This window comes from Amphibalanus amphitrite, unplaced genomic scaffold (assembly GCF_019059575.1).
Source record: "Amphibalanus amphitrite isolate SeventyFive unplaced genomic scaffold, NRLGWU_Aamphi_draft 000699F_arrow, whole genome shotgun sequence".
NCBI lineage: Eukaryota > Metazoa > Arthropoda > Thecostraca > Balanomorpha > Balanidae > Amphibalanus > Amphibalanus amphitrite.
This window is the reverse complement of record NW_024882193.1, coordinates 166,900-227,847: the sequence shown is the minus strand read 5'-3', so window position 1 is coordinate 227,847 and position 60,948 is coordinate 166,900. Positions and strand designations below refer to the sequence as shown.

General features: G+C 51.6%; 2 protein-coding genes and 1 long non-coding RNA gene across 3 annotated transcripts in view; all 3 read right to left on the bottom strand.

The window, feature by feature from the left end:
* Positions 1-310: 310 nt before the first annotated feature.
* Positions 311-1,274, bottom strand: LOC122364813. Its single transcript, XR_006253635.1, has 3 exons — positions 1,028-1,274; positions 634-789; positions 311-444 (listed from the first exon to the last, which is right to left on the bottom strand). It is a non-coding gene; the product is annotated as an uncharacterized LOC122364813 (long non-coding RNA).
* A 1,717-nt stretch (positions 1,275-2,991) lies between these two features.
* Positions 2,992-29,495, bottom strand: LOC122364811 (basic proline-rich protein-like). Its single transcript, XM_043335571.1, has 3 exons — positions 29,433-29,495; positions 4,392-6,079; positions 2,992-3,004 (listed from the first exon to the last, which is right to left on the bottom strand). The coding sequence occupies exons 1-3, from the start codon at positions 29,493-29,495 to the stop codon at positions 2,992-2,994; spliced, it is 1,764 nt and encodes a 587-aa protein (XP_043191506.1).
* A 30,000-nt stretch (positions 29,496-59,495) lies between these two features.
* Positions 59,496-60,948, bottom strand: part of LOC122364810 — a 5,743-nt gene continuing 4,290 nt past the window's right edge. Inside the window, exons 3-4 of the mRNA XM_043335569.1 lie at positions 59,801-59,865; positions 59,496-59,645 (exon numbers count right to left, since the gene is read on the bottom strand). Of these exons, the coding sequence (XP_043191504.1) occupies positions 59,496-59,645; positions 59,801-59,865 (215 nt within the window). The remainder of the gene's footprint in view (positions 59,646-59,800; positions 59,866-60,948) is intronic.

Here is a 60,948-nt window from a genome sequence, read left to right as displayed (position 1 = left end):
AGCAGCGTGCCATCACCCACAATCGTTATGTAGCAGCGTGCCATCACCCGGAAACGTTAAGTAGCAGCGTGCCATCACCTGGAATCGTTATGTAGCAGCGTGCCACCTTAAAAGTGGCAGCGTGCCATCACCCCCAGAGTCACCCCAAGGATTAGGGACGATTGCCGGCTCATATTGACGGCCAGTCTTTAGCAATCTGGTCTTGACGATTAGCTTTACCTTTGTTTGTGTCACCTTGTGTACGTTCTATGTAGTACCCACATTTCAATGTCTCGGTTTGACGCGTGCTTTAGAAAGACAATGTTAAAAAAAACGTTTATTCTTTATCACAGTACATATCACATGATTGTAAAATTACACAAGATTAGGTAGAGATACTGATTGTACTGATTAGAATGCAGCAGGCCGAGCGACGACCTCCTTGTTGGCGTCAGCCCGCAGGAACTGAAAAAAACGAAATTTATGAACATCGCAAATAAGTCATCTGGACGTTTGTACGGGTGAGAAATGCGTAACAAAGTAAGCACATGATAGAAATAACTCTTTCACAGGTATTTAAAAGCAGTAATTGGTCCCACTTCTGATCATCTTGATTTGGTAGAAAGCAGCTATGTTAGAAATAAAATTATTTACCTCAGCCGACGTCCTCGCGAAGTGGTTGGCGAAGTGGCGGCGGAAGTCCTGAACCTCCGCCGCGCACTCCGGGCACCGGTACACTGGCCGCCTGGGAGCCCGCCGGGGATGCTGCGCCCGCCTCAGGGCCCGGACAGCGCCCGCGATGTCCTGGATCTGTGAAAGAAAGAGTACTCTCATTGCTGCTTTCAAATCCATCTTCAAGAAGACGAATACAAGAATGCATTGGTGCATGCATTACTAAACATATTCTTGAAGATGGCAGGAATCCTTCTGAAGTGCATTGCTTTGGAAACAGAAAAGCGATTAAGCTAAAGAAGCCGTCTTGAAAATTATATTTGACATGGTGCATTATTTTTGTATATGGTGATGTATGAAAAAACGTAATTCTTACGTCCTTGTGACAGTCCTCGAAGTGCCGGTGAATGCCATAATGCTGCACCTCCCCGGTGCAGCGCCCGACGTTGCAGTACGTTCGGTTGCGCGGCGCCAGGGGCGGGGCGTCTGCGGGTCGCCGGCGCGGGCCTTTTTTTGGGGGCTGGCCGGCCCGAGCCCGGCTGATGGTCCGCCGGGTGTTGGCCCGAAGGGCCTGCACCGGGTCCCGCTCCGAAGGGCCTGCACCGGGTCCCGCTCCGGCTCCACCTCCTGCTGAGCGGGTCCCTCCACTCCACCGGGCTCGCCGGCTAGCGCCACCTCTACGTCTGGACGCTGGTCGTGTTCTTGGATGTCTGGTAGTTCATCCAGCGCCAGGGGCGAGAAGGGCAGGCCTGGAAAATATATTTTTGTTAAAGCTAGAAGAGTTAAATCATGTGCATTCAAGTCATACAGATTCGTCTCATCCTCAAGTAGTCTGTTGCGAGGGAAGAAAAAATAGGGCTGTAATGGGTAACTGACATTTGGGATCGATTGGTGTTTGTCCAATCATTGGGTCCAAATCATTGTGATTCTGAAATATTTGGGCTGTTCCTATGGGTACACACGGATCTAGAGGCATTTTCGTTTTTCTCCATTGACTTATAATGGAAAGGCCACACCACTGACGTGACCTTAGGTCACGCATATAAAAAATCCGAGATATACAAATTGTAGGCACCCATAACATCATGCAATCCACCAAGTTTAAAACCTCTCTGACAAACACTTGATTGATTGCTGGACATGATTGCAAACTTTTTTAGGCTTGGTCAGTTAACTTGACCTGGTGACCTGACCTGACATGACCTGGGGTAAACAATTTCACACATTGTCCGAAATTGATGTACCAAAAGCTATCCCAAGCGGTGCACACGCAAACAACGCGACAGGGTGGTAACATATGCCCCCCCCCCCCCACACTGGGGCGAAGGTTAACAATACAAAAATATTTTTTCCACAGCTCCTCTTCAACGCCGCATTCCTAGTTAAGCGAATTAGCCCACTCTGGTTGAATAAATAAGGCGATTTCGCCACAAGGTCGCGGAAAACCGACCAAAAACGGCCGCGCTCAACGTTAATTTGGGCATGCAGACTCTTAAAAACTAGCATTGGGCGGGTAGGGTTTCCCAGGTATTGGTTCCAAAACACCGTATTCGGCTCCCGAATACGTCCAAGTAACCCGCCTCGTTCCTAGTTAAGCTCTAATTAGATCAAGTGACTCATAAGGAGCGAAAAAGCGGCAAAAAGCATGAATTTCCCTATGGCGGCGGGCTGCCGGGTTGCCAGACGGCGCACCGGCAAATGGGGTCCCTGGCTCACAATTACCGGTTTCGGCACTCACAACATCCAGAAGTGCCTTAAATCGGAAATATTGAATTTCAAAATTGCAGCATTTTGATTCAGAGGGGCTAATGCATAGGAATACCCCTCTGAATGTGTGACGTCAGCGCAGATATCTAACGATTTTTAAATGTTTGACTAAAACGTTTTGTAGCACGCCGTGGTATATGCTGCTTTGCGCGCAGCAAATGCCGCACTTTCAAATAAAGTCGCTAGGAACAGCGGAGATCCCAAAAAGTAAACAATCGTAAAAGTCTAATATCTTGAAAACCAGTGAATATTTTTCGATGAAATTTGGTAGATATTCGTTTTCGCTCTTTCTGGACCGAGCGACATCACTTTCATGCCAATTCATTAACTTTTTTGAAGGTGGGAGGGTCCCTTTAAGCTAGAAAATGGCAGCAGGTAAGCACCGTCTTTTCACTTATTTTCCTCGATGACCCATGCTATAACAATGCTGCGCCGTATGTCATTTCCGGTGTTTCAGGGACTCGGTAGAGTCGGGTTTTCAGGATATTTCAGTTTGGGAAGCCCGTGGGGCTGAACTCGGGGATAAATTGCGTCCAACATTCTTTAGACCAAAGGGTGTTCAGCAGTCAACACTCAGTGGTGATTCCTGAAGTTCAGGAGCGGCGGATGTGCGTTAAGACGACCTCGCATTTCAGGAGCGTAGCAGAGGCAGTCGACGAGCATATACAAAAAGAGTTACACTGTCAGGATTGGAGACATATTTGCGACATGTATGCAAAAGATGGCATATCTAGGCTAACCCGTTTAGAAATAAAATGAATTTATCGATGGGTAATTCTTTATGGCTCACCCTGTACTGTTTTAGTGGTTTTAATCATAGCAATATATATATATATATATATATATATATGTTGCAGGCACTTTAGAAAATCAGTCATTTTGTAAAATGCCTAGGCATTTTGCAAAATGCCTGATTTTCCAGGCTTTTTGCAAAAAGCCTAGGCATTTTACAAAATGACTGACTCTCCAGTCATTTTGCAAAATGCCTAGGCATTTTACAAAATACCTAGCCATTTTACAAAATGACTGAGCAGCGTGTTGTAGATACGAGTACCTAATTATATACGTTTTGGTAGCGTGTAGGTGGACCGAGGAGTCCAGCATTATGACCAGAGGATTCCAGCAGTGGGAAGTCCATACCTACCTCTATTTTGAGAAGTGCAGGCCCGCGACATTTCCAACCCCCACGTCAGCGACGCTGCTGGATTTAAAATGATCGATCTGGAGCGTCAACAAACGACTGGCCCTATGCCGGCCTGTATCTGTAAGACTATTAGAGGTCGCGAGGATTCGATCTCACACACTTATGCGTTATTGTCTTCTGAAACCAACGCTCTCGTCCTACGCCAAGCGACCCGATGATTCTCCCGATGTGGAGCTTGATATTTTTAACTGGGACCATGCAAGTAGGTACTCAAAGCCACGGTGACTATAAATAAAGCTCAAAGCTGTTGCCACAGAACAAAATTAATCGTGTTTTGTTAATTATTGCTTTAATATTCATTGTGATCAGAGAGCGTTTACAGCGTTAACTAAACAATGCTTTATGCTACAGCCGAGTCTGCAACTCAGCATTGTCGTCATCACAGAGCTTCAAATCGATCAGCTACATGCTGAACACGTACCTATAGGGTGTAGGAAGACGTCCAAAAACTGTGGGCCACAGTATCTGTAGTGGGATCTACGTTCCATGCTGGTCAGGCATTTTGCAAAATGCCTAGTCATTTTGTAAAATGGTTAGCCATTTTGAAAAACGCCTGGTTGCCTTCAGTCATTTTTCAAACAGCCGTCTTTTTGTAAAATGCATAGGCATTTTACAAAATGACTGATTTTCTAAAGTGCCTGCAACATATATATAAGCTCTGTCTGTCTGGGCATATGTCCCCGCAGCAAGCTGCCAAAAGCAAAAAAGCCACCTGTTGTCGCACCTCAGTGAAGCACAAACTACATAGCAGCAGTGAACGTCCTCGCACCGTGGGGTTTTCAGTTGCGCTCCGCCAGGTGCGTGCAGCGGCCTGGCGGTGGGCAGTCTGGGCAGCGGCTGACGCTGACCGGGACTGGGAGCAGAGGGGCGAGAGCCGGTGGGCAGTCTGGGCAGCGGCTGACGCTGACGGGGACTGGGAGCAGAGGGGCGAGAGCCGGTGGGCAGTCTGGGCAGCGGCTGACGCTGACGGGGACTGGGAGCAGAGGGGCGAGAGCCGGTGGGCAGTCTGGGCAGCGGCTGACAATGACGGGGACTGGGAGCAGAGGGGCGAGAGCCGGTGGGCAGTCTGGGCAGCGGCTGACGCTGACGGGGACTGGGAGCAGAGGGGCGAGAGCCGGTGGGCAGTCTGGGCAGCGGCTGACGCTGACGGGGACTGGGAGCAGAGGGGCGAGAGCCGGTGGGCAGTCTGGGCAGCGGCTGACAATGACGGGGACTGGGAGCAGAGGGGCGAGAGCCGGTGGGCAGTCTGGGCAGCGGCTGACAATGACGGGGACTGGGAGCAGAGGGGCGAGAGCCGGTGGGCAGTCTGGGCAGCGGCTGACGCTGACGGGGACTGGGAGCAGAGGGGCGAGAGCCGGTGGGCAGTCTGGGCAGCGGCTGACGCTGACGGGGACTGGGAGCAGAGGGGCGAGAGCCGGTGGGCAGTCTGGGCAGCGGCTGACAATGACGGGGACTGGGAGCAGAGGGGCGAGAGCCGGTGGGCAGTCTGGGCAGCGGCTGACGCTGACGGGGACTGGGAGCTGAGGGGCGAGAGCCGGTGGGCAGTCTGGGCAGCGGCTGACGCTGACGGGGACTGGGAGCAGAGGGGCGAGAGCCGGTGGGCAGTCTGGGCAGCGGCTGACGCTGACGGGGACTGGGAGCAGAGGGGCGAGAGCCGGTGGGCAGTCTGGGCAGCGGCTGACGCTGACGGGGACTGGGAGCTGAGGGGCGAGAGCCGGTGGGCAGTCTGGGCAGCGGCTGACGCTGACGGGGACTGGGAGCAGAGGGGCGAGAGCCGGTGGGCAGTCTGGGCAGCGGCTGACGCTGACGGGGACTGGGAGCAGAGGGGCGAGAGCCGGTGGGCAGTCTGGGCAGCGGCTGACAATGACGGGGACTGGGAGCAGAGGGGCGAGAGCCGGTGGGCAGTCTGGGCAGCGGCTGACGCTGACGGGGACTGGGAGCAGAGGGGCGAGAGCCGGTGGGCAGTCTGGGCAGCGGCTGACAATGACGGGGACTGGGAGCAGAGGGGCGAGAGCCGGTGGGCAGTCTGGGCAGCGGCTGACAATGACGGGGACTGGGAGCAGAGGGGCGAGAGCCGGTGGGCAGTCTGGGCAGCGGCTGACGCTGACGGGGACTGGGAGCAGAGGGGCGAGAGCCGGTGGGCAGTCTGGGCAGCGGCTGACGCTGACGGGGACTGGGAGCAGAGGGGCGAGAGCCGGTGGGCAGTCTGGGCAGCGGCTGACGCTGACGGGGACTGGGAGCAGAGGGGCGAGAGCCGGTGGGCAGTCTGGGCAGCGGCTGACGCTGACGGGGACTGGGAGCAGAGGGGCGAGAGCCGGTGGGCAGTCTGGGCAGCGGCTGACGCTGACGGGAACTGGGAGCAGAGGGGCGAGAGCCGGTGGGCAGTCTGGGCAGCGGCTGACGCTGACGTGGACTGGGAGCAGAGGGGCGAGAGCCGGTGGGCAGTCTGGGCAGCGGCTGACAATGACGGGGACTGGGAGCAGAGGGGCGAGAGCCGGTGGGCAGTCTGGGCAGCGGCTGACAATGACGGGGACTGGGAGCTGAGGGGCGAGAGCCGGTGGGCAGTCTGGGCAGCGGCTGACAATGACGGGGACTGGGAGCAGAGGGGCGAGAGCCGGTGGGCAGTCTGGGCAGCGGCTGACAATGACGGGGACTGGGAGCAGAGGGGCGAGAGCCGGTGGGCAGTCTGGGCAGCGGCTGACAATGACGGGGACTGGGAGCAGAGGGGCGAGAGCCGGTGGGCAGTCTGGGCAGCGGCTGACAATGACGGGGACTGGGAGCAGAGGGGCGAGAGCCGGTGGGCAGTCTGGGCAGCGGCTGACAATGACGGGGACTGGGAGCAGAGGGGCGAGAGCCGGTGGGCAGTCTGGGCAGCGGCTGACGCTGACGGGGACTGGGAGCAGAGGGGCGAGAGCCGGTGGGCAGTCTGGGCAGCGGCTGACGCTGACGGGGACTGGGAGCGGAGGGGCGAGAGCCGGTGGGCAGTCGGCCCGCGCACCCCGGAAACTAACTCCTCCTGGCAGGAATCGGGACCCTAACCAGAGGGGAGGAGACCTATCCCGGACGGAAATGACACCCATTCTGGCTAGCCTGTGCGGAATGTCAAGGGAGTTCAACTCCAAGGTTGGAATGCAGTTGCACCGCAAACGCGCTCATCGGGGAGCCTACAACCAGTCACCACCTGGGCCATCAGAGCCTACAACCAGTCACCACCTGGGCCATCAGAGCCTACAACCAGTCACCACCTGGGCCATCGGAGCCTACAACCAGTCACCACCTGGGCCATCAGAGCCTACAACCAGTCACCACCTGGGCCATCGGAGCCTACCAGTCACCACCTGGGCCATCAGAGCCTACAACCAGTCACCACCTGGGCCATCAGAGCCTACAACCAGTCACCACCTGGGCCATCAGAGCCTACAACCAGTCACCACCTGGGCCATCGGAGCCTACCAGTCACCACCTGGGCCATCAGAGCCTACAACCAGTCACCACCTGGGCCATCAGAGCCTACAACCAGTCACCACCTGGGCCATCAGAGCCTACAACCAGTCACCACCTGGGCCATCAGAGCCTACAACCAGTCACCACCTGGGCCATCAGAGCCTACCAGTCACCACCTGGGCCATCAGAGCCTACAACCAGTCACCACCTGGGCCATCAGAGCCTACAACCAGTCACCACCTGGGCCATCAGAGCCTACCAGTCACCACCTGGGCCATCAGAGCCTACAACCAGTCACCACCTGGGCCATCAGAGCCTACAACCAGTCACCACCTGGGCCATCAGAGCGCGCGAAATTCCCCATAGACGTCGTTAGGGACATGGCGGAGGAATGGCTTAAGTGGCCAGGAAGGGCAGCCTGTGGCATGGGGGTCAGTCAGTTTGTGTGTCGCCGGTTTCCGGCTTATAATGCTGACCAGATCAACGCACACAGGAAAAGGCCAAGATACAGGGAAGTAGAGCGGGTGGTGAGAGCGGAGCGGGATGCAGGAAACGCCCCCCGGCACTAGGCCAACCACCGCACGTGGCGGATAGACACGAGGGTGACCCTGAGGGCGGCCAGCCACCGCCCGAGGGGAACAACCCCCCCCCCCCCCCAGCGCAGGGGCAGGACCGAGCGGGTCGAGCGACCCCGGAACCGGGATCTGACCGAAGCCGCAGAGAAGGCCTGGGACTTTTACGACGCGGTTTGCGAGGGAGGTGGCATAGACGCACTGTACAGTAGGTCTACACCTTTTTGCGTTGTTCGATGGCCAATCAGCAAAACCCATTCGTCCGATCAGCACATAGGTGGCGCCAGTGAGAGGCATTCCGGCAAAACCTTCAGCATATGGGCAAAACGGAATGCTGATCCCACTCCACAGTTCGTCAGTTGGTATTACCTTCGCTATACGCCATAACTGATTGAGTTCCGGCAAGACCTTTGACGATTTGGATAAATGCTTCGTCATTCGTTAATATCCCTTCGTCGTTCACCAAAACATCCCCATGCTATTTTCGGCATTCCTCATAACATTTCGTCAAAACTAAAAACAGATCGCCCCTTTACAAAGAAGTATAAATATGACCACGTTTATACAGTGCAGTCAACTGCAGTGCGAGGCATAGGTGGCGAAACTCGTAGACCATTGATCCACATAAAAATCGGTAGCGTTCATGAGCGCCATAGGTACAATGATGGACGTAGCTGACACGCTATCGGCTGTTTAAAAAATGGACAGGCAACAGAGCAACAGGCTGGATAAGTTAACCCCGCCTCAAACACCAAGGAACAGGCAACAGGCTGGATAAGTCAGCCCCGCCCCAAACACCAAGGTGTCCGGCCGGCAGGGCCCGGCTCGCCATCTGTCAGCCATTCCCTCGCGAGTCCGACCGGCGCGGCCGCCCGAGGCGTTGTCCCATGACATCGCACGGGCAGTGACGCGATAATGACGGCCGACTTCGTGGTTTGTATCGAAGCGTTTAAGAGTCCGACGCTCAAGAATCTACATGCCTACTCGGTATGGCGCCGGCAGTCTCCTCGTAGCTATCGTATAACTGCCGCCTTTTTCGGAATCCAATGGTTAATTGGTTGCAAATTGCGCTGGAACTGTCATAAGCCTCATCCCTGAATGCGTGATTAACGTTAAACATTGAATATGGCTAGATAAGCACTACATCATTGACATTTTGATCATTGACGAAAGTTTTAAATCAACAGTCATTGTTTACGCACAGTACCGATGAATTTTGCACATCGACTAACCATTTTGTGAAATGTCGAAGCATTATGACAATCTGACAAAGTGTTTTGCCTATGACGAACATTGTGCTCAATGACAAAGAGTTATGCAGAATGGTTAAATGGAGTCCAGCCTGTTTTGCCGACCGTCAAACAGTGATGCACATCGCCGATGGGTTATTCTGAATGACGCTTGTCCAAACTGATGCCGAAATGGTTTTGACGATTGGCCATCGAACAACGCAAAAAGGTGTATTAAAAAAGTCCCCAGCACCAGTGGGCGCTGCCTTCGCTGAGCCGAACCCCCGTCTGCCTGTCCCATATCGCGCCGCGCTCAGGTCAGGTAGGGTCAGCGGGACCGCTCGGTCCGGCCCGCGGGCGGTGGACGGGCGGCCGGTAACGCTTTCCGCCAGCCAGCTGTAGAATCCAACAAACGGGACGGCCACCGCTCAGCGCAGTGAAACCGGTGTTAAAGAATGGCAGTAGATGTTCATTGCCACAATGATTATGAGATAGTCATTGTTAGCCCGTGCCCCACAGGAATGCCTAGACTCTCACGCCCTGTTGGAGGGGAAATGGGGATTGAGCATCATTCTTATAACTTAGCTTTGGGCATTTAATTGGCATTCGAAGTAGCGCCAAGAGAAGCAAAAATAAGAAAAAAAATACTTCAGCCAATTTTGGATCGGGTCATAGGCATAGCCAGAGGTCATGTCACTAGAGGTCATCGATGATAAAATTTTGCTTAGACAGGGTGCGTTGCGCGCACCGGTGCATTAGGTTTCCAATTTCCATGGGAACATTAACAGACTTGGAAGCTCGCAACGCTAGCGTGGAGCCGAATTCATATCAACCGCCGCAATAATGCAGCAGCGCAGCGCAGCGTGCTGCAGCGCGGGGCCGTGAAACACCACCCAGGGCTATCCATGTGTCAGGGCAATCCAACCCGGCCCCCGCCAAAGTCAGTTGGTAGCACTGCTGCTCCACGGCGTACATTTCCTACCAGCCCATAGGGTTTACATGTTAAATGGCCTGTTTTCGGCGAGCGATATCTCGGTCAACCTTTGAAGGAATCAATGGTTCTTGGCCTCAAATGATAGATCGATGAATTTTCTTTCGACAATTCCTCTACCATTTTTCACGAAACCCAGCCGATCTTCTACGGCGTACAGGGTAAAGATTTCTCTGCACGCCAGCACCCGCGATCCGCCTCTCCGAGCGACGGCGCGCGGTCCGCGGTAGCGCAGTCGGTAGCGTATCGGGCTACGGATCCGAGGGTCGTGAGTTCGAATCCTGGGAGCGCCGCGTGATTTTGGCTAGAATTAAATGATGTAGATTCTTGAATGTTTGCATAATCAATTATTAATAGCTAATTGAATGTATCTGCCCACTAATCGGCCCCTTAAACCTTTTATTTAAGGAATTTAAGAAATGAATGTCACGTGCGCGTCACGACTGCCAACCATAAGCGCTACCATATTCTAGTTTGAACTAACTTTTTGCTAGTCCCGACCACATATAGTAGGTTTTCTAGTAGGTATACTAGAAATTCCTACCAAAGTTCGTCCTACCCTTCACTCAATATACCCTGATCCAACCCACGTGATGGGCTCGGCCCCAGCGGAGCATGAGGTCCAGGACTCCCGCCCAGGCCCCCTGTCTCCCCCTAATTCCTGTCACCCTTCCTACTCTGAAATCGACCGAAAGAGCCTAACCTAACACAACAATCGGCTCGTTTACCGCTATGTCTGAATAATATTGCCAGATTTAATTAAGGTCAACGGCTTAGCATGTAAATAACAACAACTGCCACCATCGGTATTATGAGAAAACCAATTGCTTTTCCACAAACACTTAAAAGTTTTTAGCTTAAAACTTGCATGAAATTAATTTTACCAGCCTCGTGTTCCTCTTATCAAAACGCTTCGAATGAATCAAAAGTTGATCTTTAAAGGTCATTTGAAAAATTTGGCCTATGTTCAAAGACATGACCTGACCAGAAATGGTCATAATGCATAGCAGGATATTAGATCCGTATCGTGGAACTTTACAAACACTTCAGATGATTTCATAACTTAAGCATGTCTATCAAAAATAATTATTACATGGCTCATATGTAAGCTGGGTGCGTGAACATGCTTATGAGTATGTTGAACGCAACTGATAATGTTCTGCTGGCCACAATTTCTATATTTAATTTATCCTCCCGGATTTCATATTTTTGTTAATGACACCTTGACGATGTCGAGAAAAAACGCTTAGGAGATTTAACAGCCTGAGATGCATTCAGTATAAGGAAGGTTCAAAGGTGCTAGATTCCTTCCGTCCTCGCTATCCTCAGGAAAAACCAATCTGCATCGCCCCTAGTCTTCATGCTTCCCTCTCTGAACTGGAAGTCACCTCACCAGCCAACCTGTAGTGATGTCGGATCCATTCCAGGACGCATAATCCTCTACGGGTGACCGTTTGGGAGACGGCTGGACCGTCCCGACAGGGCAATCGTCCCACGGGAACAGTCTCGCTTCCGCAGATCACTGTCGCTGGCTCGCACAACCCAATTACTACACCAGAGCATAGTTATGTCATAGCTCTGCAAGGGCCTTTTCAGACCGAAAAAGATGGCCCCCAACAAAACAAACAATTTCCTCATTCGGTATTGTATCTAATCAAGCACCACATGTTTTCAGTGTTTATTATGCGTTCCGTCCAAAAAAGCGCAGTTCAATTTTCTCCCATTGACTTGAGTGATCTCAAAATTGACCCGGCCTTTCTGTCAACAATGTCAAACTTGCAAAGTAAACGTTTCAAATACATATACCTACTGTTGCCCATTTAAATCGCTGAAAGTTCTGAAACGATCGGTTAGTGGGTGTATTTAGATATGATGAGCACATGAACTTTCCTTGAGGTAAGGTCACTTGACGTGACCTGGTGTTATGACCCTGAATTGAAAGACTTGGGCGGGAAAAAATGGGCCATTTGAAATCTTAAAATGCTAGATTTTAACAATAATTGCAAGCACTATCCCGGCCAAATTGTGAGTGAGAAGGGAGCGATTTCCCGACCCCATGTTTAGCTCCTATAGTTGAGCTAGCTGCTAGAGCCTCGCGGAAAAAACGAGCGCTTGCATCGTTACGTGACGCAGCGACTAGTACCCCATTTTAAAATATCAGTGACCTCTTAGGGCAGGTCAAGGGCCCCAAGGCATTTGATCGGTTTTTGGTAAATAACTAAACGCATTATCGTCATTTCGATACAATCGTGTTTTCTGTTCTCAGACGCGTCGATTTATATGCTTTTTTGTTTAGGTGAAGCAATTTAGGATGTTTACCTCAGGTTAATGTCATGTTAGGGCAACGTAGGTCACGAAGCTGTTGAAAGGAGGACATGTTGCATAACATTTGATTCGGCAAGTCTTGCAAAGTCCATTGATGGCTGTCCCGACTGGCTAGCTCATTTTGATCGGGAGTTATTGACGAAGCACTCCTATGACCCTAGTGACGTCATAAATGACGTCACGCAAGGTGAACAATGCAAAAGTGAAGCATAAGACCTTGCCAAGAATGTATGAAGCCACGATTTCATGTGCTTGAGGTATAGTTTCAGATCATCTTCGACGCCAAATTAACAGTTTCCAGTTTCCACAATTCCCCATTATGCTTATATGACACTAAGTGCATTGCGGATCACATCATTTTATAACCGACAACCGTGCAGAGGTTTACTTAAGACGTCATAGTTGAGTGATCTGACCTGAAAACGTGGTTGATGTCAAGTGATCCGGCTTGAATCAAATGTAAGGCATATGAAATGTCAGCATTCTATCATCAGTGTGCTTTGAGCTACCGCAAAAAAATACATGGCCGCCACTTCTTCTCGGCCGGCGAGGGTTAAACCTCGCTTCGAATTATTGCAGATGATTATGCGACCGAAAACAAAGCATTTATCTGTGTCTAGAACGGCCGCTGACTTATTGGACAAGATCCCCAATCTTAATTCGCTAGATGGTAATAAAATAATCGGTATGTGATACATATAGACATATAGTTAAGGCCTGGCTACAATATGCGTTTTCTGCGTGCGTTTTTGCAGGTTTGCGTGTTTTGCGTAATATCGTTCTAGGAAAAAAGTTATAAACAATATAATTTTTACTTTGATTATATACAAAACCTAATATAACTCTTAGATAACTAAAATTTAAGGTGAAAAACATCACAAAAACGTAATATCATTCTTTTTTCTAGAACGATATCACGCAAAACACGCAAACACGCAAAAAACGCACGAAGAAAACGCATAGTGTAGCCAGGCCTTTATACCCCTCGATTTGCCCTCGCGCTAAGTCTATTATAATCATCACTGACGCTTTTTTATCCGAGATGATGTCGCCGCTAAACGGGTTGTTTTGTTTGCTTGCTTGCGTTGAATGGCCATTACGGATTATTGAAGGATTATGATAAAATAGGAATGGGGCAAGGGAGGATATGCACTGCAGTTGTTTAATTTAGATCACAAAGGCATCATTTCCGGCATCGTGCAGAGTCATTATCTTCCCCTCCTCTGCACTGCGGCATCTCTGCGCCCCACACACGGCGTCCTCACTCCACAGCCGGCCGCCGCCAACCAGGGCGTATTTTAAGGGATTTTCACTGGGTCGGCAATCACAATTAGGGGCGGCATTTTGCACTCATAGGGGCGGCACTTGGCATCTGAGGGGGCGGCATACCTACTGATATTTAATGACCAAAAAAGACACGTTCGACGATTCTTTTATAACTCTTTCTAAGTAATGATTTCAGATTCAACCTAAGCTCAGCGGTATTACGTTTATTTTTCCGGGATATAGTATTTCTCTCGTCATAATGCGATAAATGAACTATAATTTGACTTCACAAAAATTCATTTAAAAATTTTACCCGAAGTCAAGTTCATGACCTGACCAGAAATCAAACATGTAGCATACCAGTCGATCCGTATCGTCAAGCTTAAAACATTCACGGTGCCTTTTATGGCTCTATCTACATAGAACAGTGGTCGGCAGGTCGTACGAGTGGTGCCCACTTTATGGGCGCTGGACGGGACCATTACCCCCACTTGTCATACCCATTGCTTACACAGCAAGGGTCGCTGATATTCGGCCATATCCTTTGACGCCTCTATTTTTATGCATATAAATAAAATGCAACACAATTAACTCTCTTTTTATGGAAAGGGAGAGCGGGTGGAGTAAGGATGAACTCATACATTTTTTATTTATTAGTTACTCGCGTAATGAACAGCGTATTGCAACGATACGTTCATCCCCCCCCCCCAAGTTAATGAATGTTATACCTACCTACTCAAACATTTTCGTGACCCCAGTGACATTTTCATTGAGTTTTTGAAATTTGAATGACCTTCACTCGGTAACTTTCTCTCCGGATCGGCCGGCGGACAAAACGCAAGCGAAGACAATGCGGGGAGTCCGGTGCTCTACCAACTGAGCTACGGAACAGGCAAATGCTCTCCATAAATACACCAACTGAACGATCCCTTTATAACTTCAGCGATTGATAAGAAAAACAGTGTGTAACTGTATATATAAAATGTAAGCCTCGAAATTGCGATGTCTTTGACCAAAGATAAGGACAATTTTGCGACCCTTCCATTAGGTATAAGGAAATGGGAGAAAATCAGGGCATGTGCCTGTTTTTATAGGTTGACAAATGTCAAAGTAACGAATTTAAACATCAGAAAACAATAAAAATGACACACTTAATCGGAAAATTGCCACCCACGACCCCTCGCTATGTCCTTGAGGTCATGTCAGGTCATGGAAGGCCTCCAGCATTTTTTTCAATAACTTCTGATAAGACATGCGACATGCCTGAGCGATGAAAACACCTTAGATGATTTCAGTTTGACGATACAAATCGACTGATATGGAACATGACCTTTACCAGTCAGGTCATGACCTGGACCTGAGCTCAAATTTCCCAAATGACATTTGAATGTCAAATTATAGTTCATTCGACGCATCTCAACGAAAGGAGCACAGTACTGAAAAAACGATGTCATGACTTTCGTGAGTCAATAATTATTACAGTAAAAAGGTTCTTCATAACAGCTCAGTAGAGAGCTCAGTAGAGGGGCGGAGGGGGGTCCATTGTCCACTCCAACCCTCCCCGGCCCGGCACGGGTTAACCCTCGCCGGCCGAGGGGGGGCGGGTGCCGCCCCCCCCCATAGGGTTTTTTTCGCGATAGCTCCGAACACGCTGGCGATAGAGAGCTGAAACTTGGCATACCTGACCGTTGATCCAAGCCACATCTTTTGACACCAACCGCATTTTCGGGTCAGGTCAGGTCACTGACCTATGACGTCATAAGTGAACCTCTGCACGGTCTTCAGATGTCGCAACTTCGCAACGCCCTCACTGCCAGAGGAGATGTCACAGGGAAATGAAACTTGCAGGATCTAGTATCCATTATGAGTCTCACAACTTGTATATCTCGGATTTTTCCTAAAGGTCATATGAGGTCAGGTCATTTTCGTGACCTCACCATTATAAGTCAATGGGGAAAAATGAAAACTGCTATTCTGGCGCCGGGAACGATCTCCAACTATCTCAAGCACACAGAATCGTGATTTGATGCACTCCTTGCAAGGTTAGATGCGTCACTTTTGCAATGTTGACCTTCCGTGACGTCATTTATGACGTCATCAAGGTCATATTAGTTTTTCGTCAATAACTCCCGATCAAATTGAGCTAGCGAGTCAAGAAAGCCACCAATGGACTCAGGAAGACCTACCGAATCAAATGATATGCGACATGACCTCTTTCGACCAACTTCGTGACCTGGGGGTGCTGACCTGACCTTGACCTGAGGTCAACACCCTAAGTTGACCTGACCCGAACAAATAGTATATCATTCGACGCGCCTGAGAGAGGCGAACACGATGCTGCCAAAATCGCGGCTCTGCGGCCGTTTTTTGCGAAGTTATTCACCAAAAACTGAACCGTACCCTGGGGCACTTGACCTGACCTCAGAGGTCACCGGTTGACCTAGGACCTTAAAATCGGGTACCAATCTCTGCGTCTCGTAACGGCGCACACGCTCGTTTTTTCCGCGACGCGCTAGCTCCACCAGGGGCGAAACGGCGAGGGGGGGGTCGTACTCGCCCCCCCCCCCTCGGCCGGCGCGTAGGTATGTAGAAAACCAATAGGTCCGGCGAGGGTTAAACAAGTTGTGCTCTGGAGGTTAAGCCGTTGATGTTAGGTCAAGTCTGAGGACTTCATAGGAACGTTGAAGAGCTATCGAATGCGCTTTTTTCGCGGTACTGTAGTTCTATTCTTCTCCGAGTTATGCGCCAGTTTGTCAATAGATGTTGAAACAGACAACATTTCACCCACATTTCACCTTTGATGACCTCTGGTCACCTGATATTTGACATTTGACTTGACCTAACCAAAGTACGGCTAACCAACTAACCCAAGTAGTTTTTGACACTCTTTCGAATACCGCTTACCGCGTGTCGCTACGTGGCCCAGTAGCCAAGTTATAGGGGTCGGGAGGGGGGTTCAAACTTCAAACAACCACCTCAGCCCGGCGCCGGTTAAGGGAAAGCACTATCATTTTGGGGGGCACCGTTCCATGCTTCTATCCTCAGGATACGGAAATCCTTCTCCTCCACGCCGCAACCTCCCTCCGGGCTGGACAGGCAACTTTATCTCATGCTGGCTGCTCCCTTGGAGCGGCACCGCTGCTCCCAAGGGAGCGCACCCCGTAGCCGGGTGCAGTGAGTGCCTTGGGGCTGGGTGGCCTGTCCTCTGGACGGGCTCAGCCCCGGCGACTCACTAGGGTGCCTGCCCAGACCAATGTCTCCCCCTAATTCCTATCATCCTTCCGGCTCTGCAATGGTCTTGTCAGACCGAAAGGGCCTAACCCAACAAAACAAAAACAAAAACAAACATTTTGGGGGCGCTGCAGATATGCTAAGGGACGACAGCATCATTTTGAGGCGCGCCACCAACTTTTTTAGGGCACTTAAATCACTTTGAGGGGCACCACCGACACTGTGAGGAGCGCAATTATCTCTTTGAGCGTTGACGGGTGGCACCATTACATTGAAGGGCGCCATGTGAGCAGTGATGTGGGGCAAAATGACAATGAGGAGCGCCTCCGATACTTAAAAAAGAGACGCCAACATTACTCGGGGGGGGGGGGGCAACATCACTTTTATTTTGAGGACGCCACCCACATTGTAAGGGGCGGCACTGTAACTTTAAGGACCGCCGCGGATACTTTTAGGGGCGGCTCCATGATCATATGGAGGGGCCGGGGCGCTACAGACCGTTAATGGGCGGCAATAGGTATGATATTTAGGGACTCCGATACTTCAAAGGGCGCCGCCGTTTGTTTGAGGATGACATCATCACTTTGAGGGGCACCACCGATACTGTTCGGGGCGCCACCGACACTATAAGGGGCGCCACCGACACTGCCAGGAGCACTTTGACCGGCGTTACTATCACATTTAAGGGCGCCGTGAGCACATTGAGGGGGGGGGGGGCGGCACCATGACGTGGAGAGGCGTTACGGAAGGTTTGAGGGGTGGCAACATGACATTGAGGAGCGCCTCCGACACTTTGAGGGACACCAGCATTTCTTTGAGAGGCGGCACCTTGACTTTTGAGGAAACACCACCGACACTGTAAGGGGCGGCACCATCACTTTGAGGGGCGCCACGGATGGTTTGAGAAGCGGCATCTCTTTAAGAGGCGGCATTATCATTTCGGAGGGCAGCAGCCTCACTATGAATGACGGCACCTAGCCTGCATGTGCGTGCTGTATCCTAGAGGGGGCGGCAACTGGGTCGGCAAACGGCTGTCACTGGGTCGGCATTCTCCGTGACTGGGTCGGCAACTGCCGACCCAGTTAACATGTTAAAATACGCCCTGCCGCCAACTGACCCACTCGCCGGGCGCCGCGACCTGACCCGTGTCGCTGCCGTGGCCTGCGCAATAGAGTCGGGGCTGGAATCCGGGGGTTCGGCCGGCCGGCCGCCTCTGGAGCGGGGGACTTTTTTAGTAGACCTACTGTACGGGGTGCTGATACGTGACCTGGCCCCCGACAGTTGAGGTGGCAGGAGGGTTTGGCAACAAAGGGGACCTGTGCGCACAACGCAAGGCTCCGAAAATCCGCCCAACGCAGGGGCGGTGCCCGCTAACCGCAGCCAATGGAAGCGGGCGCGCTATGAAAACACTCCATCAAAAACCAAACCGGACGCCGCCGATGTTGCTCGTGTCTATGGGCAGCGGTTCGGCGCGGACTCACCTCAGGACAATCATGCCTACCGACCGAAAGGCACGGGGGCGGTCGAACTTGTAGACTTCACAGAGGGCCACGTTCTTCGCGCCATCAAGGGCCTGAGCCTAGACTCAGCGTCTGGACCGGATAACATCACCGGTAAGATGATCGCCGGCTGGGGTGTGGACGTAGTCAGACCAATCCTCAACTCATTTCTCTGGACGGGAAAAATCCCGGACCAGCTCCGGGTGAACAGGATCACCCTGATCACCCGGAGCTGCTCCGGGTGAACAGGATCACCCTGATCCCAAAAAAACGGCCAATCCCGGACCAGCTCCGGGTGAACAGGATCATCCTGATCCCAAAAACGGCCAGTCCCACAGCAGTGAACGACAATGTGGCGAAACAAAGTATTTCATATTCTATAAAGGGGTACTAACTACTATTGTCTTTTGCGTAATAATAATCCATGTAATGAGTTTTTAGTAAATACTGATTTTTATACTTTCACTTATTGCTATTATTCTTGCTTTACCGTGCTTTGCATGATTTACTTTTACCTCCGGGCGAGTCCGGCCCTATATTTTCCACCATGGTTACCGCGCTGGCGAATGACAGTTAACCGAACCGAATGTGCGCAGATCTGCTGAGAGTCTTGATGCCCAGGTGCAAATCTCTCCCTAACCGAATGCCCTACGACAAGGGAGGCACGAATTCCACGATAGTCTTGAATTGGCAAGCAGCGGTGTGCTGGCAATTGCACGTGTAGCTAATTAAAAAAATCGCAGGGTATAACTGAATTATTTCCATATGTGAATAATTCTGTTATACCATGATTTTCTTCCCAATGAAGGTTTTCTATATTCTGTGACCACATGAACCATTCACGAGAAATTTTATCTCAATTGTTGCACAGTTTATTATTGCCCATAGTCTTGATTATTTCCAATCACTTGCATTTTTCGCATTGAAAGGTTTAGCTGGCACTTAAAGGCTTGTTTGTAGATATGATTATTAATTATACAATATTTAGCGCATTCCTGATTGAAATAAACAAAATCAATTTCTAAGTTAGCTTTTGTAATTGTAATTTGTACATATTTGCCTTAGCAATATGAACGACAGTGATGATGAAACCGTAGATAGTCAAGATAGTAATTTGGCCTCACAGGAACTGCACGATAGAGCAGCAGAATCGATCCCTAGAAACACAAGGAAAACGACCCACTGGGCGTTGGCAACATACAAGAAGTGGGCACAGAGAAGACGCCAGGTCAAATATGTCAAGGACGATATAACTGCGTATGGCCAAGATCTCGCGGCACTTGACAAAACGCTGTACAAGTTCTATGGAGAAGTCCACACAGTAGAAGGCTTGCAGTTTACTCCGAGCTCGCTGCAAGTTCTGCGAGCACTGCCAAAATGCCTATGGATCCTGCGGACCAAGAAGTCGTCAGGCAGTATTTCGCCAGCCAAAAGACTTACGAAGACCCCACAGTGCTGCAGCAATACGTTTACTACATGCTGTCTATGACGTTTGGCTATCGTGGCCGCGAAATTTGGCACCAGCTGAAAAAAGACAGTTTTGTAGAGGGAAGGGACGCGCTCGGAAGGGCCGAGATAAGGATGGATCAATCCCTCATAACTATCAGCACACGGGTCCAAGCTCTACCTGCCGACGAGTCACATCTCTAACAGACGACCCGGAGGCAGGAGTCTTTCTGTACACTACGCTGAAGCTCTACTTGTCAAAGCTGGATGAGCGTCAACCAGCTTTCCTTCAGAAGCCAAAGACAGCTCTGCAAATGCTGCAGGAGCCGGACAGTGAGTCCTGGTACGTGAACGCGCCGAAGGGGAAAAAACGCCATCGACAGCATGATGCCGACAATAAGTGCCTCTGCTGGCACTTCTAAAAGGTACACAAACCACTGCATCCGGCACACCTTGGGAACCAACATTCTTCGGCTTGGGTATCCGATCGCAGCGATCCAGGCCCGGCTTCGTCTGAGGTCCTCTAGAACCCTGGAGTGGTACACTTCGCACCGTACGGCGCAGGAGCTGACGGAAGAGACGAGAGATGTGACGAGACCACTGCGAGGACTCAGACCGCACCGCCGGAAATGGCCTCAGGCGGCGCCGGACCGCTCGGCCCGTCGAAGCCCGTATACCCTGAACGGCGGAAGCTGCTGGGACAGCCGAGCACCAGCAGCGGTGGACACCAGCAGGCTGGACAGGAGCAGCTGCTGGGACAGCCGAGCACCAGCAGCGGTGGACACCAGCAGGCTGGACAGGAGCAGCTGCTGGGACAGCCGATCGCCAACGGCGCTGGACACCAGCTCGTGGTACCGCCAGGACAGGAGCAGCTGCAACTCGTGTCCGGACATCAAGGGTTTCTTTATCCAACATTTTCTGGACATCAAAAGGTGTTCTATGGTACGTTTTACAACTGCACGTTCAACTAAGGCTAACTGTTCTTACTCAATGTGAGGCTGGCTGGTTGAGGCTGTCTGTCTTTACAATGAGCCTCACGGATGGTGAAGATTCAGAACGGTAACGGAAATACAAAATAGTCAGCAATGTTGTTTTTTACTACCGAGATTATCTCAGCAACGGAACAATGGTAAAGGCTGCAAATGCTACAACTGAACGAGGGAGGAACGAGGGAGATAGAGAGAGAGAAAAAAATGAAATATATTCATGTATTCATATATATATATATATATATATATATATATATATATATATATATATATATATATATATATATATATATATATATATATATTCATGCGACACAATCACAGTTGTCAAAGAATGGCCTTGGTGATGTTTGCTAAAACGCATGACTATGACGATGACCAGCATCCATCCATCTAACAGTCATACGCAATCACATTCAGGTTGCCCTCTCATTTCTAACAAGACAATCGCACACGTTCGTTCCATGCACATTTTGACATTTTTACAATGATAGGCACACAGTACACAGAGCATAAGTTATGTAATGTGAAAATAGTCGACATACAATTGATTTCAAGCATTTGTCGTTCGCAAGGGGACTACTATTGTTAATAAAAAATAATTGTTATTTTCTTCTAAGACATATTTTTGGAAAGCTGCGGCACTTTCTGCTTCTATGAGCCTCGCAGGCAAGTTGTTCCAGTCACGGATAGTTCGAGGAAAATATGAGTTGTGATAGGACAAAAGTCGTGATTGAAGTCGTCTAACCTTTTTGCTGTAATCATTTCTTCCTATGTAATCAGGTTGTATGAGGATGCCACTGACATCTAATCTGCTAAAGCCACTGCATAATTTAAACATCAACCATAATCTAGCAGCACGGAGTCGGGCCTCTAGATTTTTCCAGCCAATATCAGACAACATCCTGCTAACACTACCTACTATCCCTCGAATAATCATCTAAAACAAATCTTACAGCACGTCTTTGTATCATTTCTAGTTCATGCTTCGTTCCCTCTGCACTTGGATCCCAGACACAGCTTGAATATTCTAACAGTGGCCTGACTAAGGTCAAATAGACGCTTTCCTTAACAGTCTGCGGGCAGCCTCTAAAATTTATTTTGACAAATCTCAACATTTGATTTCCTTTACTTGTAACATATTGTATATGTTTTTGCCAACTACATGTACTCGAAAGGTGAATGCCTAAGTACTTATATTCTGTAACTACCTGGACTTCTAAACCATTTAGATAATATTTCGGTGTTTTTGCACATTTTTGTCTGGACATTCGCATTATAGCACACTTTTTAACATTAACCCTCGCCGGCCGAGGGGGGGGGGCGGCGGGTGCCGCCCCCCCCCCATAGGGTTTTTCGCGATAGCTCCGAGCACGCTGGCGATAGAGAGCTGAAACTTGGCATACCTGACCTTTGATCCAAGCCGCATCTTTTGACACCAACCGCATTTTTGGGTCAGGTCAGGTCACTGACCTATGACGTCATAAGTGAACCTCTGCACGGTCTTCAGATGTCGCAACTTCGCAACGCCCTCACTGCCAGAGGAGATGTCACAGGGAAATGAAACTTGCAGGATCTAGTATCCATTATGAGTCCCACAACTTGTATATCTCGGATTTTTCCTAAAGGTCATATGAGGTCAGGTCATTTTCGTGACCTCACCATTATAAGTCAATGGGGAAAAATGAAAACTGCTATTCTGGCGCCGGGAACGATCTCCAACTATCTCAAGCACACAGAATCGTGATTTGATGCACTCCTTGCAAGGTTAGATGCGTCACTTTTGCAATGTTGACCTTGCGTGACGTCATTTATGACGTCATCAAGGTCAAATTAGTTTTTCGTCAATAACTCTTGATCAAATTGAGCTAGCGAGTCGGGGAAGGCACCAATGGACTCAGGAAGGCCTGCCGAATCGAATGATATGCGACATGACCTCTTTCGACCAACTTCGTGACCTGGGGGTGCTGACCTGACCTTGACCTGAGGTCAACACCCCAAGTTGACCTGACCCGGACAAAAAGTATATCATTCGACGCGCCTGAGCGAGGCGAACACGATGCTGCCAAAATCGGCGCTCTGCAGCCGTTTTTTGCGAAGTTATTCACCAAAAACTGACCCGTACCTTGGGACACTTGACCTGACCTCAGAGGTCACCGGTTGACCTAGAACCTTAAAATCGGGTACCAATCTCTGCGTCTCGTAACGGCGCACACGCTCGTTTTTTCCGCGACGCGCTAGCTCCACCAGGGGCGAAACGGCGAGGGGGGGGTCGTACCCGCCCCCCCTCGGCCGGCGCGTATGTAGAAAACCAATAGGTCCGGCGAGGGTTAATAGTCATATTCCAGTTTTTGCACCATCGTGACAATTCATCTAAATCTGTCTGTAAGGTGTCGCTTGATATCTGATCACTTCTGACCTCCGTGTACAGGACTACGTCATCTGCATACATTCTTACCTTGCATTTCATTATGTCAGGGAGGTCGTTAATATACAAAAGAAACAAAATTGGGCCCAAGACGCTGCCCTGCGGGACTCCAGATGTGACAGGTAATTCATCTGAGTATGAATTTTCCACAATGACTTTTTGAGATCTATTGGTAAGAAAAGCCTGTATCCATCCTATTACTTTCTCATCTAAGCTGTACATTTTAAGTTTGTTTATGATATGCTTATGTGGCACCTTATCGAAAGCCTTGCTAAAGTCAATGAAAACAAGATCTATACTGTTTCTTTTATCAATTGAAGACATGGTGTCTTGGCAAGGCATTATCAACTGAGACTCGCAAGACAAATGTTTTCTAAATCCATGCTGACTCTCTGAAAAGAGGTTTAAGTCTTCTAGGTAGGTTACAATTGAGGATCCTAATATTCTTTCCATCATCTTGCAGCAAATGCATGTTAGCGAAATAGGACGATAGTTTTCTGCTTGGTTTGCATTACCCCCTTTAAAAATGGGATGAACCAGAGCTTGACGCCAGTCATTTGGTATATCTCCTATATTTAGAGACTGTTTAAATATAAATGTAAGGAACATAGCAGCTACCTCAGCACAGCGTTTAAGAATGGTTCCACAAATACCATCAGGTCCACATGCTTTGTGGATTTTAATATTTTCCAGGAGACCTAAAACACCCTGATAATTAATAGTCACTGGTTGCATTTCTTCGTTTGTGCGACTGCTCGCTAGATTTGGAGAGACTGTCCCGTTTTCAGTAACAAAAACCTTTTTGTATTGGCTGTTCAAGACATTTGCTATGTCTTGTGGTTGGTGTACAGTAGGTCTATTAAAAAAGTCCCCAGCACCAGTGGGCGCTGCCTTCGCTGAGCCGAACCCCCGTCTGCCTGTCCCATATCGCGCCGGGCTCAGGTCAGGTAGGGTCAGTGGGACCGCTCGGTCCGGCCCGCGGGCGGTGGACGGGCGGCCGGTAACGCTTTCCGCCAGCCAGCTGTAGAATCCAACAAACGGGACGGCCACCGCTCAGCGCAGCGAAACCGGTGTTAAAGAATGGCAGTAGATGTTCATGGCCACAATGATTATGAGATAGTCATTGTTAGCCCGTGCCCCACAGGAATGCCTAGACTCTCACGCCCTGTTGGAGGGGAAATGGGGATTGAGCATCATTCTTATAACTCAGCTTTGGGCATTTAAGTGGTATTCGAAGTAGCGTCAAAACTAGCAAAAAAGAAAAGAAAAAATACTTCAGCCAATTTTGGATCGGGTCATAGCCAGAGGTCATGTCACTAGAGGTCATCGATGGAAAAATTTTGCTTAGACACTAGACAGGGTGCGTTGCGCGCACCGGTGCATTGGGTTTCCAATTTCCCTGGAAACATCAACAGACTCTGAAGCTCGCAACGCTAGCGTGGAGCCGAATTCATATCAACCGCCGCAACAATGCAGCAGCGCAGCGCAGCGTGCTGCAGCGCGGGGCCGTGAAACACCGCCCAGGGCTATCCATGTGTCAGGGCAATCCAACCCACGTGATGGGCTCGGCCCCAGCGGAGCATGAGGTCCAGGACTCCCGCCCAGGCCCCCTGTCTCCCCCTAATTCCTATCATCCTTCCCACTCTGAAATCGACCGAAAGAGCCCAACCTAACACAACAATCAGCTCGTTTACCGCTATGTCTGAATAATATTGTTAATTTAATTAAGGTCAACGGCTTAGCATGTAAATAACAACAACTGCTACCATCGGTATTATGAGAAAACCAATTGCTTTTCCACAACCACTTAAAAGTTTTTAGCTTAAAACTTGCATGAAATTAATTTTACCAGCCTCATGTTCCTCTTATCAAAACGCTTCGATTGAATCAAAAGTTGATCTTTAACCCTCGCCGGACCTATTGGTTTTCTACATACGCGCCGGCCGAGGGGGAGGGGGGCGGGTACGACCCCCCTCGCCGTTTCGCCCCTGGTGGAGCTAGCGCGTCGCGGAAAAAAAACGAGCGTGTGCGCCGTTACGAGACGCAGAGATTGGTACCCAATTCTAAGGTCCTAGGTCAACCGGTGACCTCTGAGGTCAGGTCAAGTGCCCCAAGGTATGGTTCAGTTTTTGGTGAATAACTTCGCAAAAAACGGCCACAGAGCCGCGATTTTGGCAGCATCGTATTCGCCTTGCTCAGGCGCGTCGAATGATATACTTTTTGTTCGGGTCGGGTCAACTTAGGGTGTTGATCTCAGGTCAAGGTCAGGTCAGCACCCCCAGGTCACGAAGCTGGTCGAAAGAGGTCATTTCGCATATCATTCGATTCGGCAGGTATTCCTGAGTTCATTGGTGGCTTTCCCGACTCGCTAGCTCGATTTGATCGGGAGTTATTGACGAAAAACTAATATGACCTTGATGACGTCATAAATGACGTCACGCAAGGTCAACATTGCAAAAGTGACGCACCTTACCTTGCAAGGAGTGCATCAAATCACGATTCTGTGTGCTTGAGATAGTTGGATATCGTTCCCGGCGCCAGAATACGAGTTTTCATTTTTCCCCATTGACTTATAATGGTGAGGTCACGAAAATGACCTGACCTCATATGACCTTATGGAAAAACCGAGATGAACAAGTTGTGAGACTCATAATGGATACTAGATCCTGCAAGTTTATTTCCCTGTGACATCTCCTCTGGCAGTGAGGGCGTTGCGAAGTTGCGACATCTGAAGACCGTGCAGAGGTTCATTTATGACGTCATAGGTCAGTGACCTGACCTGACCCAAAAATGCAGTTGGTGTCAAAAGATCCGGTTTGAATCAAAGGTCAGGTATGCCATATTTCAGCTCTCTATCGCCAGGGTGTTCGGAGCTATCGCGAAAAAAACCCTATGGGGGAGGGGGCGGCACCCGCCCCCATAGGGTTTAAAGGGACTATCCCACCTTTAACATGGGGTTTGAGTTGAGATAGCCAAGTTTGCGGCGAGGTTCAGAAACCACTATCTATCTAGGTTGCAACCCCCGCGGCCTCTTGGTGTTGAAGAAATTCGTTCCCTTCATTTGAAAATGGGCCTTGTGCAAGGCCCGATCTTCAACATGGAGCGACCGTTAGTGTGACGTCACCTCGTTTAGTCATTCTGATTTAAATGGGTTTGTTCGTTGAAAAATCGCTTAAAGCTTGGTCTGAACTTTGTTGTGGTGCCTACAGAGTAAAAAGAATCAGCTTTATGACAGTAATTTGGCCTGGGGAAGGAGGTAATTTTGGGCTGTGACGTCACATATTTGAAAGTTTGTGTTTGGAATATGGGAAGCCTAAGATGTTTAATGAAAAATAAATGCCAGAACCGTGTTCCTGGTCATCCAATCTATAAAGTCGGGCTCAATTTAACTGGTTTTAACAACATTTTAGAAGGTGGGATAGTCCCTTTAACCCTCGCCCGTTAACGGCGATCTGCCACCTTCGCCCATGCAGGGGGGGGGGTTGGTGCGACCCCCCCCTTGGCGTTTGAAAACGGAGCGTCGTAGAGCTTAGCGGAAAAGACCAACGGATTGCTCTCGCCGAGATCTCGCGATTGGTGGTATATTTTTTGGTCCTAGGTCAACATTTGACCTACTTTTGACCGGTCAAAGGTCAAATTTTCGGAAAAATAGACTTTTTTTCAACTTTCCGCGGCGATTGCGGCAAAACGGTGGGAGATATCGACTTGAAACCTTCACTATCGTGTTCCTTGATCAATTCTCTATCGTTTGGTATGTCTTTCGTTTCCCTAGCTCTAAAAATGGCGCGTTGGGAGCGCCGGAAGTCGGCAAGGTCACAGTCGGCGGCAGAAATTCGAAAAATCAAAATTTAATTTTTTGAAATCTGATTGTATTTTTGGATTTGGGAGGTCCATTTGCTCCCTATAGAAGCTAATATTGCTGCATATTCCCATTGAGGTGACAAGAATTAGCAAAATAGTGGTTCGGGCGCTTTTCAAAAATAGTACCGGACGCTGTTCCTCTTGTGACGTCATAGCTCCGTGACCTGACCTGACCCGGTCAAGTTTCTTATACCATATGATAGCCAATACTTGCCCCAACATGCATGGGAAGTTTCATCACGATCCATCAACCGATGTCCGTACCACCGGCAGGAAACCTCGGGCGTTGGCACTCAGTTTGTGAAAATCCGGCCGGAGGCTGTTCCCTTTGTGACGTCATAACTCCGTGACCTGACATGACCCGGTCAAATTTTTTTTTATCAAAAGATGCGCAAGGTTTGCCCCATAAGGTACCCAAAATTTGGCGGCGCTGCGCGCCGCCGTTTTTGCACTATTTCCGAAAAACCTCAGGGGGGGTTGCACCAACCCCCCCCCTACATGGGCGAGGGTTAAGACGTCATAGTTGACCTGACCTGAAAACGTGGTTGATGCCAAGTGATCCGGCTTGAATGAAATGTAAGGCATGTGAAATGTCAGCCTTTTATCATCAGTGTGCTTTGAGCTACCGCAAAAAACATGGTGGCGGCATCCATTCTTCTCGGCCGGCGAGGGTTAAACCTAGCTTCGAATTACATATTGCAGATAATGATGCGACCGAAAACAAAGCATTTATCTGTGTCTAGAACGGCCGCTGACTTGTTGGACAACATCCCCAATCTTAATTCGCTAGATGGGAATAACATACTCGGTATGTGATACGTATAGTTATACCCCTCGATTTGCCCTCGCGCTAAGCCTATTCTAATCATCACTGTCGCTTTTTTATCCGAGATGATGTCGCCGCTGAACGGGTTGTTTTGTTTGCTTGCTTGCGTTGAATGGCCATTACGGATTATTGAAGGATTATGATAAAATAGGAATGGGGCAAGGGAGGATATGCACTGCAGGTGTTTAATTTAGATCACAAAGGGATCATTTCCGGCATCGTGCAGAGTCATTATCTTCCCCTCCTCTGCACTGCGGCATCTCTGCGCCCCACACATGGCGTCCTCACTCCACGGCCGGCCGCCGCCAACTGACCCACTCGCCGGGCGCCGCGACCTGACCCGTGTCGCTGCCGCGGCCTGCGCAATAGAGTCGGGGCTGGAATCCGGGGGTTCCGCCGGCCGTCCGCCTCTAGAGCGGAGGACTTTTTTAGTAGACCTACTGTACAATGGAACCACTTTTAGAAAGAAGAGATTTGATGCCCGACTCCTTGCCCCGCTTAGTTTTGACATACTTCCAAAAACATTTACTGTTTTCCTTTAACAGACAACCAAGATTAAGTTTATACTGTTTTTCTGCCTCTCTGTGAGCCTGCTTGACAGATGCTCGAAATTCCTTGTATTTTCTCAGGAGAAAGTCACATCCAAGCCGCCTGGCTTTTTGATGTAACTTTCTCTGCTTGTCATCGAGATGCTTCAGTCTACGATTGTACCAAGGGGGATCTGTATTTACATTAACTGTACGAATAGGTATAAGTCTTTCTACGTTTCTTATAGATTCCTTAAATTTGATCCAGTTATCATCAACTGACCGCGATGTGGATTCCTCACAAAATTGCAAATATTGCTCGTAAAGTAAGTTATTGATGATATTGAAATCTGCTCGATTAAAAAGCTTAATTTTTCTTTTGATCTTTGGCCGTCGCCAAACGTCATTCAGCTCAAACGTAATCGCTAAATGATCGCTAATACCCACACAGTTTGTGACCTTCGTTACAAATTGCGGTTTATTAGTTATAATAAGATCAAGTATATTCCTTGCATTGCCAGCGACTCTAGTTGGTTCTGTAATCATTTGTTCTAAGCCACAATTATTGAGAGTGTCAAGCAATAAATCGTTCTTATGCTGGTACCTTGCCCCGTTGTTGGACGTCATGTAATTCCAGTCGATATCAGGGAGGTTGAAATCTCCCCCTATATAATATTAATTAGGTACGGTATAATTTCTGTTATACAGTCTAGCAATGCTAATCTTCACAGGGAATAGATTCTGTTATACCCTTTGAAGTTAACCTCTTCCCACAAAATACTTTCATGCCCCGTTTTCTTATTTTCGTCCCCAAAGAAAACCCCTTTAACACTCATAGCTTCAGATGTAATAATGGTGTGGCCTGTCTGGCCGTCGCGTGTCGTCGCCGGCAACGGTGGCGCGCGCGCGGTCGACGGGAACCACCGCGTCGTTCGGCAATTAAGAAGCAACTCAGAACTGGCACGGACCAGGGGAATCCGACTGACTAATTAAATCATAGCATCGCGATGGCCAAGGTCGGTGTTGACGCGATGTGATTTCTGCCCAGTGCTCTGAATGTCAAAGTGAAGAAATTCATCCACGCGCGGGTAAACGGCGGGAATAACTATGACTCTCTTAACATCGGAGTGGCGGCTGAAGTGTCGGGGAAACTCGGCACAAGTGCGGACACCCTACCTCCACGTGGTAGCCGCCGGTAACCGTGCTCCGAGGAGCACGGGCCAACAGGGTGACGTACATTCCCCCGAGGGCTGCCAACCCGACGGGGAGTATTTTCTGGTGCTAGTTCTCAAAGAAGCAACCGGTCAGCAGGCAGAAGCGCAAGCTCTGCACCACCGGAAGACGAAATCCTGGCGGCGGGAAAGCCGTCGGCCCCCCGACCAGCGGCGTCTCACCGATGCCCGCACTGTGAACGCGAGTTCACGACCAAGACAGGCCTTGGTCTCCACCGCAGAAGAGCCCACGCGGTAGAGTACCACCAAGCAGCGGCTGCACAACTCGAAGCCCAGACAAAGCCAAGGTGGGATGAAGAGGAGGACAAACTCATGGCAAGGAAGGAGTTGGAGTTGGAAAGAGAGGGGACGAGGTTCATGAACGTGGCACTACTCGAGGAGTTCCCCCACAGGACTCTGGAGGCGATAAAAGGAAGGAGGAAACAAACTCAATATAGGAGAATACGAGAGGGCCTGAGGCGAGTGTCACCTGAGCCGCAGCCTGAGCAAGTGAGACCCAGCCCCAACCGGCAAAGACACAGCCAACGAAACAATGACAATCCGCCGACAAGGCCAGACCGAAGGAACGTATGTACGTCGTACGTACAATGACGAAATACAGGAGGTGCTACAAGGCCTGCCTAAGGCACCGCAAGGAGCGTCATGGAATGAAGACATTCTCGACGAGGCGATCGATGCGGCGGCGGACCCGTCGAGACTGAGAGAACTCCTGGACAAACACGCGGCAGCCATAGCGGGCAAACAAAGGAGAAGACGTAAACCAAAGAGGAGGAAGCAGACATCAGAGACGGGTGAGACCCGGAAGGCAAAGAAAAGGTCGGCCAGACACCGCCAATACATCTGGGTGCAACGACTGTACAGGAAGAACAGGCAAAAAGGGGCGGCCATGATCTTGAATGGAAACTGGGCAGATGCCCACGAAGCAACGGACATTCCGGTCGAAGAGAAGGAGTCCTTCTGGGCAGGCCTCTTCTCCAGGCCAAGTGCGGATGACGACAGACCAGTCAATCCGGTCGACAAACCAGAGGCGCACAAGATCGCCGAACCTGTGACCACCGATGAAATCATTAGAGCAACTAGGGATGTCAAACTCAGTTCGGCACCAGGACCGGATCTACTGACGGTCAGGCTGTTACGTGCCATGCCGGTGAGGATGCTCCGGAAGGTGTTTAACCTATGGCTCCTCGCCGAACATGTCCCGGAAAGCCTACGACATGCGAGAACCACCCTGATACCTAAGGTGGCAAAACCAAACAGCCCAGCACAATACAGACCTATATCGGTGACCTCTGTGGTACTGAGACTCTTCACGAAGATTCTGGCAAGCAGGTGCAGCAAGGAAAGGCCCCTCGATCCACTGCAGAGGGCTTTCATCCAGGCAGATGGATGTGCCGAGAACGTCTCAATACTTGACGCGCTGCTGTGGCGAGCCCGGGCAAGACTGCAGCCGCTGGCCCTAGCATCAGTGGACCTCGCAAAAGCCTTTGATTCAGTATCTCATCATTCAATCACACGAGCTATGAAGCGATTGAGGATACCAGAGAAGGTGATAAACACGGTTGTCTCCTTCTACACGAAGGCAACCACAGAGATCAGACGAGACACAAAGATCCAAGTGAACAATGACGTCAGGCAGGGGGACCCGCTCTCCCCCTACCTATTCAATGCAGTCCTGGACGAAGCAATCCAGAAGCTGAAGGAGGATGCAGGCGATGAGGCGGACCCACCTCCGATACTAGCGTTCGCGGATGACGCGATCATACTAGCGAGAACACCGCGAATGCTGCAGCACCGCATACGGATCTTCGCCGAGACACTGGCGCCAACGGGACTGAAACCCAATGCGGCAAAATGTCATTCCCTGACCATCAAAGTGGATGGCAAACACAAGAAGACGGTGGTGGACAACAACGCCAAGTATACAATCGCGGGCCAACCGATACCAACCATGGGGCCCACCGACAGTATAAAATACCTGGGCGTGGAGATCAGCGCCTCCGGCGTGCTCATGTCGGCTGGAAAGAGACTCCACAAACAACTAACAGAGACAGACCGAGCGCCTCTCAAACCGCAACAGCGGCTGTTCATCCTGAAGAGGCACATCATACCCGGGATGACACACACACTCGTCCTAGGGAAGACGAATATCACCAAGTTGAAGGCCATGGACATCACCATCCGCACCATGACCAGGAAATGGCTGCACATACCGAAGGACACCCCGGTGGGCTTCTTCCACGCAGCGCTGGAAGACGGGGGTCTCGACATCCCGGCCCTAGTCGATACCATCCCTCGGCTAGTGAAGAATAGGCTTGCAAAACTCAATGACAGTGACCACCCGAACATCAAGTTGGTCACCCAATCAGGATACCTGAGTCACCGCGGCGGAGTGGCGAGCGGGGCCATGACGGCTGACGAGAACAGAAGGAAACGCGCCCAGCAGCTGCTCTCGTCAGTTGACGGGAGAGGACTGCACGCGGCGAAGAACTGCCCAGCCTCCAACCGCTGGATAGATCAAGGTGGTCATGTGCAGACAGGAACCGGATTTGTGGGATCCATCCTAGTGAGGGGAAACCTCCTATCCACGGCCGTAAGACGGAGCAGAGGAAGAGGTGGTGGTACGCCGCCGAACTGCGACGCCGGCTGCGGCAAGCGTGAGAGCCTGGCGCATATAAGCCAGACGTGCATACGCACCCACGGAGGGAGAGTTCGCCGCCATGACAAGATCGCCAAATACACGGCTGAGATCCTGCGGAAACAGCACTGGAAGGTCCTCGAAGAGCCGAGGATCCAGACCGCAGGTCTACGGAAACCGGACATTGTGGCGTCAAAGGGCCCGGTCACCAAGGTCATTGACGCCCAAGTCCTGGCGGATAACGCAAACCTGGAGACGCAGCACAAGAAGAAGGCCGACTTCTACGACACCGACGACATCAAGACATGGATCAAGACGGAGACCACGAACCAGAACCAAGCGATCAGCTATACCACCATCACTCTCAACTGGCGCGGAAACTGGTCGCGGACTTCAGCAGCTGATCTCCAAGAACTCGGAATGCACAGCAAGAACCTAACGAAGATATCAACGATGACGCTGGAGGAAACCGCGTGGATGCACAGAGCCTTCAGACGGACAACGGTGGGTCGTCGCGGCCGGGGGGTCGCGAGTGACGCTCACGGCCGATGACGCGGCCGACCCGCATCTGGGGACTCCCCCGGGGAGTATAACCCGGGAAAACTACGTCAGCCATCGGGCTGATCTTGTGATAAATGTCTTGTGTAATGTGTCCTATGTCCGTTGTGTATGAAAATAAAAATTTTAAAAAAAATCGGAGCGGTCGGTGAGGTTAAATACCTGGGCCTCCAGTTTGACCACACAGGTATCAAACCGGCAACCGGAGAGACGGTGCTTCGCCAGCTTGGTGAACTGACGCATGCACCCCTCAAGCCGGAGCAGAGAATGTACTTCCTGCGAACCAACATCATCCCGGGCGCCTTACACACCTTGGTGCTTGGGAAATGCAGGAGTACAAAGCTGAAACGACTCGACCAGTCGATCCGAAAGAGCGTCCGTCCTTGGCTCCACCTGCCTCCGGACGCCTCGGATTCGTTCATCCATGCGCACGTGCGAGATGGTGGTCTCGGGGTACCGGAGCTCCGAGTAACGATCCCGCTAATGAGGTACGATCGAGCCAGTCGTATCCTCAACAGCAGTTACGAGAGTGTACGTGAGCTCGCAGGAGGACCCTACATCGGGGAACTCCTGCACCAGAGCGAGCCCGTCACCCGTAATGGAGTTCGACTCGACTCCAAAGCGGCCATTCGGCGGAATCATCGCGGCACACTGCTGCGAACCGTCGATGGACGCGGCCTCGAAGCCGCTGCTGGCGTCCCACACGTCAATGACTGGATCCGAGCGTCTAAGCCCCCTCTGCGGGGCTGTCACTTTGTCGGTGCCGTCAAGGTGCGCAGCAACCTCTTGTACACGGCCCAACGGGCATCCAGGGCCAACACAGAGGGCGGCCGGGCCACCTGCGATGCGGGGTGCTCCGCGCTGGAGACCCTTGCCCACATATCGCAGGTGCGTCATCGAACGGCCGCACCGCGCACCGCCAGGCACAATCGGGTTCTGGACCTGGCGGCCAAGTTCCTCAAGGACCGCGGGGCGTCGGCGCTGATCAAGGAGCCGACGATCAACACCCCCGCGGGCCTGAGAAAACCAGACCTCCTGGTCAAGATCCGAGGACAAGTGGCAGTCCTCGACGCCCAGATCGTGGCTGACAACGGCGACCTCGATGCCGCAGACCAGCGGAAGCGGGCGTATTATGATACGCCCGTCATCCGAGACGACCGAGAGTACGCCGGCCACTCTCTGGGTGTCGCGCCCGAAAGTGTCCGTTTCGGATCAGTGACGCTCAACTGGCGCGGCGCCTTTTCCAAGGCCTCGGCCGAGACCCTGACGGATCTCGGCCTTGGCCCCCGCCATCTCGAGCTCCTCTCCATTCGGACGCTTGAGGGCACTCACCAAGTCTACAAGATCTTCCGTAACTCCACCGCGACTGCAAGCGGTGTTGAGGGAAGGAGGACTTGTAGACCGCCAATGACCCGACAAGGGATCGGGTAGGCAAAGAGACTGAACAAGATCTGGACCTATGGACGCCATAAGCCGTTTCAAGGACTTCCCAAGGCGCGATACGGATGGATCGAGACGACCGGCAGAGGTGTTGCGCGTTGGCGGGCGTGGGGGGGGGGGGGGCGCCGCCGACAGCAAGATGACGGCGGAAGCCCGAGGCGCCCCCGCGCTCTCCGCCCGAAGTCGTAGAGCCCCGCGACTCTAAAGAAAGGGGCAAATATGTGATAGCGCCTGCGGCGCCCAGTGTCCCGTGTTTAATGTTAATGGCGGCGCCTCGGCGCCGCCATCCGTAATGTGTATGCATGTCAGCACCCGTTTTGAAAATTCTGAAAAATATACTCTAAGTAGCCAAATGCCTCGTCATCTAATTAGTGACGCGCATGAATGGATCAACGAGATTCCCACTGTCCCTATCTACTATCTAGCGAAACCACAGCCAAGGGAACGGGCTTGGAATCGTCAGCGGGGAAAGAAGACCCTGTTGAGCTTGACTCTAATCTGACTCTGTGAGGAGACACGGCAGGTGTAGTCTAAGTGGGAGACGCAAGTCGAATGTGAAAGACCACTACTTTCATTGTCTCATCACTAACACAGTGATAAGGGGACTAGAGCTCTTCGGAGTTCGCGATTCTCGACTCAAGGCGCAAGGCGGCTTGTCCGTCTGGCCGACCCACGCTGAGGACACAGTCAGGTGGGGAGTTTGACTGGGGCGCTACATCTGTCAAACGATAACGCAGGTGTCCGAAGGCCAGCTCAGAGGCGACAGAAACGCCTCTGAGCATATTATCTTTTATGTAATAGCAATCCATGTAATAGGTTTTTAGTAAATACTGATAGGTACATCTTGCTTTACCGTGCTTTGCATGATTTACTTTTACCTCCGAGTCCGGCCCTATATTTTCCACCATGGTTACCGCGCTGGCGAATGACAGTTAACCGAACCGAATGTGCGCAGAGCTGCTGAGAGAGTCTTGATGCCCAGGTGCAAATCTCTCCCTAACCGAATGCCCTACGGCAAGGGAGGCACAAATTCGGTGCCACAACTGCGTGTGTGGACTGATCCACGACCGAGCTCAAAACATGGATCCGAGCTCTGCCATCCTGAGCGAGCACAGGGTGCCGTGTCACGGAGAGGAATACCGCCCAGACCTGGTGGTGGTCAGTGGCACAAAGGCCACTGCTGTGGACGTCGCTATCTGCTATGACAACCGGGCCGACCGCCTCATGGCGCGGTACCGGGATAAGATCCGGAAATACTCGGGTATTAGAGGCCCTGCGCGAACAGTTGAACAGTGACCCGGCCAGAAATCGGCCCGAGGTCACAGAGATCTCAGTTGACGCGTTTGTTATCGGCTCAAGAGGCCTGATACTGCACGAGACCGCGTGCGGGTCGCTCAAAAACCTCAAACTACAGCCATCCTACGAAGGGGCTCGAATGTGGTTGTCCATCACTTGAGGGTAGAAAAATGCAGCCCTAGTCAACGACACCATTACAGCTGTTCATGAAAAGTGGTAAAATATATTTACGTGCGGGGATATACTTAGCCTGATGATGAATCTGCCCGTCCCTAACCCAACACGGCTAACCGAAAGCCGGTCATATATGTAAAACTTCGGCCGACCGGCGGCCTTGGGCATCGCCCCAGCGAGGACGGGCATGTGTAATACGGGGCGGGGCAGGAAGAAAATGGTGTGTGTGGTGGGTATGCAAAATGTGTGCAAATGACAGTGTAATGTGCTATCGAAAATAAATGAAAGAGACGCCAGACCGGGTCGAGGGCAGCGGCGGCATGCTTTCCAGCAACAAGAGCTGCCACAACGACAGTGGACGGCGTCCTGGCCACCGGGGCGGTGACGGCACATCAAACTACACTAGCTCCCGCCTGCCCCTGGGCCAGCGAGAGAAAGATCCACAACAGTGGGCGGCGTCCCGGCTCCGGGGGCGGCAGTGGCACTACCTGGAACATCGAGAGCTGCCGCCCGCCCCTGGGCCGGACGCTGGGGTGACGGTGACGCTGGGGTGTCGCCGCTCCCGGGCCGGCGACGCCCACTTCACCAACGAGGGCCGCCACCCACCGCTGGGCAGGCCAGTGGAAGACGGGGGACGGCAGCAACACGGCTTATACTCGTGTTAAGTGTAAAAAGTTACAGCAAAACAAAGTATTTTTCCAGGCGTGGGCCAAAGTTCCCCCTGGAGGACAAAGTTGCGAGAAACTACGATATCCATCTTACATGAACTTAGACAAAAGTTATCCTACCTAGTTGGTGTAGGAATATAAAGGGTTTGAACGACACGCTGGCCAATATCTTCATGTTGGATGTAAGTCTTGATGTCCAAATAAATCCAGTTTTAAATTCTAATGTCCTAAGATCCTGTCGGTCCTCGCGCAGGCTTCACCCCTGGGCGAACACCTGGCTGCGATCCCGGACACCACGCGGGACCCTCCGCCCCTGGGCCAACAACACCTGGCGGCGGTCCCGGACACCACGCGGGACCCTCCGCCCCTGGGCCAACAACACCTGGCGGCGGTCCCGGACACCACTCGGGACCCTCCGCCCCTGGGCCAGCGGCACCTGGCGGCGGTCCCGGACACCACTCGGGACCCTCCGCCCCTGGGCCAACAACACCTGGCGGCGGTCCCGGACACCACGCGGGACCCTCCGCCCCTGGGCCAACAACACCTGGCGGCGGTCCCGGACACCACGCGGGACCCTCCGTCCCTGGGCCAACAACACCTGGCGGCGGTCCCGGACACCACGCGGGACCCTCCGACCCTGGGCCAACAACACCTGTATGTGGTCCCGGACACCACGCGGGACCCTCCGCCCCTGGGCCAACAACACCTGGCGGCGGTCCCGGACACCACGCGGGACCCTCCGCCCCTGGGCCAACAACACCTGGCTGCGGTCCCGGACACCACGCGGGACCCTCCGCCCCTGGGCCAACAACACCTGGCGGCGGTCCCGGACACCACGCGGGACCCTCCGTCCCTGGGCCAACAACACCTGGCGGCGGTCCCGGACACCACGCGGGACCCTCCGACCCTGGGCCAACAACACCTGTATGTGGTCCCGGACACCACGCGGGACCCTCCGCCCCTGGGCCAACAACACCTGGCGGCGGTCCCGGACACCACGCGGGACCCTCCGCCCCTGGGCCAACAACACCTGGCTGCGGTCCCGGACACCACGCGGGATCCTCCGCCCCTGGGCCAACAACACCTGGCGGCGGTCCCGGACACCACTCGGGACCCTCCGCCCCTGGGCCAACAACACCTAGTGGCGGTCCCGGACACCACGCGGGACCCTCCGCCCCTGGGCCAACAACACCTGGCTGCGGTCCCGGACACCACGCGGGACCCTCCGCCCCTGGGCCAACAACACCTGTATGTGGTCCTGGACACCACCCGGGCGAGCATCAAACCCGAGCAACAATGCCTAGCTAAAGGAATTGACGGAAGGGCACCACCAGGAGTGGAGCTTGCTGCTTCATTTGACTCAACACGCGGCACAACTCACCAGGCCCGGACACCGTAAAGATTGACAGACTGATAGCTCTCTCTTGATTCAGTGGGTGGTGCATGGCCGTTCTTAGTTGGTGATTTGTCTGGTTTATTCCGATAACGACCGAAATCCTATTTAACTATTAAATATACTAAACTTGAAACTCATATAATTCTTGGCACTCTTTGCAAACACCTAGTCAGCAATGGTGGCTGTTGTTCGGTGCAGAGGACGTCGGGAGCTCGTCAGACGCTGGCGATCTAAGGTTTCTATCAAACATGAGGTACGGGAAGAACAGTGAGCGACCGAGTGGAAAATGCACTCTGCATCTTTATAGTTACCCAGTCATGAAAAGGGGAATGTTGTAAGTTCCAGTCATTGTGACTTTCATTGGCGTATTTGACCATCATATATAAAATGGTTTCCGTCATCCGCTCACATTTCGATTTTCCCTCTGGATGAGAAGTGAACAAAAACGGTTTGTCTACGCCCGGCACGCGACACACCTCCGCAAGCAATGAGCCAGAAAAGTTGGCGGCGTTGTCGGAGGGGATGCGTCGGGGGCAGCCGTAGCGTGCGATGATCTTGGATTAACGGTGAAATCGGCAATGGTAGCGGAAGACACTGGGTAAACTGGGTAACCTTCACACCATTGGCTTAAATAACAAAATACGACGAGATATTGTTTGTTTCAAAAAGATGAAAGAAAAAAAGACGGCAAAAGAAAAAAAAGCTCCAGCAAAAGCATGTTGACCGCCGCGGGGGTGACGGCGGTTTGAACCACCATTGGCTTGGTCACTGGAGGACCGACAAGAAAAGGACGTTGGAGCGCGCTGAGACTGATCAGCTGGCCGTCGCCGGGGCGGCGACGACCACTTTATCAACAAGAGCTGTCAGCACATATATCAGGCGAGAAAAAAACACTTACATATATACATACAAAAGACAAGAGGCAACACAACAATCTATTTAAAAAAGGCCAAAGAAGTTCGTTTGTCACCAGAAATTCGGCATAGACTCCGAAAAAAGAAAGAAGAACATAGCGAATAAGATACCAACTCAACCGAAATCGCAGATGCCTGACGGCCAGAAGGAGCCAATAGAGTAAGCAATCACAATGCGCAGTGTGGCAGGCAATGCACAGAAAATGGACGGAAATGGTTTCAAATGGTTCAGTAGAGTAGAGCTGGCCAATGGAACCTCTTGAACGAGGAACGGGTGTGGCTCAAATGCTGCATTGCAAGCAACACTGATCACTTTGGCTTGTCGGCCTAGTTGGCCGTCGCCGGTTCGCGCCGGTAGCGCGCACAGTCGACGGGAACCACCGCGTCGTTCGGCAATTATAGCTCGTTTTTTAAGTTCGACCCTCACTGTAGTCGTCTCTTTGAACACAGCACGATAATTGCTAGCTGAATTGCTGAGAAAACTGGTTGGCGCACATTGTATTGGAGTGATGAATAATAATTGCCAAATAACTTTTAAACGCCGATAATATGCCATTATCTTAGACGCCTTGGAATTTACTGATAAGTTCATTTATCATTCCTGGCAAGTCGTCTATCCCTGTGGTTTTGTAAGCATAGGCAAATACGTGCTGCAAGTCTGGGAAAATATATGTCAGGTAGAAATAATTTTTATGAATTTGATCGTCTGTGAAATCAATGACCGTTACCATGGGCATCACTGATCCGGATCAGTGACTCGTAACGGCTTAGGCTGCCCATGGAAACACCCGTAATCCCTTACCGCTGATCCGGATTATAATCCAGCTTCGGAAGAAGCTGAGGAGCCGTTACGATAGGGATTAATGTTGGACTTTTTATTTTTCGTATTTTCATTTTAATTGCCTTTATGGGCCTAGATGCATATATCACATCAAAATTATTTTATTCAAATTTTACTGTTATTAGAATGATATGTTTCAAAATTTAGGCTATATTATAAAGATTTAAACAATTGGCAAATATTTGTTTGTGCATTCATTCCTCCTGCACGGTGTCGGGCATTCCGTTGCTCAACACATCTACCAGTCAGTTATCTTGCTACGATTTATTGTACCAATATTCTACATCTATTTGTTGATGTTAAATGGGAAATCATTATTTTAATTCATTATTTTGTAAACATGAATCGAACTAAAAAATGAGTTATTATAGACAGTTTTTCCAGTTTTTTTTTTTAAAGACAGTGTTTTTAGACAAGATTTTCCCAATAGCCGAGTTTGCAATGGGTATGAATGATAAAGGAAAGCTTATTTTCAGGACGGAAGATCCTTGTCGATTTTCTGCACAAGACCAGGCAACAATGTTAACTGGACTTTTTATTATTTGCCAAAGTGCGCCATACTCGTCTCTCCTAAGCCGATCAGTAGTGGCTGAGGCTCTGAGCTCTTATTTCACTGATCCTGATCAGTACCGGCTTTACCCATGGAAACGGCCCCAGTCATCCGGATCAGTAGCGGCTTCACTGATCCGGATACGAATCCCTTTGCCCATGGAAACGTAGTCAATGTGCACCAACCAGTTTTCTCAGTAATTCAGCCAGCAATTCTCGTGCTGTATTCAAACTGCTAAAAAAAACGAACTATGAGAGGGAACTCAGAACTGGCACGGACCAGAAGAATCCGATTGACTTATTAAATCATGGCATTGTGATGGCCAAGGTCCGTGTTGACGCGATGTGATTTCTGCCCAGTGCTCTGAATGTCAAAGTGAAGAAATTCATCCAAGCGCGGGTAAACGGCGGGAGTAACTATGACTCTCTTACGAGCTGCCCCGTGCGAACCCTGGCCATAACGTACAATCTGTGGCTCCTCACGGGTACAGTCCCAGCCGCCTACAAACACGCAAGGACAACACTAATCCCGAAAACACCAGATGCGGCTGAACCGGCAAAATTCCGTCCAATTACAGTTGCATCCACCATCTCGCGACTGTTCACCAAGATGATGGCTCGCCGCTCAGCAGAGCTCTGCCCACTACATCCGGCCCAGAGAGCCTTCATCACTGCGGACGGAACGGCGGAAAATGTCACGCTGCTGGAGGCCACCAGCAAAGCCTCCATCCAGCAACGCCAGCCGCTGGCAATAGCGTGGCTAGATATAGCCAAGGCGTTCGACTCGGTGAGCCACGATTCCATCCTACGTGGCGCCGAGCGAGCTGGCCTACCGCCGCCGGCAGTGGCGATCATCAAGGACCTATACCAGGATGCCTCAACTGAGATACGCAGAGGCGCATATATCCAAACCAAGCGTGGAGTCCGGCAGGGAGAACCATGGTCGCCATGGATCTTCAACGCCGTGGTAGACGAAGCGACATCACCAACAATCTCATCAGCAAGTGCCGACGATGTTCCACCAGTCATGGCCTTCGCAGATGACCTCGTCGTCATGGCTCGGACCTCAACCATGCTCGAGCATCGAGTCAACTCCATCGCCGATGCAATACTGTGTGCTGGACTGTCCATCCACCCAGAAAAGTGCTGGACGTCAGTCGCCAGGGTCGACGGCCGGAAGAAGATCCGGTTCGTCGACTCCCAGGTTCGCATCATGGTACGGGGCTCTCCCCTACCCAACCTGGGGAACGAAGGCGCGGTAACGTACCCGGGCATCAAATACTCCAGCACAGGGATCACCAAGGACTCAGGCTTGAAAGTGACCGAACAACTGGTCGAAATCAAGAGAGCCCCCCTGAAGCCGCACCAACGCCTCACCATCATCCGCGAGTACGTGATCCCACAGGAACTGCACGTCCTCGTGCAGGGAGAAATCCCTCGATCCCTCGACCAACGGATCAGAGTCGCAATCAGGAGCTTCCTACATCTGCCCAAGGACGCCCCCTCAGCATACATACACGCACACCCGACGGACGGAGGACTCGGCATCCCGGAGCTGAGACTGACAGTACCGGTGCTAAGGACGGCAAGACTCGCAAAATTGACCATGTCCGAGCTCGGCCCCGTCAGGCGGACGACGGCATCTGGCGCCTTCAGGAGGATGGTGAAGTCCCGGCCAGTCACCCCCAGGGACGGACCAACGTTAGACAGCAGAGAACCCATCCGGAAAGAGCATAGGAGCCAGCTACTCTCGAAGGTTGACGGAGCCGGCCTCAAAGAGGCGCCCCATCACCCCAAGAGCCAGCGGTGGGTGACAGCGCCTAACCCACCGATGCCTGGAGCAGCCTACGTTGGCGCAATTAAAATCCGTGGGAACCTTGTCCTCACCGGGCAGAGAGCAGCAAGATCCCGACGTGGACAAGGCTACCATCCGTGCGACGCTGGCTGTGGGAGGCCTGAGACTATGGGCCACATTAGTCAAACATGCGAAAGGACCCACCTGAACAGAACTGCCCGACACGACCGGGCACTCGCCCAGTTGGAAGGTTACCTTCGAGACTCAGGCGCAACTACCATCAAAGAGCCCTCAATCTCCATCCCGGCTGGGCTCAGAAAACCAGACCTGATGGTGGCCACGGACAACATGGCCGCAGTGATAGACCTCCAGGTCGTCGCTGATAACGCCGACCTCAGTCAGGCAAACCAGCGTAAGATCTCAGGCGCGCCTTACTACGAGAATGACACCATCCGAACAGAAGCACAAACGCGACTTGTGACTCGACACCCGATCCGGTTCGGTTCGGCCACTCTGAACTGGAGAGGGTGCTGGGCCCAAGAATCGACGCAAATACTTAAGAGACTTGGCACTACCGACCACCAGATGGCACAGATATCCGTCCGGGTGATCGAAAACACGTATAAGATATTCAAGGCATTCCGCTCAACGGGACGACAGGCGGGCCCGCGACCGTGCAGGGCGACGCGGCGAGTGACGGGCAGACCGCCCTGAAGACCGGCCCCTGCCTAGTGGTGGTCGCCTCACAGCCCCCAGGCGGAACAGGGGAGCGAATGAGCGGATGCCATTTCCGCAAGGAAAAAGAGGAGCAGGAGAAAAAAAATCGCCAAATGCCTCGTCATCTAATTAGTGACGCGCATGAATGGATCAACGAGATTCCCACTGTCCCTATCTACTATCTAGCGAAACCACAGCCAAGGGAACGGGCTTGGAATCGTCAGCGGGGAAAGAAGACCCTGTTGAGCTTGACTCTAATCTGACTATGTGAGGAGACATGGCAGGTGTAGTCTAAGTGGGAGACGCAAGTCGAATGTGAAAGACCACTACTTTCATTGTCTCATCACTAACACAGTGATAAGGGGACTCGAGCTCTTCGGAGTTCGCGATTCTCGATTCAAGGCGCAAGGCGGCTTGTCCGTCTGGCCGACCCACGCTGAGGACACAGGTGGGGAGTTTGACTGGGGCGGTACATCTGTCAAACGATAACGCAGGTGTCCGAAGGCCAGCTCAGAGGCGACAGAAACGCCTCTGAGCATATTATCTTTTACGTAATAATAATCCATGTAATAAGTTTTCAGCAAATACGGATAGGTATACTTTCACTTATTGCTATTATTCTTGCTTTACCGTGCTTTGCATGATTTACTTTTACCTCCGAGTCCGGCCCTATATTTTCCACCATGGTTACCCCGCTGGCGAATGACAGTTAACCGAACCGAATGTGCGCAGAGCTGCTGAGAGAGTCTTGATGCCGAGGTGCAAATCTCTCCCTAACCGAATGCCCTACCACAAGGGAGGCACAAATTCGGCGCCACAACTGGGTGTGTGGACTGGTCCGTGACCGAGCTCAAAACATGGATCCGAGATCCACCATCCTGAGCGAGCACAGGGTGCCGTGTCACGGAGAAGAATACCGCCCAGACCTGGTGGTGGTCAGTGGCACAAAGGCCACTGTTGTGGACGACGCTATCTGCTATGACAACCGGGCCGACTGCCTCAGGGCGCGATACCGGGATAAGATCCGGAAATACTCGGATATTAGAGGCCCTGCGCGGACAGTTGAACAGTGACCCGGCCAGAAATCGGCCCGAGGTCACAGAGGTCTCGGTTGACGCGTTTGTCATCGGCTCAAGAGGCCTGATACTGCACGAGACCGCGTGCGGGTCGCCCAAAAACCTCAAACTACAAAGCCATCCTACGAAAGGGGCTCGAATGTGGTTATCCATCACTTGAGGGTAGAAAAATGCAGCCGTAGTAAACGACACTATTAAAGCTGTTCATGAAAAGTGGTAAAATATATTTAGGTGCGGGGATAATGATATACATAGCCTGATGATGAATCTGCCCGTCCCTAACCCAACACGGCTAACCGGAGGCCGGCCATATATGTAAAAATTCGGCCGACCGGCGGCCTTGGGCATGGCCCCAGCGAGGACGGGCATGTGTAACACGGCGCGGGGCAGGTAGAAAATGGTGTGTGTGGTGGGTATGCAAAATGTGCGCAAATGACAGTGTAATGTGCTATCGAAAATAAATGAAAAAGAGACGCCAGACTGGGTCGGGGGCAGCGGCGGCATGCTTTCCAGCAACAAGAGCTGCCACAACGACAGTGGGCGGCGTCCCGGCTCCGGGGGCGGCAGTGGCACTACCTGGAACATCGAGAGCTGCCGCCCGCCCCTGGGCCGGACGCTGGGGTGACGATGACGCTGGGGTGTCGCCGCTCCCGGGCCGGCGACGCCCACTTCACCAACGAGGGCCGCCACCCACCGCTGGGCAGGCCAGTGGAAGACGGGGGACGGCAGCAACACGGCTTATACCCGTGTTAAGTGTAAAAAAGATACAGCAAAACAAATAATTTTCCAGGCGTGGGCCAAAGTACCCCCTGGAGGACAAAGTTGAAGTACGGTATCCATCTTACATGAACTTAGACAAAAGTTATCCTAGCTCGTTGATGCAAGAATATAAAGGGTTTGAACGACACGCTGGCCAATATCTTCATGTTGGATGTAAGTCTTGATGTCCAGATAAATCCAGTTTTAAATTATGATGTCCTGAGATCCTGTCGCTCCTCGCGGGCTGGTGAGGCCGCAGGCTTCACCCCTGGGAAAACACCTGGCGGCGGTCCCGGACACCAATCGGGACCCTCCGCCCCTGGGCCAGCAGCACCTGGCGGCGGTCCCGGACACCAATCGGGACCCTCCGGCCTCCGCCCCTGGGCCAGCGGCACCTGGCGGCGGTCCCGGACACCACTCGGGACCCTCCGCCCCTGGGCAAACAACACCTGGCGGCGGTCCCGGACACCACTCGGGACCCTCCTCCCCTGGGCCAACAACACCTGGCGGCGGTCCCGGACACCACTCGGGACCCTCCGCCCCTGGGCCAACAACACCTGGCGGCGGTCCCGGACACCACGCGGGACCCTCCGGCCTCCGCCCCTGGGCCAGCGGCACCTGGCGGCGGTCCCGGACACCACGCGGGACCCTCCGCCCCTGGGCCAACAACACCTGGCGGCGGTCCCGGACACCACGCGGGACCCTCCGACCCTGGGCCAACAACACCTGGCGGCGGTCCCGGACACCACGCGGGACCCTCCGGCCCTGAGCCAACAACACCTGGCGGCGGTCCCGGACACCACGCGGGACCCTCCGCCCCTGGGCCAACAACACCTGGCGGCGGTGGATCACAAATCAGCAAACAAGCAAAGTTACAGCAAAATCAAATCTTCATCCGGCCCGGAGGACCATGTTATAAAAGTTGAACTAAAAAGGCCGGTTCAGAAAACTTGAAAAGAAAGAAAACTTTACACACTTATATTTAAATCACTCAGGCGAATCGGCGATATAGCAAGGCGGTAGCGCAAGACAACTGAGAGGTCTTCACAGGTCGGCGGCGGGTCAGCAACAGGCGGAAAATAATGCAAAACAAAACGAAATCGGCGCGGTTACACATGGCAGCACGACGTCACAGAAAATATGCGAAGGATTCAGGAAGTTACCAAATACAAAGGAAAGTTTTACCGGAAAGGAAGGCGGGGCATAACAAACATGGAACTAGATGAAGGCAAAAAGGTAACGGTCTTCTAATTAGAACACCCAGACACCACTCGAGACCCTCCGCCCCTGGGCCAACAACACCTGGCGGCGGTCCCGGACACCACTCGGGCGACCATCAAACCCGAGCAACAATGTCTAACTAAAGGAATTGACGGAAGGGCACCACCAGGAGTGGAGCTTGCGGCTTAATTTGACTCAACACGGGACAACTCACCAGGCCCGGACACCGTAAGGCTTGACAGACTGATAGCTCTCTCTTGATTCAGTGGGTGGTGATGCATGGGCGTTCTTGGTGGAGTGATTTGTCTGGCTTATTCCGATAACGAACGAAACTCCTAAACTATTAAACCTATTAAACTTGAAATTCATAATACTCGGTGCTCTTCGCAAACACCTAGTCAGCAATGATGGCTGTTGTTCGGTGCAGAGGACGTCGGGAGCTCGTCAGACGCTGGCGATCTAAGGTTTCTATCAAACATGAGGTACGGGAAGAACAGTGAGCAACCGAGTGGAAAAAGCACTCTGCATCTGTATACCCAGTCATTGAAAGGGGAATGTGGAAGTCCCAGTCCATATGACTTTCATTGGCGTATTTGACCATCATATATAAAATGGCTTCCGTCATCCTCTCACTATTCGATTTTTCCTCTGGATGAGAGGTGAACAAAAAACGGTTTGTCTACGCCCGGCACGCGACACACCTCCGCAAGCAATGAGCCAGAAAAGTTGGCGGCGTTGTCGGAGGGGATGCGTCGGGGCAGCCGTAGCGTGCAATGACCTTGGATTAACGGTGAAATCGGCAACGGTAGCGGAAGACTTTGGGTAAACTAAACTTATATAAACCTTCACACCATTGGCTAAAATAGCAAAATACGACGAGAAAATGTTGGTTTCAAAAAGATGAAAGAAAAAAAGACGGCAAAGAGAGAGGGAAAGAGAGAGAGAGAGAGAGAGAGAGATAGAGAGAGAGAGAGAAAAAAAAAACAAGCTCCAGCAAAAGCATGTTGACCGCTACGGGGGTAAAAGCGGTTTGAACCACCATTGGCTTGGTCACTGGAGGACCGACAAGAAAAGGACGCTGGAACGCGCTGAGACTGATCAGCTGGCCGGCCCAACTGCGGTGACGACCACTTTATCAACAAGACCTGCAAGCACATATATCAGGCGAGAAAGAACACTTACATATGCATACAAAAGAAAACAGGCAACACAACAATCTATTTAAAAAAAAGGCCACAAAAGGTCGTGTGTCACCAGAAATTCGTCATAGAAGCCGAAAAAAAAGAAAGAAGAACATAGCGAATAAGATACCAACTCAGCCGAAATCGCAGAAGTCGGATGGCCAGAAGGGGCCAAAAGAGGAAGCAATCACAATGAGCAGTGTGGCAGGCAATCCACAGAACTAATCGACGGAAATGGTTTCAGATGGCTCAGTAGAGTAGAGCTGGCCAATGGAATCTCTTCAACCAGAAACGGGTGTGGCTCCAAAGCTGCATTGCAAGCAACATGGATTGGTTTGGCTTGTCGGCCTGTCTGGCCGTCGCCGGTTCGCGCCGGTAGCGCGCACAGTCGACGGGAACCACCACGTCGTTCGGCAATTAAGAAACAACTGAGAACTGGCACGGACCAGGGGAATCCGACTGACTAATTAAATCATAGCATGGCGATGGCCAAGGTCGGTGTTGACGCGATGTGATTCCTGCTCAGAGCTCTGAATGTCAAAGTAAAGAAATTCATCCAAGCGCGGGTAAACGGCGGGAGTAACTATGACTCTCTGGGCTGCTAAAGGGCGGCCAACCGCCATCCCGGTCGCCCCAAGTCCCTACCAGCCGCCTTCTCGTGGCGCAGCCCGGGCAACGGCCGTGGGGTTAGCGCCCTGCGGCCGGCCAAGAGCAGGAGGGTAACCGCTAGCCGGCATGGGTTGCCAGCCCGTGCCGGCGAAGCATACTGTGGCCCGAGAACACCGAACAAATCAAGTGGACAAGGCGGCGCGAGACGCCTACCACAGTGTACCAGGGCGGAGGGCGCGGAGGGGTCGGCGGGGGCCTCGGCCCCTGCCGGCGACCCTGCACCTGACCGGACAGAGTGTCCAGACTGCACCCGGCGATTTGCCACCTTCGCCGGCCGCAGACTACACCAACGCCGGGCCCACCTCGCCGAATTCCATCGAGACGTCGCCGAAGACCGGGCGGCGATCAAGAAGGCGAGGTGGGACCCCGAAGAGCGACATCTAATGGCGATGCGAGAGGCGGGGATGGTGCGGCAAGGTATCAAGAACCTGAACCTGGCCCTGGCGGAGGTGATGCCCGGCAGGAGTGTGGAGGCCATCAAGGGACAGCGCCGGACAGCTGTATACAAGAGCACCCTGGCCTCCCTCCTGCCGGACGCAGGCGGATCAAGTCCACCTGCCGCCGGGGCCGCCGCCGCGCCGTCCTCGCCGGACCTACAAGCGCGCCAACCAACCACGACAAACGAGGCGTACCCGCTGGCTCGGGGCGGCCGCACTCTTCACCGATTTGCGACGTGGCACACCCGCAAGGGCAGCCCCAAACAAGTGATGTGGCATACTCCTCGAGGCAACGAGGCAAACGCGAGTCCAGCCGCGGAGCCTCCGTCGGAAGACATACCTGCCAGGGACTCGGCATCTAGATCGCCGAGCAACATCTGACGTGAAAGAATCCGAGATTACTTGAGTCTCTGGGAGTCACCGGGCGACGCGTGGGGCAAGCCTATCTTGATAGAAGCCCAAAGCCTGGTCTTGAGTCCCAGGGTTGCAGGACCAGGGACCCTCAGATCAGAGCGTTGCTCGACACTCATGCCAAGGAGGTCGAACGTCGGCCCGAAGCGCCGCTACCCCGCCGCCCACCGAGGAGGTCCCCCCCTTCGCAGGGGGACAAGGCCCTGTCTCGGAGACAGAGGCGGCGGGTTAAAAACGCTCGTATACAAGAGCTATTCCGAGCGGACCCTACTCGATGTGCCAGGACGGTCCTCGCGGGCCACTGGCGGTACGAGTCGCTGACGGCAGCCCCTGCGGTGTCCAAGGAGGACCAGGAAGCGTTCTATGGCCGGCTGTTCTCCACGCCGAGTACCCCGGACGCCAGACCTGTCGTCCCGGTGAGAGACCCGCAGTGGGCGATGCTAGACCCCCTCTCTGTCGACAAGGTGGGCAATTGCCTCAAAGACATGAGCACGGAATCAGCAGCGGGGCCAGACAAGTTGGCTGTGTGCCAGCTGCGGAAGTTGCCCACGGTCAACCCTCGCCCGGCTCTTCAACCTCTGGCTGTACACGTCGTACGTGCCCGAGGCTCTGAAGCATGCTCGGACAACGCTGATTCCCAAGGCACCCGGGGTCTCCACGCCCGACCGGTTTCGGCCAATTACCATCTCGTCGGTGCGTGTGCGCTTGTTTTCAAAGATCCTCGCACGTCGTGCGCCGAAACTGTTCACTGAACCCAGTGCAACACGGTTTCATCCCAGCAGATGGAACAGCAGAGAACACCTGGCTCCTCGATGCGATCATGCGCGAATCGCAGCACCATAGGCGGCAATAGCCTGGACAGACGCGGCGAAGGCATTCGACAGTGTATCGCACCGGGCTATCAGCCGTGCAGCGGAACGCATTGGCATGCCGCCAACAATCGTGGACGTGATCCGCGGGATGTACAGCCCTCAGCAGACTGCGTGGTAGGTATTCTTTTTTCGACAAAACCGGTAATAACTCAAAGATCATGTTATCAGTCGGTCGGAACTCACTGCAACTAGATGCGCCATGCTCCACTCCTTCGATTAGGTCTATCACTAAACAAAGTAGATGCCTTGTGTGGCAACAAAATGCAAAAGTTTGTTTTTGGGGCAAATATCAACTTTTGGGTTTTGCTGCCAAACTGGATGGAAAATGAGTACGATGGTAATGCCAATCCAAGGTGCGAAGTCTCCCTCGTCTTGCTGTTACGATTTCCGAGTGACCGATAGCATAGTATCCGCGTTATTCTCGGTTTTGTCGAAAAAAGAATACCTACCACGCAGTTTGCAGAGGGCTGTACACCAGATCCACTACCGAGATTCGTCGAGGCTGTGTGATCCGGACCACCCGCGGAGTCCGCCAGGGCGATCCCCTCTCCCCTCACTTGTTCAACAGTGTCGTGGATGAGGCGGTCTACATACATAACTATGTACATATGTACAGCGTGTCCGGAAATTATTTGCCCCTTGGTCATTCAGATATAAACCCACCGTGCGCTTTAAGAACTGTTGTAAATTTGCTAAGACCGTGCCTCAGGCTATAGTCTGAATCAGTACTACTAGCTGAACCAAAATACACACATATGAACGAGCTCACAGAGAATATGTTTGCAATTTGCATGCCATAAGAAATGTGAACAGTCTTAATAGAGAAGCGAAAAACTGCAAAATCCGTTTCAAATAGCCCCACTGTATGGAAGTACCTTCTCAATGGGTTTCTAAACGTAAATTAATCGCGAGGTCACCGAGCCGGTCAAGTACCTGAAACTATCCCTCTCCCCGAAGGAACCAAACAACTATGACACGCGTGCGGCGGTCTAAGGCCTCTAGGTGATCCATAAGGCAGCATTGAAGCCAGAGAAGAAACTGAATATGATCCGTCGTATCCTTCTGCCCACTCGGGCTATTTGGCGTATATTTCGTTATGGTATCGTCCCGTCTTCAGCTGCGCCTAGCTGGGCAGGGTGACCGGTGGGGCGCCGCGGGGTCCAACGTGTGGCCCACGTGACCTCTACGGAGGCCGGGACATCGTTGGCGGGTGGCCACTGGCCGGTAGATTGGTTCAGACTGTGAGCTGGAGCTGAGTGTAATATACCGCCTGAATGTGCCGAAGAAGCAGACAGTCTACATTTGGTGGCAGCAGCAAACTACAGCTGCATACCTTGCGGCTAAGCACTCGGGCGCCGATTCAGGAGACGCGCCAGCTCGATCGTATCGTGCGTAGGACGGTAAGGGGAATCCTCCACCTGCCTCTCGGAACGCCGACTGCCTTCTACATGAAAGCGCCCGATGGTGGTCTTGCCCTGCCGGAAGAGTACTCCACCGTGGGTTACACCCGCCTAAGCGACTCGTGCGCCTAAAGGCGAATGCGGACGAGCTCGTGGCCAGCTATGCCCGAACGTCCGAAAGGCTCGAAAGAGAGTTGCGGTACTGGGTTGGGGCACTCGGCACCGTGGACAAGTCCGTCAAACAGTTCGTGGTACTCGCGTGCCGGTCACACAGCGCGAGCAGAGGCCTACCGAATTACCGGCAGGTGGGGCGGGTGTTCAACGCAAGCTCGTCATTCGTTCGGTACCCGTGGCTCACGAGACCGGAATCTCTCAATAGCGATCAAAGTGCCAAAGGACGTCGCATAAAAATCATAAAAGCTAAACGATAATTCTTCCAAGAACTAACACCCTCTACAAGGCAATCTTGGTAACGACCACAATCCACAACATCTTCGAACGCATGATAAAGCACCGGGTGCGCTATATTATGCCGAAACAAAACTTCATTATGTATGTAGCCGTAGCAGTTACTGCGTATATTTCTGTGTCATGGCCCCGACTCTGTCTAGACGAGTGGTGTGGCCGGTCACGGCGCCCGGGGCCCTGTGACGTGTTGGACCACGTGACCTTGCCGAGAATAGGCACCAGGTTTTTCTAGTTAGGACTTTCCTGGTGGAACTCACAACACAACAACAGCACACATTACAACACTACCACATTTCAGCAACAAGATTCAGCAGCAAGACATGGTAAGTATTCAAAATCCCTCTCGGCACTGCCACTCTGGCACCCTTTCTGGCTTCCCCTTGCACTTGCTTCCACCGGACGTCACATGAGCCGGTCTAACGTAAACTTTGCTCTTGATATTGCCTTGGGCCGGAATAACATAGCCGGATTTAAAGTAAAGTAAAACGGAAGATCTGGCTAATTGCCAGCTAGTAACTTTCCCCTACCCCGACCAGGGCCTCGGCCTGTCGGGAGCAAAATTCAAAAAAAAAAAAATGGGGGTGCGCGGGCCGATGGCCGGCAGAATGGTGCTGGCCTTGATGCTGGAGTTACGAGTAACGGCCAATACAATGCAGTGAGTGACTCCGAATGTGAGAGTGCGGCAGTGCAGTGACGGGCTACAATTATACCGGAACAAAGTGGCTTTTATCGCGGCAAAAAATACATCTGATAACATTGTAGCCATTACATCAGACATCAAAAACAGCCTACACTCAAACCACAGAGCAGCAGCACTTCGTATCGACCTAAAGAACGCAAGTTACGAATGACGATACGCTAAACACCTTTCTACTAAATTACCGCAGACAAGAAGCTTCTGGAGACCTCCTACACTACCAAATCACTACCTTACAAAAACATCCTTCCAAGTAAAATACTTCGATTCCTCATCCAACACCACGATTCCCACTTCAGGTCCAGCGCAAGACTCGGTCCTCAGCCCCTCTTTTATTCATATCTCTAAACTCTACCCTCAGAAATGGGCCACATCCTTCAAAAATCGCCCTAGTTGCTGAAAACGTGTGCCGGCGGTGTCGAGGCCAAGCCGAGACACAGCTGGTCAAGGGAGGCACAAATTCGGCGCCACAACTGGGTGTGTGGACTGATCCGTGACCGAGCTCAAAACATGGATCCGAGATCTACCATCCTGAGCGAGCACAGGGTGCCGTGTCACGGAGAGGAATACCGCCCAGACCTGGTGGTGGTCAGTGGCACAAAGGCCACTGTTGTGGACGACGCTATCTGCTATGACAACCGGGCCGACTGCCTCAGGGCGCGATACCGGGATAAGATCCGAAAGTACTCAGTGATTTGAGAGGCCCTGCGCGGACAGTTGAACAGTGACCCGGCCAGAAATCGGCCCGAGGTCACAGAGGTCTCGGTTGACGCGTTTGTCATCGGCTCAAGAGGGTTGATACTGCGCGAGACCGCGTGCGGGTCGCTCAAACGACTCAAACGACAGCCATCCTACGAAGGGGCTCGAATGTGGTTCTCCATCACTTGAGGGTAGAAAAATGCAGCCCTAGTCAACGACACCATTAAAGCTGTTCATGAAAAGAGGCAAAACATATTTACGTGCGGGGATATACTTAGCCTGATGATGAATCTGCCCGTCCCTAACCCAACACGGCTAACCGAAAGCCGGCCATATATGTAAAAGTTCGGCCGACCGGCGGCCTTGGGCATGGCCCCAGCGAGGACGGGCATGTGTAATACGGGGCGGGGCAGGTAGAAAATGGTGTGTGTGGTGGGTATGCAAAATGTGTGCAAAGACAGTGTAATGTGCTATCGAAAATAAATGAAAAAGAGACGCCAGACTGGGTCGGGGGCAGCCGCGGCATGCTTTCCAGCAACAAGAGCTGCCAGAACGACAGTGGACGGCGTCCTGGCCACCGGGGTGGTAACGGCACATCAAACTACACTAGCTCCCGCCTGCCCCTGGGCCAGCGAGAGAAAGATCCACAACAGTGGGCGGCGTCCCGGCTCCGGGGGCGGCAGTGGCACTACCTGGAACATCGAGAGCTGCCGCCCGCCCCTGGGCCGGACGCTGGGGTGACGGTGACGCTGGGGTGTCGCCGCTCCTGGGCCGGCGACGCCCACTTCACCAACGAGGGCCGCCACCCACCTGTGGGCAGGCCAGTGGAAGACGGGGGACGGCAGCAACACGGCTTATACTCGTGTTAAGTGTAAAAAGTTACAGCAAAACAAAGTATTTTTCCAGGCGTGGGCCAAAGTTCCCCCTGGAGGACAAAGTTGCGAGAAACTACGATATCCATCTTACATGAACTTAGACAAAAGTTATCCTACCTAGTTGGTGTAGGAATATAAAGGGTTTGAACGACACGCTGGCCAATATCTTCATGTTGGATGTAAGTCTTGGTGTCCAAAAAAATCCAGTTTTAAATTCTGATGTCCTAAGATCCTGTCGGTCCTCGCGCAGGCTTCACCCCTGGGCAAACACCTGGCTGCGATCCCGGACACCACGCGGGACCCTCCGCCCCTGGGCCAACAACACCTGGCGGCGGTCCCGGACACCACGCGGGACCCTCCGCCCCTGGGCCAACAACACCTGGCGGCGGTCCCGGACACCACTCGGGACCCTCCGCCCCTGGGCCAACAACACCTGGCGGCGGTCCCGGACACCACTCGGGACCCTTCGCCCCTGGGCCAACAACACCTGGCGGCGGTCCCGGACACCACGCGGGACCCTCCGCCCCTGGGCCAACAACACCTGGCGGCGGTCCCGGACACCACTCGGGACCCTCCGCCCCTGGGCCAACAACACCTGTATGCGGTCCTGGACACCACCCGGGCGAGCATCAAACCCGAGCAACAATGCCTAGCTAAAGGAATTGACGGAAGGGCACCACCAGGAGTGGAGCTTGCTGCTTCATTTGACTCAACACGCGGCACAACTCACCAGGCCCGGACACCGTAAAGATTGACAGACTGATAGCTCTCTCTTGATTCAGTTGGTGGTGCATGGCTGTTCTTAGTTGGTGATTTGTCTGGTTTATTCCGATAACTACCGAAATCCTATTTAACTATTAAATATAGGTACTAAACTTGAAACTCATAATTCTTGGCACTCTTTGCAAACACCTAGTCAGCAATGGTGGCTGTTGTTCGGTGCAGAGGACGTCGGGAGCTCGTCAGACGCTGGCGATCTAAGGTTTCTATCAAACATGAGGTACGGGAAGAACAGTGAGCGACCGAGTGGAAAATGCACTCTGCATCTTTATACCCAGTCATGAAAAGGGGAATGTTGTAAGTTCCATTCATTGTGACTTTCATTGGCGTATTTGACCATCATATATAAAATGGTTTCCGTCATCCGCTCACATTTCGATTTTCCCTCTGGATGAGAAGTGAACAAAAACGGTTTGTCTACGCCCGGCACGCGACACACCTCCGCAAGCAATGAGCCAGAAAAGTTGGCGGCGTTGTCGGAGGGGATGCGTCGGGGGCAGCCGTAGCGTGCGATGATCTTGGATTAACGGTGAAATCGGCAATGGTAGCGGAAGACACTGGGTAAACTGGGTAACCTTCACACCATTGGCTTAAATAACAAAATACGACGAGATATTGTTTGTTTAAAAGATGAAAGAAAAAAAGACGGCAAAAGAAAAAAAAGCTCCAGCAAAAGCATGTTGACCGCCGCGGGGGTGACGGCGGTTTGAACCACCATTGGCTTGGTCACTGGAGGACCGACAAGAAAAGGACGTTGGAGCGCGCTGAGACTGATCAGCTGGCCGTCGCCGGGGCGGCGACGACCACTTTATCAACAAGAGCTGTCAGCACATATATCAGGCGGCGAGAAAAAACACTTACATATATACATACAAAAGACAAGAGGCAACACAACAATCTATTTAAAAAAGGCCAAAGAAGTTCGTTTGTCACCAGAAATTCGGCATAGACTCCGAAAAAAGAAAGAAGAACATAGCGAATAAGATACCAACTCAACCGAAATCGCGGATGCCTGACGGCCAGAAGGAGCCAATAGAGTAAGCAATCACAATGCGCAGTGTGGCAGGCAATGCACAGAAAATGGACGGAAATGGTTTCAAATGGTTCAGTAGAGTAGAGCTGGCCAATGGAACCTCTTGAACGAGGAACGGGTGTGGCTCAAATGCTGCATTGCAAGCAACACTGATCACTTTGGCTTGTCGGCCTAGTTGGCCGTCGCCGGTTCGCGCCGGTAGCGCGCACAGTCGACGGGAACCACCGCGTCGTTCGGCAATTATAGCTCGTTTTTTAACCCTCGCCGGACCTATTGGTTTTCTACATACACGCCGGCCGAGGGGGGGGGGGGGCGGGTACGACCCCCCCTCGCCGTTTCGCCCCTGGTGGAGCTAGAGCGTCGCGGAAAAAACGAGCGTGTGCGCCGTTACGAGACGCAGAGATTGGTACCCGATTTTAAGGTCCTAGGTCAACCGGTGACCTCTGAGGTCAGGTCAAGTGCCCCAAGGTACGGTTCAGTTTTTGGTGAATAACTTCGCAAAAAACGACCGCAGAGCGCCGATTTTGGCAGCATCGTGTTCGTCTTGCTCAGGCGCGTCGAATGATATACTTTTTGTCCGGGTCAGGTCAATTTGGGGTGTTGACCTCAGGTCAAGGTCAGGTCAGCACCCCCAGGTCACGAAGTTGGTCGAAAGAGGTCATGTCGCATATCATTCGATTTGGCAGGTCTTCCTGAGTCCATTGGTGGCTTTCCCGACTCGCTAGCTCAATTTGATCAAGAGTTATTGACGAAAAACTAATATGACCTTGATGACGTCATAAATGACGTCACGCAAGGTCAACATTGCATGAGTGACGCATCTAACCTTGCAAGGAGTGCATCAAATCACGATTCTGTGTGCTTGAGATAGTTGGAGATCGTTCCCGGCGCCAGAATAGCAGTTTTCATTTTTCCCCATTGACTTATAATGGTGAGGTCACGAAAATGACCTGACCTCATATGACTTTTACGAAAAATCCGAGATATACAAGTTGTGGGACTCATAATGGATACTAGATCCTGCAAGTTTCATTTCCCTGTGACATCTCCTCTGGCAGTGAGGGCGTTGTGAAGTTGCGACATCTGAAGACCGTGCAGAGGTTCACTTATGACGTCATAGGTCAGTGACCTGACCTGACCCAAAATTGCGGTTGGTGTCAAAAGATGCGGCTTGGATCAAAGGTCAGGTATGCCAAGTTTCAGCTCTCTATCGCCAGCGTGTTCGGAGCTATCGCGAAAAAACCCTATGGGGGGGGGCGGCACCCGCCCCCCCCCTCGGCCGGCGAGGGTTAAGTTCGACCCTCACTGTAGTCGTCTCTTTGAACACAGCACGATAATTGCTAGCTGAATTGCTGAGAAAACTGGTTGGCGCACATTGTATTGGAGTGATGAATAATAATTGCCAAATAACTTTTAAACGCCGATAATATGCCATTATCTTAGACGCCTTGGAATTTACTGATAAGTTCATTTATCATTCCTGGCAAGTCGTCTATCCCTGTGGTTTTGTAAGCATAGGCAAATACGTGCTGCAAGTCTGGGAAAATATATGTCAGGTAGAAATAATTTTTTATGAATTTGATCGTCTGTGAAATCAATGACCGTTACCATGGGCATCACTGATCCGGATCAGTGACTCGTAACGGCTTAGGCTGCCCATGGAAACACCCGTAATCCCTTACCGCTGATCCGGATTATAATCCAGCTTCGGAAGAAGCTGAGGAGCCGTTACGATAGGGATTAATGTTGGACTTTTTATTTTTCGTATTTTCATTTTAATTGCCTTTATGGGCCTAGATGCATATATCACATCAAAATTATTTTATTCAAATTTTACTGTTATTAGAATGATATGTTTCAAAATTTAGGCTATATTATAAAGATTTAAACAATTGGCAAATATTTGTTTGTGCATTCATTCCTCCTGCACGGTGTCGGGCATTCGGTTGCTCAACACATCTAGGTACCAGTCAGTTATCTTGCTACGATTTATTGTACCAATATTCTACATCTATTTGTTGATGTTAAATGGGAAATCATTATTTAAATTTATTATTTTGTAAACATGAATCGAACTGAAAAATGAGTTATTATAGACAGTTTTTCCAGTTTTTTTTTAAGACAGTTTTTTTAGACAAGATTTTCCCAATAGCCGAGTTTGCAATGGGTATGAATGATAAAGGAAAGCTTATTTTCAGGACGGAAGATCCTTGTCGATTTTCTGCACAAGACCAGGCAACAATGTTAACCCGCGCCCCGTAGAGGGGGGGCCGAAACGGCCCCCCCTGTCCTTTTCGGTCGATATCTCCTAAACGGCGGGAGATATCGCCACCAAACTTTCAGGACCCCTCCGGGCATCAATTTTACACATTGTGACCAAAAATTTTTCCAGAGGCTATGATAGGTTGGCCACAAATGACGTCAGAGTGACGTCATGTTCTGTCATTTTCCACCGAAAAAAGACCTTCGCGAGAAGACCTGTCAGGACTACAGCTTTGAAGATACAGAAAAATGATCAAGACATAAAAGGTGTAGAATTGACAGGGCTACAAAACTGCTATCTCGAATTTTTGAAATTTTGAGTTTTGACCCCCAAAAATCAAAAAAGCATTTTTTGGATATATTCGCCAAAAAATCCAAAAAGTTTTTTGCGTTTCGAAAAAACCGGAATATATGTGATAGTGCCTACCGTCTTCTATCTACATACCAAATTTCAGATCGATACCTCGTTTTTTGGCCAAGTTATAGCGAAAAAACTGTTCAAAAATGATGACGTCAAATTTTCAAACTCAATTTTTGGCAATTCTAGAACTCGTAGAGCAAAACGAAGACCACCATTAGACTCCCCGTGACAAGCTGCATCGAATCGATACCCATTTTATGCAAAATATCAACTTTGAAATTTGACCTAATTTGACCTGACCTTGACCTGACCTTCACAAAAACGTGACCTAGGCTGGCCCCAAAGGCTGCCTAACCCACATAATCGCATTTGTCATGTAAAATGGACCATAAAACATGTATCACACGACACATTCATATTGTGACCCCCGGTGACCTGACCTCGCTGTGACCTGACCTGGTATCAGTGACCTCAGATAGCAAAGTATGTGTTTGACGAACAATGTACCATCGATGGTTTTCAATAAATTACCAATTTACTCGCTTTCACAGCACATTTCTTGAATTGCCTGTGAACGGTGAAAATCTGACCTTTGACCTGACCTGTGACGTCATCGGTTTGACCTAGGTCAATGAAATTTGGTCACAAGGTAGTTCCCGGGTGGGGCTATCGAACGCCGTTTGAATTTTGAAAATCGGCCGGTAACTTTCTGAGATCTTAGGGGGGGGGGCCGATACGGCCCCCCCCCCCCTACGGGTGGTAGGGTCCGCCGGTAGCCCTACGGGGCGCGGGTTAACTGGACTTTTTATTATTTGCCAAAGTGCGCCATACTCGTCTCTCCCAGGGGTAGCCAGTGACAGTTGGTAGCATTAGGCCAAATGGGCGCTCAAAAACTACTACCCCATAGGGTTTCCATGTTAAATCGACCTTTTTCAAGCGAGCCTCACACGTAAGCTAAAAGATAAAGTGTCAATGTTATTGTGGGGAAAGGTAGCTTCAAGCCTCCTCTACAACCCTTTTATCTAGCGTTTTTCGATGCGGAGGCCATAACAGGTCCAAAAAGCATTGGGCGCTGCCCGAGGTACCAAAAGCCCCTCCATGAGAGCACAAGTTCCTGCGCATGCGCACATTGCCTCAACCCTGTACTGGCGTACATTAGTGATACTGCTCACGGACTCGGTCAGCCAATCAGCGTCCCCGATTACATTAATAGATGTCGCTAGCATCACGTAAATCCTGCTTGCGAACACGTTTTAAGAATGAAACAGCTGCGCCATTTCCGCCTTCCATTGATTCCTTCCATCTTAGTATCAACTATACGCTTTTCAACTAACTTTAGACTTAGTTTTAAACTATGGTCAGTATGTTATTTCTGGTACATATATTTAAAAAATAACTGCTTTATGAATTTGGTTTTACTCGTCAGAATAGAATACTCTATTTTTTCCATATTCAAAAAATATATCACCTACCATGTAACTCATCCAGGTAAAATGGGCGCTTTCCGCGTCGTTGGTGTACCCGTTGTTCTATATACCCTGGTCTCTCCTAAGCCGATCAGTAGTGGCTGAGGCTCTGAGCTCTTATTTCACTGATCCTGATCAGTACCGGCTTTACCCATGGAAACGGCCCCAGTCATCCGGATCAGTAGCGGCTTCACTGATCCGGATACTTTGCCCATGGAAACGTAGTCAATGTGCACCAACCAGTTTTCTCAGTAATTCAGCCAGCAATTCTCGTGCTGTATTCAAATTGCTAAAAAAAAAACGAACTATGAGAGGGAACTCAGAACTGGCACGGACCAGAAGAATCCGATTGACTTATTAAATCATGGCATTGTGATGGCCAAGGTCCGTGTTGACGCGATGTGATTTCTGCCCAGTGCTCTGAATGTCAAAGTGAAGAAATTCATCCAAGCGCGGGTAAACGGCGGGAGTAACTATGACTCTCTTACGAGCTGCCCCGTGCGAACCCTGGCCATAACGTACAATCTGTGGCTCCTCACGGGTACAGTCCCAGCCGCCTACAAACACGCAAGGACAACACTAATCCCGAAAACACCAGATGCGGCTGAACCGGCAAAATTCCGTCCAATTACAGTTGCATCCACCATCTCGCGAATACTCACCAAGATGATGGCTCGCCGCTCAGCAGAGCTCTGCCCACTACATCCGGCCCAGAGAGCCTTCATCACTGCGGACGGAACGGCGGAAAATGTCACGCTGCTGGAGGCCACCATCAAAGCCTCCATCCAGCAACGCCAAATAGCGTGGCTAGATATAGCCAAGGCGTTCGACTCGGTGAGCCACGATTCCATCCTACGTGGCGCCGAGCGAGCTGGCCTACCGCCGCCGGCAGTGGCGATCATCAAGGACCTATACCAGGATGCCTCAACTGAGATACGCAGAGGCGCATATATCCAAACCAAGGGTGGAGTCCGGCAGGGAGAACCATGGTCGCCATGGATCTTCAACGCCGTGGTCGACGAAGCGACATCACCAACAATCTCCTGGCCGAGACCTGGCTGCGCCCTTCTACTCCAAATCGACTTCTCGTGATTCCCGGCTACTCTCTCAGCCGAGTCGACCGACCAGACGGCAGCGGCTACGGCGGGGTCGCCGTACTGTCAAAAACGGATATGAAAACTGTGACCATCAAACCGAGCACATCCCCGCACCCCGGCAGTCTCCTGGAAACCCGGTGGATGTTGTTCAAGCTCGAACGAAATCGCCAGTTAATTGTTTGCTCTGTGTACCGGCCGCCCCGAAAGACCGATGCCGCTCTGCGAGCTGACTTTTCGGACCTCGAGACGCAGTTACAGCGTGTATTAATTGATTTTCCCAAGATTCCATTTATGATCTGTGGCGATTTAAACTGTGATATGTTGAAGGAGGAGAGTTTTCGTGCGCGTGTACACCTCAGTGACTTTTTATCGAATTATTCTCTTGAGCAGCTTGTAACCGTTCCAACGTACACTTCCGGCTCGTTGCTAGACGTCTGTATGGTTAAAAATAGAGAGCTTGTGCGTGATTGCTCTGCATCCTTTTGCCACTTCAGCCCACACAAACTCCTTCGTGTGTCTATTAACGTTCCGAAACAACGCAAAAATCCTACAGTTGTTCAATCCCGCTCGATCAACCGTATAGATGTCGATGCCCTGAACTCTGACCTGATGTTTGCCGATTGGGAGGGCGTGTTTAGTGCCACGAACGTAAGTGACCAGTGGGATGCTTTCCTGACCGAATTTCTGCCGATTTTTGACGATCACGCACCTAT

What these genes read in the sequence shown, in the direction of transcription:
- LOC122364811 (XM_043335571.1), bottom strand. Translation starts at nt 29,495, where the DNA reads ATGTACGTCACCCTGTTGGCCCGTGCTCCTCGGAGCACGGTTACCGGC. An exon ending in CCGGCGGCTACCACGTGGAG is followed by an intron (nt 6,080 to 29,432) that starts GTAGGGTGTCCG and finishes CGTCATTGTCAG; the next exon opens with CCGCTGCCCAGACTGCCCAC.